Raw genomic sequence first — 60,570 nt, forward strand, 5'->3', positions numbered from 1 at the left:
GAGGTTGGGAAATGTTGTTCCACAAGAGACAAGTGCTAGCATTCAAGGCTTAGTTGCAGCCAAACCCATCTAGGAACCTAGATTTATCTAAGAGTTCATTTTGGGAAAAAGCTACAGGAATAAACGCCTCTAAAGCCACGCAAGGCTGTCCTGGGATGGCAGTAATGCCTAACATCCAGCTCTTGCTGCTCCATCTCCAGATGGCAAAGCACTTTCTGGAGGACAGACTGTTATCCCCATCTTACAGAGGAGGAGACAGAGTCACCAAAAGAGGAGCAACTTGCCCAAAGTCACCTCCAAAGCTAGTGGAGGGAGGATTAGGTGGCATATTAAAGCTCTTAGCCTGCTCACCAAATACTCATCTGAAATTTTAACTCCCAATCCAAACACAATTTGCATTGTTTTCCACGGGGGCCGCAGGTCTAATACATGTACAGCTGGTTGTTTACTAACTTACAAACTGGAATAATCTTAGGTATGCAGTGAGTTCAGTCCTCATCTTGTTTGTTTTGATTAATAGCAATCTACTGAGTGTTGGGACTTACTTTGTTTGCTTTTCTTTTACTCTTTTGTGCTGACATTTGCTTATTTTCCGTTTATACTTTCCATTCTATTTTGGGGGCAGCAGAATATCTTTTAATGCATTTCAGAGGATGACAAACCGACTTTCCAATCTCCATCTGTTTGTCCCGGCCAAAGACTGCCACCCCTCGAGCAGCAGCCTGCCAGCAGGATGGACTTGGGCATGGGTTGTGGTTCTCCAGGCAGGACATGCACGGCCGCAGCCGTGGGCTGTGCTGCCCTCACTTGGTGCTCTCCTGGAAAGCATTCCTGACCCCACAGTGCTGTGTGGGGCAACCTCGTGTCCGTGGACCACTTTTAAATAAGCTGGGCTTCAAAGTCCTGGGGCTCCACACCTGGTGGCTCAGCCGGGACATGTCTTCTATGCTATGTAAGCAGGAGGTTATGAAAGGGCTGATTAGCTCAGAGAGCCAGCAGCTTCCCAAGGTCCGGATGTGAATATTGCTCTTACATAAAGTGCAGGCACCGAAAATCGTTTTTGATTTTTTCCCCCCCATTTCTCACATCAGACACTGTTTGATCTCACCGCTGCCCGCGCCCTGGGTGGGGGCCAGCAGCAGCAGCTGGCACGGGCACAGCCCCAGCCCGGGGCCACCCTCCCTGTGCAGCCTCTCCCGGGGCTGGGGCTCTGCCCAGTCCTTGTGTGCCACAGTGCATCGTGCTGGGAAGCAGGACCCCTCGCCAGACACCCGAGCACCGCCGTGCTATGGCCAGCAACCCCACAGCAGCATCCTCTGGGTTGGGGACAAGAGGCAACATGCGTTATCCTGCAGGTAACCTCCCCGCTCCGGGCTTGAAGCCATGCTCTGCAAATGGTTTTTTAAGCTTTTGCTGCTTGGAAAGGTTAAATCCAAGCTGCAGGCAAGAGCTGCTGGGTGCAGGGCTGCAGACCACGGCTGCCCTCTGATGACCCCAGCAGGGACTGGGGAGAGGCTTTCAGCTGATGGGCAACACTGTGTGGTGGCCAGGGTGGCACTGGGTCTGGGTGTGCCAAAGGGTGTGGGTGTCCTGAGAGAGCAAAAAGGCTCAGGGTCCAGCTGGGGAGCTTGGCAGAAAGGAGCAGAGGGGGGTTGTGAGGGGAGAGGGGCTTGGGGCTGAGCAGACGAGGTGGGTCTGCAGGAACCCAGCGTGGAGGGAGGAGAACGCTCCTGGGAGAAAGGAATGGGCTGAACAGAGGACATTGCAGTGCCAGGAAGGTATCTGGCTGTGAGTAATTCGGGATGCTTGTTTTACACGAGTTTTTTTCTGCAGCCTTAGCCTCTGAGCTTGCTGTGAGAGCTGCGTATGCCTGGCGTGGCGCACACAGCGAGATGCTTGCTGCCCCTTTTGGCTGTTTTCTAAAATCAACAACTGCGCGTGGGAATCTGGGCTGCTCTGAATGCGGAGACTTTGTTCTCTCGCAGCCGGATCTGAAACCCATCGAAGCTGTCAGAAGGCTCCCCTCAGTGCCTCGGGCTTTGGATCCAACTGTCAGCATGTACCCCTGCCCACACAGCACCCTGCGTTGTACATGCAAATAAAGGAATTCTTTGCATGTCCCCTGCTGGTGACTCCAGAGGCTCCCTGCTGCGGGTGCTCAGCTTGTCCACCTCTTTTTTTACAGAAAATGTGTAGCTGCTGTGGGTTTCCTTGCTGTCCCCTGGAGCTCAGGCAGAGTTCAGCACCTTGGCTCCTGCTCCTGCAGCCTCCCTGCACCAGCTGCTTCCTCTCCCTCCTCCTCATCCTCCTGCTCCATCCCAAAGCCACCACCTCTGAGGTGTGTTCACACGCTGAGACAAAGCGGTGAGCATCGTGCTAAGCTGTTACGGCTGCCCGAGGGGCCTTGGTAAATAGGACAGCTGGAGCTGGTTGGGAAGATTTGATTAGACTTCTGATTCCAAAGGTTTCATGAGATTTCCTGGTGTTTAGTGCTAAGCGTCTCCTGCCAAAGTGCTCGGCTCCCGAGGTGGTCGGTGGAGCAGCTTCAGTGCTCTGCCCCGGAGTGCAGCTTTGGAAGCCAAAGCTGGGGCTCCAGAATTGATCTAGAGACTGGAAGATGATGTGAGGATGGCCCCAAATGGGAAACAAAGGCTCAGTCCCACATCTGTGGATGTGGCATCTTTGCTTTGTTTTTGCCAAATCCATTCTGTCTTCTGGACAGCCCCCTGCAAACAGCACCACGTCCTCCCCTTTCCTGGCTGAGCTCCCCCCTAAAAATAACATCTAAAACCATGCTGAGGAGGTTCAATGCCACTTGTGAAGTAGCATGATTTTTTTTCTTCTTTCCTATATGCATGAAAAAGATGATGCTCAATTAGATGGGAAGGGGAAAGCCACGTCTGTTCATAGACAGAGCCATGGGGAGGCAACCAGGCAACATAATTTAGTGCTTAGGGCAGTTCAGCTGCTTTCCTAGGGTTGTGCAAAACCATGAAGATGAGAGGCTTTTCCCAGAGATAAACAGGGGAAAAAACAAACAAACAAACAAACAAAAAAAAGTAGTTGCATAAATTTTCCTTCAGCTTAGTGCTCAGAGCCCTGAGTGCAGCCTGGCCGAAACTGGCAGGCAGCCCCGGGCTCTGCTCTGACTTGTCGGACCCTTGTATAAAGGAAGGCAATTCTGACCTCTGCCGTTGGCCCAAAGCATCATCTGGGCTGTAAAAAAAAAAAAAAAAAAGAAAGAAAAAAAAGGCAAAAAACCCAACCACAGACATCGCTTCTTGATTGTATAACCCCAGCGTGGAGTTGATTTTGGCACGCGCCCTGTGTGTTCCCTCTCTCTGGTAGCAGTCCTGGTGCTCGCAGGGGTGTTATAACAGGTTACAAAACAGCTGGAGGTATCTCTTCCCCCCTCGCTGAGTGGCAGGGCATCCTTGTCTGCTACTCATCCAGGAGTACAACGTGTTTATTACTAAAATCCGACATGGATTATAAGCATGTTTCTTTTTTTTCTTTTTTTTTTTTTTCTTTCCCCCACTACATTAGCAAAAAGCCCCAGTGCTTGGCAGGGCGGATGATGGAAGAGGCAGCTCCTGGCATCTGGCACCCTGCAGGCATGCGGGGTGAGCCCCAGAGGCTGGGGAGGTGGTGGAAACGTTACCAAAAGGCGCGGCGCTGTCGCACGACACGTAGCTGGGCTGAGGGGTCTGTTGATGAGTGGCATTTTGAGCAGATAGGAAAGAAACGGAAAAGAGAGAAGTCAGAGGCATGCATCTATCTCCATTTTGGAGTCTGATCCTTTAACGATCTGATTGAAAGCAGTTCCTAAAATCTGCTGTTGCATTTGCCTTCGTGCAGCATTTTAAAACAGCAGTGGGCTGTGAGGGTTACAGACGTGAGGGGATGCTCTGATGGATGAAGCACATGTCCCCTGTGGCTTCACACTGAGGCTCTGCCAGGAGGCTGTGGGGTGGCTGTGTGCCTTGTGCCATGTCCCACCAAAACCCATCCTGGGTTAGGGACACGGTGCCTGCAGCAGCAGCCCCACACGGTCAGAGCTTTGCTCCACAGCTGCTGGGCTAGCCCGGGCCAGTCCTCCAGAAGAAGCATGTCCTTGGTTGTGACTCTTCAGCACTTGGTTTTCAGCTTTTTTTTTTTAATCATGGGGAGTAAAATCCTGCCTGGGGCAGCCTGCTCCACCCCGGTGTACTCACTGCCTGCTAGCCTTGTGTCCCCAATCTGCCCTAGCTGCAGCTTTCATAACGAACATGTGCTCTTGCAGTTGAGGAGTGAGAGAGGTTTTCTGACCCACATCTTGCTCTGTATGGCTACACTTCACCAGAACCCATCGCTGCCTTGCTGCCACATGCTGCTGTTGGTTTTCTGGTGTCTCAGAGCCATGGACAGCATTGTTTTTGTCCCTACATCAGGCTGGTCTTGATCCTGGAGATGTTTCCCCAGCCTTTGAAATGCTGATCTGTTGTTGTGCTGTGCATCATTGTTTCTCTCTATCTGAATAATTAGCTTTTAGGGTGTGAAAAGATGCTGCTGGGTTCAAGCATCGTTAGCTGTCTGTGCCTTGAGAAACCAGGGCTCAGGGCGTGGTGTGCCCGCCACAAGCTGCTGTGGAAGGTTGAAGGCAAGGGGGTTAAGAGATTGCTTCCCTGCCAGGGTGTTTCCTGCATCACCTACATAAAATAATTTATTGTAGAGTATCTTGATTTCACGCCATCATGGATAGGGCACTAGAAACTTTTATTTGTATATTTTTCAGTTTGTCTGCCTTAGGACAGGTGTAGTTTTATTCTGGGCACGAGCACCGCAGGTTGTTCCACAGCAGGCACGGGCACCCCCTTGGCACGCGGCGGGGGCGCTCCCTCCTCCCTGCCAAGCTGGAGCTGCCCTGGCCTGGCAGGAGCTGGTGCTTCAGCAAGGGCGGTCTGAGAAGTGCCACGAGTTCTCCAAGAAAAACATAACCTGGAGGAGTCGGTTTCACGTGAAGCTGTTCCGTGTTCGACGTTTGCCTCAGTGCCTCAGAAATGAAAAACTCGTGTTTTTGAAATATTTTTTTTCCCTCTCAGAAAAGGATCGGCAGTGGGTACAAAAGGGAGAATGCAGAAGAGAGAAATGAATTAGAAGTATTTATGTTTTCTCAGTTTGAAAAAAATCCCATGATTGTTTTCATATTCCTTGAAAAACCCGTACTTTACATGAAAAAAAGCATTTTTTGGGGGATGTCTAACTTTCTGCTGATTTGAACAGTTATGAAATCATTGCCTTTTTTTTTTTTTTTCCCATTTCAGAAACGCCAGCTGGACTCATTGCTGAGAACCTCCTCAAAGCCCAAGAAATAGCCCTCAATGACTCTCGTGTTCCCGCACAGCTCAAGAATTACTTACAGAAAGCTCTTGATGTTGCTGTTGGGCTAGATGCTTACCCGGATGCAATGGCAGCTTCAAAGAGGTACGGATCCCATCTGTAACCTCATGCTTTGCTTCTGTGATCGCACAGACACATTCCTAGCCTGCCTGCTCAGGATGTGCCACATCGTGGGGGACAGAGGAAGGCAGAGGAGTGAGAGCTGCTGGCACCTAAATATATATATATATATATATACACGTGTAAATATATATATGTATTACTGGTGCACACATGGACGTGTGTGTCTGAGGGCACCCAAGGCCTGGAGGAGAGGAGGTGTGAACAAACAGTCTAGCTCTACATTTTGAGAGGTGTTTCACCAGACGAGTGCTAACTGTGGCAACGTCTGTGTTGCACCGAATTCTTGGGAAAATGAGCAAGCCAGCCTCCATACGGGGCTGGCTGGAAATCTCAGGGATTGAACCCCTGGGTCGAACCGGTACTGGGATAAATAAAGGATGAAGGAAACCTGCATCAGGAGCTCTGGATCCGCCCTATAATAACGGTCTTTAAATGCAGCTTTTATCTCCAAGTGCTCAACAAACATTAATTAATCTGCTAACTAAATTACTCTGGTAACTAAACTAATTAATTAAACTAATTTAAGGTATCATTAATTCAGAAGTCCAACTGATACCCTCATTATTCTTTTTTTTTTTTTTTTTTTTTTTTTGCTACAGTATATTACCCAGCCATGTGGGGTCTGCTAAACAATTCCCATTTATCAGTGTACATTTTGATATGTGGAAAAAGCCAGTTCTGCCTCAAATTGACAATGTGTAAACTGTTCCAGGCTGCGGAGTACGGGGAGGCTGAGCGTTCGTTCTGTTGCTGAAATAATAGCTGATAGTTGTTTGACTTACGCTTGCTGTATGATAATAGCTATACATTATCTTATTAAAGTTGTTAAAGCATTTGTGAGGGGCAGAAAAGAGGTTATATGAAATGTTCTACTCTTTAAGTCTTGGATTATCTGAGTGTGGCTGACACGGGTTATGAATTCTTTCTCATTTTACTGGTGAGTGGTGGGGGGAGAAGAGGGAGAGGAAAAAAAAAGCTCAAATGACTCTAAATTCTGGCCTGCAGAACTATCACCAGCCATTTCTGGTGGTTACTTTCCTCGGATACGGTGATCTAATCTGTCTGGAGGCTATGGACTTCTTCCAGTCATCTATTTATTTCCCCCTGTAATAAGCAGTATCTCACTTCAGCCAGACTTGTCTCAGGCTTGGGTGCTGTAAAATAGCATCTGGAGGTACCATGCTTTTCTTGGCAGTTTGGGAGGAAAAGAGGTTTTTTATTTTTGTCTTACAGAAAATTCAAGATTTTTCATCTCTAGCCCCATTCTGCAATGAACACTTTTTTTGTTGTTGTTGTTGGAAAAAAAAAAAAAAAACAAAAAAAAAAACACACAAAACCAAACAAAAAACAGCCAGGGAAGCTGGAGCTGTTTACTCTGAAACAGCAAATGGACTCCTGCTTTGGACCAACTGGAAATGGGAAAGATTTGTGTGTGAACAGTGGGGAACACTCATCCTTGGCCCCACAGCCTCTTCTTGACAAGCCCTTATGGCTGCTGCATTTGCCAGTATCGAAATGGGCTCAGGATCTGGGGGCCATGGCCAGGCTACTTTTGCTTATTATAAATCCAGGGGCTCCTGGGATTGTAATTCAGTGATATTTGTGATGCCTCTGGGCTGATTTTTCATGCTCATGCATGGGGATACTTTTTCCAGGAGTTTTCTCTTTGTTGCTCTTTTTTCTGTGAGATATTCAGATTTTGGTTGTTACTCTAATGTTGAAATTTCTTCCTTTTTCCAGAAAAATGGCACCTGGCCATGACTCAGGAGATGCTAGAGGAGCCAAAACTGGAGCTGGGCTGCAACAAGAGCACACTTCTAGCTGTTTGAATGGCAAGTTGCTCAAACAAAATGATAAAATTGCATCTGATTGTTCTAAATGAAGTCCATCATATGCTGGTCCATCTTAGTGGGGATAGGATGGATGCTATGGAAATACTCAGAAGATGTGGAAAATTATTTTTAAAAGTGGGATGAGATCTTCTTGCATGAATTCTCATTTTGCATGAATTTTTGTACTTCCCCTCCCATGCCTTTGTGCCCATGCCACACATGGCTGTGTGTGCTTTGTGCTCTTTGTCTCTCTAATTTATGGTACTGGCCCCATCCCTTACAGAGCAGTAACAAAATCCTTGTCTTCACTGCAGGAAGGAGGAAACTGTGTTGGTTTTGGTTTGGTGCTGCCTGGTAGGGGTTACTTGCTTTAGCAATGGAGGTGGTCTGTGGCCGAGCACTGTATCTTTTTGAGTAGCAATACTTAGCCCTGGATTCCAATATAAAGCTTATTATACTAAATCTATTCCTAGATTCATTCTTCCCAGATGTTCCCATCTTTTGAGTAATATATCATCGCAGTGAAGTACTCTTATAATGTATTACACTAATACATTGTTCGAAGGACACCACTGATGATAAATTTCTTAAATGATGGTGCTGTCTAGGGATAATGACTCTAAGAGCAAATGCAAGGTAATGTAGTGATTTTTTTAAACCAGGTTCCAGAAAGAATATGGAGACATCTTAAAGCCATTTTCATATGGGGGGAATGTTAAAATATGCAATATTTCAAGCACTATTTAACAAGCACTTGAACAATAGCAGCATTGATGATAAAGGTTCTACATTTCAAACCAGTCCCTCTATTCTGTTGTCTTTTAGCTGGATTTTAGATGAAATTTTGTCAGATTCTGTTGTTAAACCCTTATAAGAAAGTGTTTTAAGGTGTGATTTTTTTTTTTTTAATGATCACTTAAAAGGTACATCTAATTTTCATTGTGAACAAAGTACAGCCTTTCTTACAGTTTTATTTTTAAATTTTCATTCTTGTCTTTTAACAGGCCAAATTTTTAAGATGTTTATTCATATGATCAGAGCCAGGAAGATTTTATTAATTGGCAAGCTTAAAGGTTACAGTATCCTTGCTATCGCAGAAGAATTGCCAGATGATGGCAAAATCTTTGCATGTGCAGAAGTGCCGTATCTCGGAGTGAACAGCCAAGAAGCATTTGATTATTCTTCAGATGGCAAAAAGATAAGCATGCGAGTGGGACCAATAGCAGACACTTTGGAGGTAAAGTCACTTGGAAGGGGAGTCTGGGAGCTCTTGTGCAGAGCAGATTAAAGAGTTTTGGGCAGACAGAGTCTGTCATATTTCCTGCCCACAAAATGCTGGATGGTGACCCTAGTCTGCTCGCAAATATGTGAACACACTCTTGTACAGTAGTCATTTGTTGTTCATGATAATGTGTGATGGGACAGCTCTGTCACACAAAACAGCTATTTTCCTTCTTAACTAAAATACTGAAGCTTTTTTATCAGAGGAATCATGAGCTCTAAATTTAGGTTGGTATGCGTCAAAGGCAGAGTTTTACTTGGCTTGGGGAGTTTTTGGATTAGGGTCTCTAATTCCAAACATAACGAGCTGGCTGGGTGTATCTGTGCCATGCAGGGCCTGCCCTGGGAAGGACAGATTGCTCCCAAGGTTCATAAGAATTGGAAAAGCTCTGCAGAAGTCTGCAGTTCACCCACAGCCTGGCACTGTTTTGCCCCATTGGCAATATTGCAGGAAATTAGACCCTAGGCTTTTGACTTCCAGAGCAATGGGATCAGCTTCAGATGTGCAAACATGTCAGCTAAATTTGTTTCATTCTGACCGGAGATTTTGTCCCAAGAACAAGAGAAGCTTATGGTTGCCAGCAGCTAGAGGAGTTTCACGTTTAATTCTGGTTTCTGGATCTCCATGATACTGCTGCAGGTCCAGCATGCTAAGAGGAGGTGCCCACACCAGGTTCATTAAATGCATAATCTTTCTATTATTAATGCATACCAATTTGATCCAATTCCATCTTCAATCTGGAAGTGTCAGTGTGAGCTTGATAGTAATTTTGTTTGCATTAACAGGTACCATATTTGTTTCTAAAATGAAATGGCCAGGAGCTTTCTAAACTCTGGCTTCCATGACCTCCAAGTTTGGTAAGAAAGAAACAAAGAGCTGTGCCAAGTATATGAATAAACGAAACGTTACAGATCACCTGCAATGTGCAGCATTTAAAATCCCAGCTCCCTGCAGTGAGTGTGAAATTAATTGAATTGCTGTTGCTCTCTAGTGCCCATTCTGTGCAACTGACTTACTGTGACTGAATTAAAATATCTAGAGGCAGACAGAGTACATGCTGTGTAGAGATTAAAGAAGGGAGCAAAGACGTGAAAATTAAATCCTTAACACAGAATGTTGCAATTGATTTTATATCCTCGGATTGCAAAGTGAAGGCACATCCTGACCCCAGTTCTGCAGGTACTCAGGGCTTGGAATAGCTCTTGGAGCTGAAGGGAATGGAGGTGTTCATGTCTGGTGGGTGAGATGCCTGTGCTAGGGGCGAGTCTCTATGGCAGGATTTCTGCACTGGCCTCTGATCTGTGTTGCTCAACCTGACTGATATTTTGTAACTGGTATCAGGACACTCAGGACTGTCTTACTGGGCCTCTGGCTCTCTGGTCACAATGACTGTAAATGAGGAAGAGACACATTTGGTGCCCTGGCACGCTGGGGTCACTGGGGTTTGCCCAGCTGGAGCAGGGACAGCCATATGGGAGCACATGGAAGAAGTTCAGGCTGTGAACAAGTGCACTGCCTTTTCCCTCCTCGAGCAGACCAGCTCAGGTTGGAGACCCAGTAGGCTTCCTCCGTTTCCAAGTGGGCATGCTGAAATGCAGGGAGATGAGTCTGTCAGGTGGGAGATGGGCTGGGGCTAGCACAGCTGAGCTCTTGCAGCTCAACTACATGAAGGAGGTGGAAAATAACCACGTTTCTGTCCCTCATTGTCTGCAAGGAGCCTGGTCTAGAGCAGAGATGGGTAAGAGTTGCTGAAGAGCACGGTGAGATTATCTGCTTCTCCTCAAATCCTTGCAACAGCACAAGCTCGTGGGAGCAGAGTATTTGCCTTGTCACACTGGTGATTTTAAGGCACAAAATTGTGCTTCAGGCAATGGGGTCATTGTGGCACCCGTGTGGCTCTGGCTCCTCCACCCAGCACTGTGGATCTTCAGGGCGGTGAGTTAGGGAAGAACAGTGCAAGCAGGCCACAGGTGCACCCTGACCAGGGTTTCTGAAGCCTCTCACAGCTCCTCTGCATTAATGTGCAGGGCTGGCCAATTTCCCTGTCTCTTGTCCCGGATCAGAGCCAGCTGCAAAACATCTGGGATTTTGGGCTGCCAAAGGAAGCCAAATACCAGGGAGGAGCTGCAGAGCTCAGATACAGAGTGGGGTTTGTTTGGTACCTGAGGACATGATGGAAAAAACACCTTTCCTGAGTGGGAGGGGAGGCACTGCGGAAGCTAAGAGAGGCCCCTGCCAAAGGCTGTAGCTCATGTGCTCCATGGCATATGTCTCTGTGCCCAAAGACTTCAGTAATCTTGACATCATCTTTTGAAATACAGAGTTGAGGGGAGCCTTGGGTTCAGACTCTGATGCAGGTGGTTTCAGTGGGCATTAGCTACCTTTTGAATGTGTGCTGGGCCACAGCATTTAAAATCCTTTCCAAACCAACTCCTTAAATCTGAAGTCTGTTGTGCCGTGCCTGAGTAACACGCCTTGCCCTGCACCAGCTGTTAGCAACAGGCCTGATCCTGCACCAAGTGCTTGCTCTAATTCCCAGAGGACTTTGAACAATGCATGCAGGCCTGAGACCACAGGGAATGTAAACTACCAGGAAATTATTCCCATCCGTGATTTCGATCCTTCCATTTTAAAATCAAAAACACAACGCAAAAAATAACACTGTGTTTGCAGCGGATTCTGCTGATTGCAGGTCATTGTGTAAGCATGCTGGGGGTTTCTTTTTTCTTTTTTCCCTCCTTTTACCAGACAGAATAGGTGAAGAGGTTGAGCTGCAGATCTCATTTCTCCTGTTTTGCTGCTTGTGAAGTCTGCCAACAGAATCCACCTTGACAAAGTCAAGGACTCTGCGTTTAATGTTGAACTGAGTGAATAAATTATGCATGAAATTGTGTCGGAGTCTCTAGTGTGCAGAATTGCTCCTTTTGATATGAAAGGTTAATTCAGAAAGGAGTCCAAAATAGCTGGAAATTGTGGGGATAAGTGGATAGTATTCACTGTTGTGAGCTGTTATTACTAGAAATTGCATTCCCTCTCTAGCTTCCCTAGAGATTTAGCTTTGCCGGTGAATATAAACTGTACTCAATAGAATAGCGTTTAGGAGTAACAAGAGTGTATGTCCACATACAGTAAAATATTCTAATGGTGTTTTAAGAGGAAGCTGTACTTTTTCATGTATTCTGTGTACCCCAAGGATGGATTGCTATTACATTTAGGTCAAGAACAAGGCATAGGGAAGGTAATAAGTTCTGAGTACATCTTTATTACAAATACGCTGACTGTATGATCCATTTCAAAGAAACTGGACAGTCATTTTTTTTTCCTGATTGAGTTTGTATATGCCTTATGAGAGAGTGTTGCCTCCGATCAGGACTGCAGTCAGGTTTTCTTTGAGCGTTGGCAGAAGATTCATTCATGTTTTTATTCAGGATGTCCTCTCCCTGGTCTTTTGCCTTAACCATCAGCAGCATTGCTGTGTCCTCCTCGTGCTTGCTTTTGGGGCATCTCTGCTGTGCAATGCAGTGCTACAAGGTTGTTTTGTTGTTGATGTTGTTTTTTTTCCAACCAAAAAGGATATTAATGACTCACTGAAAGCAAAAGCATTAATTTTAGCCAAGTTTGCTCTGCGTTAAGAACTTCTCATTGCCATCTGTTACTGCCTATGATGCCTCTGTAGCAAGGAGCAGGGACTGCACTGTAAACATTCAGGAAATTAGTTTCAGCAGGATATTTTGCAGGCAGATTATTTCCTTCTGGATCTCAGCTTTCCTCGCAGTTGGAGACCTTTGGGCTCTGCCTGTCTCCTAGCAAAGGACAGGCGTCTCTAACGTGCTGTGGGGTCCCAGGTAGGGCCAGGCCCAGCCTGCTCAGTCACACGGGGAAGAAGAGGGTGGCAAGTCCCTCATAAATCCCCTCATCCATTTTTGAGAGGGATGGCAGTGAGCTCTCCTGCTCTCTGATCATCTCTGCTGATATTTCCAGCACTGAACTCTTCAGCCAGAGCTATCAGTGGGGTGGCTTTTTCCCTTTTTTCACTCTTTTCCTTGGTGCAGCAGAGGGTGCAGGCAATGAGGCATGCCTCCTGTGGAAACACGAAGCTCGAATGATGGCAGTATGGACTCCAAGGGAGTGATTCAGGCACTCCGTGTAGGTGCCTGGTACTGCTTCAGCTCCCCCTAAGACATGCAGCTGGGGGATATGAAACAGGATCTGTGGGGAGCTAAAACTGATGTATTTGCCTACATCTAGGCACCTAAAGCCCACCCCTAGACTATCACAGCTCCTAGCAATGTCTTGTGAAGCTCTGCAAAGCACAAGGGAAGTAAGCAGGGTAGGAGCCTTCAAAGGGCTTGACCCAGAGGAATGAGAGGTGCCCAAGTGACCCTCGTGGCTGGCCATTCCTATCTTGAGGGACTGGCCAAAGAGAAGGTGTCCTTGCACACTCAGGCAGTGCAAGGACAGCACAGGTTTGTGCTGGGTGCACACCGAGCACAGGCACCCTCCTGGGCTGAAAGCTGGGAAGCTAAAAGCTGGTTTATCTGTATCAGAAGTTAGATAAGAAGGAGATAAGCTGTCAGCAGGTAGATGGTACGGAAAGAGGGCTGAAACGAGAAGTCCAACTAATAATATCCAAAGAGCTGCACAACTCCATATGGACCTAATGAAGTTGATGCATAAAAGCGAGATTCTTTTTCATTAGGGAGCCATACCACAGAGCAGTAGGAACATATGTTCAGAGATGGCCACATCTGCTTCTGAATATCTGCCCCCTATCTCCTCCGCCCAGGAAGGTTACAAGTCAGAAAGTAGCGATAAGTCATGGTAATTACTTGGATTTGGCTTTGGCTCTGCTCTCTGGAGAATAAGACCTTTAATCTCTCTTCCTGATGGACTCCTCCTCCTTGCATCCATCTTCTGACCCTTCCTGAAGTAGCTACATGGGGCAGACTGGATGAATTGCAGTAACTTGGTATAAGATGCTCTTCCGCAGCAGCAACAATGTTCCTGCTGCTTTCTGCCGGCACAGCTCAAGAAGGAACCAGGGCAAAATGTTCTTACCAGTCATGAGATGAAAAGATGAATCCTAGGAAATCAGGTGTCCCAGCTTTTGCTACATTTATTATAAACCAGTGTATATATGGCCTTAAAGCATTCTTTCAACATACTGTTGCAGCAAAAAATTGTCCTAAATATGGACTCATGAATGCTCTTGGCAGAGCTTCTGTGCTATCAAGCATCTGCAGTTAAGCGTGTCTATCCAGGATCTCAGGCAGGCTTAATTTCTTAACCACCAGCAAGCCCACAATGACACCAGTTTGCACAATAGAATAACTCACAGCTTGACTGATCCAATTCCTGCTATTTCCTCGTCTGAATGATGTGCTCTCTGCTTCAGAAAGGCTCCTGAAATCTCTGTTTGGGAGCCATCAACCTCACTCCTGAAAGCAAATTAGTTTTTCATATATTCCATTGCCATTTGTTATTGATGCTTTCTCTCATACATCTCAGGGGATCGCTCATCACTCATTGTGCACAATGTCTCCAAACACAAAAGGGAAATCTGGACGCAAGAAGTGCTGTTAAAAGTTGTGGTAGAAACAGTGAGTTCTGGAAAACATAATTGTTTCTCTTTTCACTTGAAATGCCAAGACTTGAAAGCATTTATGCTTGCCTGAGATAGGTGGATGAGCCGTTGTTTCATTGCAACGCACACAGATGCAGTTAAATAGTCCCAGATGGAATCTGAAATATTCCATAGCAGCCTCTTGGGCAGCGAGTGCATTAACTGCCACAGGAGAAGGCTGTAAAGGCTCCCATCTGGTCATCCATCAACACTTTTATACATTATCATCAGCAGCCTGCTTGGAGGGAAGGTGTGCCACATTTCTGAAAATCCAATTAGATGATAGCAGCCAGTTCTCTTTTATCCGCTGTTGCTGAGCCATCCAAAGCATTTTTTTAGATTAAAGAAACATAATTTTCCTTCACAGGAGCTGTGCTGCTTTATCTCTATCGTGACCCGTTCTTTTATGTGCTTTATAATTCTATTATTAATTGGGATTTCAACCATTCGCCTGCTACTGAAGTGGGCTTTGCCAGTCTGCAATTCCCAGGATCAGCCTTCTGCCTCTTTTCCCCAAAGGCTGTTACAATTGCCACTCTTTGGTTTGTTGATAGTTACTCCTTTGAGAAGAGAGAGCTCATTGCAGCAGTTCTGCTGCCGCAGGGTTTGATGTGAGTCCTCTCCCTTGCCTTGATGGCTCGATCCCCTTTGACTCTGGATGTGCAGGTGTTTCTGCTGTGCCTCCCAGCACCGCAAGCTGTGATGAGCAGTCCTCTTTTGTATCCTGATTGTCTCTGAGAGGTTCAGAGGTTTGGGCACCAGGGTTGCTGAAGAATTGTTTGCGAAGCATGGAAAACTCTCAACATCTCCAGAAGTAATTCTAGCTATGCTATTTTAAAAGAGCAGGGTTCGTCTGATTCGAGTTCTTATATAAAGGACATTTTAATGGCAGGGCTTTCAAACTGCAGGTAAATAATTAGTGTTTTCTCCAATATCATTTTTTCCCAGGCATTACATGCTGAGGATGAGCACTTTGATATGGTCTTTATTGATGCTGATCAAAGGAGTGCTGTTAACTACTACAGCTTTGTCATGGATAACCACTTGCTGAGAATGGATGGAGTGATCTGTGTAGAGAATACACTCATGAAAGGACAAGTCTACCTGGAGAACATATCTGAGGAAAATGTACTAGCTGTCAGAAAATTAAACACAATGATTAATTCAGATCCTCGTGTTGAGCAGGTTAGTGCAACGCCATTGGTTAAGGTGCCTGTGCTACCGTATCTATGGGTTTTGCAACATGCTCTTCGAAATGTTTCTTTTGTTGGTGCTATTATCCAAGGGACCTAAAAAGAACTCAAGCTGTATTATAATTCACCTTACTTGATCTCTCTATGTGAGCTTCTGTGTTCAGCAAAGGTCCCTACACTCTGTCTACATCATCAACGGTGTTAAAGGCGAGATAAAAGTGGAGCACTTAGGTGTGAATAATCAGCTCCACGGCACAACCGAGGAACCGCCACTGCTATAAGCCTTTGGGGGCTGTAGGGCACCACCAGCACAACAAGAGTCAACGAAGTCCTACTCCAGCAGGAGACAGAGATCTTGCAGTAGGATGCATATAAAATATGCTGTGGTTTTCAAGATGAAATCAGACAATTAGACAAGGCTTTGCCTGAAAAACTTGCTCTTGTGTGTCAGCTGCATTGGGCTGGCAGAGGGTCTGCTGTGGCTGGGAGGGAGCCAGCAAGGATGGCCGGATCCCTGCCTGCCTGTGCCACTGGGCCAGTCCCACACTGGGACGGCTGAGTTCTGCCCCCACCCTCTTAGGATATGGCACAGGGGCTTGGGGATTGTGCCCAGGGGATTTTTGCTATGTGCCTCATAGGCTCAAGGTCCTTGTCCAGCTGCAGGTCAGACAGCCTCTAGAGGCATCCCCTGTGCTCCATTTACCCTATCCTCAACACAGCTGTCAGTACCAAGAGCAACAACTTTTTTTTTTTTTTTTTCAGAAGAGGGAAAGACTGACAATGACTTTCCATGCCCTGAATGTTACTGTCAGCTATTTAATGCATGTAAATAGCCCATTGTTTCCGTATCTAATATTTTAATGGTTTGACATTGGCATTGAACCTCCAGCACTGAGTGCATCTTTCACTGAAGTGTGATAATGGTATCAAGAGGCAGGTGACAAAACCCACTGAAATTCACCTATAGGTGCGGGAAAGGCATTCCAGAGACTGCTAAGGAACACCAAAGTGTAGCTGTTATGGTTTGCTGGGCTCCAAGAATGAGACTAGAATATCTGCCTGACAGCAGATAGTGGCAGTGGAAACCCAGAAACCTCAGCAGCTGGCACTGATTTAGAAAATGGAGAGACAAAATTGCATTTTTTTCCTGGCATTTGTGGAAGCCAGGAATTTGGAAGAAGAATGTGAGCAAATATGGATGCCTGACATATTTGGGTTGGAAGGAATTTCAACTAAAGAATAGGAGCAGGAGAAAAACTACCATGGCCTGAGGAAGGAAGGTCTCTCCTTAATGTCAGTGGAATTTGGGCAAAGTACAAAATGGTTGAGAACTGTGTGTGTGCATTATATTTGCAGATAATTTTACCTGTGCAAAATGGACTGAGCGTCATTCGAAGGAGCCCTGCACCTCCAGATGCAGTGATTGAAACAAAGGTGTGTATTTGGTCTTTGTAAATATTTCTGGGAAAAAATTTGGCTCTGCAGATGACAATGAAGTAGAAAACCATGTTCAGGGTTTGGTGGTGAGGGCCCAGACTCATGCTCTGCCATGCCTTTGGTGCTATGCAAGCATGGAGTTACCAGTTTAGGGCATGACAGGGGTGAGCTGTGCTAGTGCAAGGCTACACTGAGGCTGTGAAACACCTATCCCTAGCAAAGTCTGTTGGGGCAGCCACTCTAATGCTGTGCTAACCATGTGTACTGCTTGCCTGCTGCTCTCTGGTCCTTCCCATTGCAGGGGAGTGCGGGCAGATGCATCTGGGGCCAATACAAGGCAACGTGGTGTTTCTGAAGTAGCATTTTTGTCCAAAGGCAGCTCATGATGCCCTCCTATGTTCTATTTTCATGGCCTTAGATTTAGCCTCTCCTGGGGAAAAGATGGTGATTTTATCTTTTCTGTAGAAACTCCATTGTATGTAGTGGGCATCATCCTGCTGTAACGAAATTCCCACCTGGAATTGCAATGGCCCAGTTCTGTAAAGCCAGACTCAAATGTCTTGATTGTTTTGCAGTTTGAGAGCTCCCAAATCTACATCCACTGGTAATTCCTGGCATTTCAAATCCAATATTTTAAACATCTTGTATTTTCCATTTTAATTCCAGTCAGGGGGAAATGATGTATGGCAGCTGATCAGATGACAGCTTGGTTTAAGTTATTGGCTGATATCTTTATTTGCGCACCAGCCTTGTGAAGATATTTTGACTGCACTCCACTTGAGCCAAATCCTGCCTTTGGAAACTTCTCTTAGCCTCCTTCATCCTGGAGCCAGCTGAATCTGAGGGCAGGATTTGGCCCTGGGGGTGAAATAGCTGGAAGACTTAACCGGTTATCTTCTGAGAGGCTGTACCTCACCCATGTCCCATGGGAAGCCAGGTCAGAAAGTACTGCGCCCTTCTCTGATGTACCTGGAGTGGTCAGTGCATCTCCTAGACCATAGCCCTCCTGCTCCATTGCTTAGTGCTCCTGTTCAGACTAATATCAGTGGAGATAAGGACGCGTTTTGGCTTGAATTAATTGTGTTTTTGATAGGTCAAGAAGACATGGATCCCTGTGCATGCTCCCACCTCACCCTTGCAGGCAGAGCCTGTCAGAGCTGTTCTGCTACAGCTTTTCTCCTTGCTGTGAAATGTGTGTCTTTGTTTTAGAAAGAAGTGGTGAGGGACGACATATTCTGGGGTTATAACAAGCGCCGCATCCTTGACCGGTTGCGGCTGGATGACAAGGTGGCCTACGTCACCGGCGGAGGGCAGGGAATTGGGAGAGCCTTTGCTCACGCGCTGGGGGAAGCTGGTGCCAAAGTAGCTGTTGTGGACCTGGTCCTTGAGAAGGCAGAAGCAGTGGCACATGAGCTCAGCCTCAAAGGTAAGCACAAGCCTAACCACAGTGGAAGGACAGGATAAAGTTACTGTCAGCATTAGCCTCTTCATGTGCCCTCAAGTTGAGGCAGTCCTTTTTGAAAACCTCCCTCCGCAGTTCTTTCAAACATGCATATGAGGTCAAATATAGGAACAAACCACTAGAAGACATAATAGCTAAAATCCCAAATAAGAGGTAAAATCCTCTGCAAGCCACTTCTATTTTAGCAGTAAAAACACGAAAAGTAACATAAAATTGAATTTCCCCCTAGAGTCACACTAAACTGCAATTGTAAAGAGGAGAAAGAAAACTGGAAATATAATTTTAATGAGAAAAGAAAGGAAGTGTTACTCATTTTATAATTCCTTTTGTGATATTACAACCAACCCTTCTTCAAAGTTCAGTACTTCATTGCCTCTAAGGATGGAGCTGTACCGAGGAAATGTTCATAGTCCCATATGGATCCAGACACCAGAACTTATGTCCACTCTGGTTTCAGGAAGGGATTGATCACCACCGGATGATCTGCCCACTGAAACTTGGAGTCTCCATTCTGCTTTAGCCAATGTAAAACTTCTCTCATAAACTGAAACATATTTGTGCAAAGTGCATTTGGACCATCGGAAACCATATTCTCCAGCAGAACCAGCCCCTGCAAGTGTATTTCATCTGTATTTCCATCGTTCTGCCTCTAACAGCTTTCTGGGGATGGGGCAAGGAATGGTTCATTCCTGGTTTTGTACCACCCTGAGCCTCTGCAGAGAATATATGAAACAAAAAGTCCCAGTCTGTACGCTGCCAGCTCTGGTAAGCATAAGACACATTACACTGAGTATCAGTGCAGTGGTTAAAGCTCTGATTGCTGGTCTGATCCCTAATAATGACCCAGAAAAGAGAGTCTCCAGCTCCTATTACAAATTCTTGAGTCATCCAGTACCTCCTTCCCTGAAGCTTTTCATTTTTCTTATGCACTGAAGCCATATGGTCTTGGCACACAATAGCTGTGCCCTACAACTTAACTTGCCTTTTGGATATTTTTTTACAGTTAGATCCTGCATATCAAGTAGAGCTATTCAGAAAGAAATGGGATACTTGATAGAGCCATGAGAATTTGGAAGCCAGTGGTCTGTTTGAAAATGAACTTAACTTTTCTCTAGGGCGTTTTCAGTAGGAGTTTGATCATCCATCCTGCAATGGCTGTCCTACCTCTCTGCTCCTTCACTGGTGGGTTGCAAGCCCACAGAAGGCAGCAGTGGTGGTGGGGTTACAAAATGCAGTCAGAGGGGTCACGAGGCATTGCAAATATTATTGCAGTCTAAAGTAAAGAAAATCTCACTTCTCAGTCTTTACACATCTTTATCCTTCGAGGTCAAATATTTTGTCGACTTGACCAGTGCAGCTGCTCAGGGCACATCTATTCCATCTCATGACAGTTTTTGAGGTTTCAAATTTATTGTCATTCCTTGTTGGAACAAAACCCAAACTTTGTAATGCTTTTGTGAAAGGGAATTATATCCAAATGCCCATTTTTGGAAAGGATCTGAAAAGGTCAGATTTTCAATCTCTTTCTCTCCAGAGGTAACTAGAGAGTCTATCCTGGACCTCAAAGCTTTCCCTTGAAAACTTCTGTTGAAATCAATATGTTTCTATGAAACATTTTGGCTTCAAAGAAGTAACATACTCTGTTGGAAATAAATTTTGACAAAAAGGTTCAGCTAGCTTTACTCTCACAAAATTCACATGAGTAAATTAAAGCAATCATTGTAGTATTAATACATATTTTTCCTGCTATAATAAGCACAAAGGAGCTGTGATTTTTTCCCCCCCTCTCTGGTTGTGGATCTCTTACTCCAAGCTGGAAACACAGTGCCCCAAGTCATTCCCATACTGATATTTCTTCAAAACACTTTACTTAGTTTTCTTAAACCCACTTTGCTTCTTATACCAAGGAGCCCTTTGCTGTCTTCTGGGAAGGCGCCATCACTTCATGATGGGTTTTAAACATCAGAAACCCTGTGATCTCAGTTTTAGCTTTGTTAGACAGCTCGGGATTATCTCCCTTGGCTACAGGGGTCTTTGTTTTTACATCCTGAGTGAATACCTTTTTCAACAGTTGCTAATGGATCCTGACAGAAGAACCAAAAATGATGAAACATAACCAAAAAATCCTAAGGGTTACCTTCCACTACATACCCATCTGTCTTCAGGGGGAATGACTGCCTCTACCTTAAGGGAAGAATTAGTCTGATGGGATTTTTAAAATGTGCATTTTCACTGTAAACTATGCAAATGCCTTCCCCACAATGTCACTTCTGATCTTCTTGTATATATGCAATGTTTTACTTCCATTTATACCGAGAGACCACAGATGGAGCCCCATGGCAATGGGGCTGCATGCACATATCACCTCCAGAGGGGCAGCTCAGAGAGATTTGGCACATTGATGCCTCTCCATCACTGACCCATGGGGTGCCTCTCCTGCCCCTTTCGTTCCAGCACTACCTCCACCTGCATCACAAAAACAAACTGAAGCCTGAAGAGGTACATGGGTACTGTCATGCATATAGCAGCAGGGTCCTGCCTTGCGTTTCTTACTTCTGGTTAGTTCTACAAATTTAAAGCTATTTTCCCGTAGTTTATATAATTAATTAATTAATTTTAACAGATGGCCCGGGGGGACAGCAGAGAGAAAGGGACTTATTTTCCCTCTCTCAGAGTGCAGAGATACCATCTGAATTGATTAAGGTCAAGTGTGGGACTCTGTTTTGAAGTGAGCGTGCCTTCACTGCTTCTTCTCTAGACACTCACATGTGGCACCTTTTGTCCTGTTTTTATGAACTATCATATACGATGACGCCACAGATGGGGTGAGAGTTGGAGGGCAGGTGAAGAGCCTCATTCTGTTACCATTAGTTACACGCTTGTACCCATTTTGTCTCTAAAGAGAGTAAGAAAGATTGCAGCAGCTCCGAGTATGTTGCATGTCTCAATAACAATTAGAAGGAGCAATGGGGGCTGTCTGCCTATTCTTATTCTTTCTGCATATTTAGCATAAATCCTGCGATAAAACAAGAGGGCTTGTTTTGTGGCAGTACGTGCATTCATTTTCGTAGGTGGCTGCCTTGCGGGTCTGCCCTTTTCTGCTCCATGGAAAACGAGGGGAGATCATCACTGAGCTTTTATTGTTTTGCCTTGCTTTTCCCAAAGTCTCCATCTCAAGACTCCATTTGGGAGCCTTCTATTCTCCTAGGAAAGGTTTAAGGGTGTTTTTTGAGAAGGTGCATCCACTTCCACCCTAGCTGTGCAAGGGGATGGTGCAGCAGTGTCCATAGTCCTTTGGAAACAGCTTTCTGAGAGTTATGACAAGGTCAGTACCAGGTGAAGTGTCAGCTGGGAGTTTAGATACAGCTCAGAGGCTGGACTATGGGTATGGTATCGATCAAATAGTCACAATCAGCACTGCATATGGTGAGGCAGCCCTTCCCCTCTGTAATAAAAATCACTCTTTCCCTCTCCCTTTCTAGGGAGACCTGCTTATAACACACAATCTTTGTCCAGTCCATTGGAGAACATGCCATACCATGCTGTGTTTCTTGCAGACTGCTCATCCAAGGTCCAGTTCCAGCGGCTGCCCCCTCCTTATAAAGTTCACCACAGGGCTTACAGGTGTAGCCTTGTTTGACTTTCAGGTTGGGTTTAATCCCATTGGCTTCAGGTGCCTTGGTACACTGCTTTTTGCTTGTTAATAAGGGCATTTAAAGCTGATTTTGATATTAAATGAAATGAAGTTAATTACAATTCAGCACTGGAGCAATAGTCAACATCCGTATTCTTCTAGGAAAAAAAAAAAAACCAACAAGCACAACTTTTGCAAATTTCTGATCCAGTATATCTTTTCACTTTTGAATCTTTGTGTTACTTTGGCAGTGTGATTTTCAGCAAATAAGGCCAGAAACTGTGACCACCACACCCATGCACCTGCAGGTATTCCTAGTTAGCTTCTGCCTAAAACTGGCTTGGTTTTGTACTTCATCTAGAGAACACTTTTGGGAAAAATTAGTTTGCCCCCTGTAGTACCTGATGTCTGGCATAAAAAAAAGCATCTGCATTTTAGCAAATGAAGGAATACTTTGCTTTTCTTGTTTCGGAGCTGTTGCCAGCCATCAGTAAGCGATGCTCTACAGTCCCCAGCACCCGCGAACCGCTGGAATTGCTCACGCTCTGGAAAGCTGCAGTTGAGTGTTTGGACAGAAGATGGTGCAGTGTTCAAAGCTTCGTCCTGCTGGAGTGTCAAACTCGGCTTTCACACCTCGGTTTTATGTGAGCTACCAACAAGCAAACCTTGCACCATTTAGCAACTTAAAAAAAAATATATATATATATATATATATATATATATATATATATTGCAATAACACACAATTTGCTACGGTTTGTGGAGCAGGGAATTAAGGTGGCACGATACATATATGTATACTACTCATGCATATCTACGTGAATTAATAAATGATAAAAAATATATTATTTTTTTTGCTGAATTCCCATACTGACTTCATCACCCTTATTTTAATTTAGGGATTAAAAGCATTGCCCTTGCAGCAGATGTAAGCAAACCCAAGGATGTGCAGAGGATTGTTGATACGATTGTGGCTCGATGGGGCACAGTTGACATTGCATGCAACAATGCAGGAATCAATATGAACTCTGCAAGTGAAGACACGTCACTAGAAGAATGGGACAAAACTTTTAATGTTAATTTACGAGGATTATTTTTGTGCTGCCAAGTGAGTATGAAATGCTGTACAGGTTTGTTTTGCAAGGGGCAATGATTTTCATATTTACTTTAACAAGTAACACTTTTTAAAAAATATATTTTTATTTTTACTAATTTTCACAACAAAAATGATGTTAGTTTCAATGAGGTTACTGAAAGATTGGTTTTATGTCAATTAAAGACCTCGATCAATATTTTCAAAAGCAGCTGGTAACTTACTAGCTGTTCAAGCTCAGGCATTTTTGGAGGGTGATTATTTGACATTTTCTGAAAAGCAGAAGGCTTTGGGGGACCATTCCTAACATCAGTGATTTTTTAAAAATATTGCCAAAAGCAAGGAGGGTCTGAAATGGCAATGGAATTTTTCCTGCATCAGCCATTTTTATACCAATTTTTTATATCAAGTGCTTAAAAAAAAGTGTTAGCACATAAACTCTTCTGAAAAGTGAAGACTAATTTATTATCATGTCATTATTAGCACAATCACAAAAAGGGTCACTGGTCTTTCCTTTAATTTCTGTCACAGGCTGCAGGCCGCATTATGCTGAATCAAGGATATGGGAAGATAATTAACACAGCATCTATGGCAAGTTTAATAGGTGAGTGATGAGAGCTAACAGTTGTGCTTCAGAATCCATATTTTAATTACTACCGATGCTATTTGAATCAATTAAACCTGTATTGGGAAGGAGTAAATCACTGACATTTTGTATTAGAGGAAATGTACTACAAAATTTTTATTGATATCATTTTTCAACATTTATCTGTCCTCTATGTTTTAGAGCACTTATTACTTTTTATAGAAGAGGCGGAGTCACCTCTGAGCCTGATGCACTGATGGCATGGGAGAGATGCTCTTGCCCTCCCCAGTAATTTTGGGAAAATGCATTTGAGTGTGGGAATCAGTGCCATAGTGTTGTTTAGAAGCCACCCAAAAACTTTTGTGCTGCTCTTCAACCCAGTACCTGCGGTTATATTTCAATATTGTTGCCAACAGGTGTCTCCACCGACGCTGCTGAATCAGCAGTGTCGTCAAAAGCGCCAATAAACCATTGTAACATATGGAATGAAATCCCTACTGCTGAGCTAATCTGGAAGGCAGTTACATGCTGGTGAACTGAGGCCCATGTAACAAAAATTGATCAATTACACAAATTAAGCATAGCCCTTTAGGAATTTATTTTATTGGTCTGGACATCTGTTGCAGTATTGTCCAAATCCAAAAATCAAATGGTGCCTTGGGCTGCCAAGTTAGGCAAGAAAATCTAGTAGCTATAAAAGTACAACTGAAAACCCCTGTATTAATATCATGTCCATCTGCTGAATGTTACATAAATATGCAGTCTTTTTATTTTCCTTGGGAATAACATTTATTTTTACTGTGCCCAGTTTGACATTCTGTGACATTCTGTTCAGTTTATTGCATAGTAACTTTAAATGTTTCTTCAAAAATGCATTTATAATGTTGTTGTTAATTTTTTTTTCAAGTGTCTTTAGCAGCTGTTTTACTTATGCTTAAGCACAGGCACCATCCCTTCGCCCCAGCTTTGTAGAGTAACAAAACCTCCCAAACAAAAGTAGTTTTGAAAAAATTGCAGAGTTAAACTTTATACCCCTATGAAGTACAATCCTGAGAGCAGCTTGGAAGGGACTTTGCAAATTCCTTTTACTTATCACTGAAAGTTAGTGCGGGTGGACATGGGTAGGCCAGAAGTTAAGAGACGAAGGGATGTGTTTACCTTCTGAACCTGTTTGAGTCTTGGCATGGAAAAAATCTAGTAGTTATAAAACTACAACTGAAAACCACGATGTTCATATCATGTCCATCTGCTGAATGTTAAATAAATATGTTGGTTGGTTGGTTATTTAAGTATGTTGGCCAACTGGCATAGTATGAAATGTTTCTAGAAATAGTTAGGGGATATTTTTTTTTTATTTTTGTAGGTTGAGTCCTTCCTGAGAGATAGAGGAAAATAAGTAGAGTCTTAGCAGGATAGGGAGGTTTTTGTTTGTGATTTTTTCCAGATAACACTGCTTAGAATCAATTTTAATTAATTGAAGGTAGGCTGCATACATTTTGCATATGTGCATTTTGATTCTGGTATTTGACTGGAATTATTCCAGACGTATGCTTCAGCAGCAGTGATGAGGCTGCTGCGGCTCTGCCATTTGTACAGGTGTAACCACGCTCTCTAATTTTTACAGCAAATATCTGTAGTAAGTGGTCTGTTCTCTCTGTGTGCACCTCTCATTAACATTATGCTGCTGCTTCAAGGTCAGGCTAGAAGCCTTATGCACCGAACAAGGTCACAAAAACATTGTGTCAGGTGTTTAAAATGTAATGCAGCTGATGTTTGCAGCATTTTTATCTGCTTTCCTCCTGTCTCCTCCATGTGAAACACAAGTGAGTGAGTGTCCTCCCTTCACACAGGCCTTACAAACTTTTTTTTTTTTTTTTTTTTTTTTGTGACACTGCTATAGGAATGGCTTTCTCACAAGCTGTTTTGCTGTTTTGCATGGGTTTCAAGAGTTGAAGATTTGCTGGTCTTTAAGAGAACACCCAAAAGGGCAGCTTGGGGAAGGGAGGAGGAGGTGCTCAGCAAGGCAGTGGTACTTGAGCCAAGAATCTCCAGAGGGGGATATTTCATCTTCTGGGTTACCTTCCTTAGCCATTTCTACAAAGACAAAAGAACTGACATGGATAAACTCTTAAAACCCCTGACTTGAGCAGCCACCCCAAATCAGAAAGTGGATTCTGATACCTCCCAACAACGTGCTGCTCTCACCCACATGGGCAGGAGGTGCAAGGAAGGTGCCAAAACTCCTATCCTCTTAGCAAACACCAAATGATTTATCACAGACAGACGTGTTTGGAAAGTTTAGCAAAGAACTGCTATTGGGAGGTTGTGAGGTTAACTACCAAAGTCATACCTAACTTGGAGCTGATGCACAGCAATTAATCAAGAAATTAGGTTCCACTCCTGTTTGAGAGCCCCCACAGAGTGCTGTGTCGGCGGGACAGCAGGCACACACAGAGGACAACACGGTTCTGCTGGTTGCAATGGGAATTGTTTGGTATGGAACAAAAAATCAGTACCGGGTAAATGCTGGCAGAGGGGGCCAGTGTGTGAACTGCTCTTTGCAGCCTAATTCTAAAAAGGCCTAATTCAGAGCAAACTTTCAGCACATGCAGAAATATTTATTTATTTATTTATTTATTTATTTATTTATTTATTTATTTATTTATTGTTGCCCCAATCTTGTATGTTCTTCACATCTATTCACAGATGTCTCTGTTCAAGTCCAGGTTCTTATTCACATGCTCAGTAATTTACAGCAAGGCTCTTCACTCTTTCAGAGCTAACTCAGTTTGGTACAGTCTTTGTTACACCCTTCAGATTGTCACACTTGAAAACAATCGTTTCAGACGGTGAGAGCAATTGTGGTTGTATGGGGGTAACATGGACAGTGGTGGTCTGGAAGTGATACACCAGTTTAACCTCACAGGTTGGGACCAACCCAATGCCAACTGCTATACCTTAGGGGAGCTCCCAAGGTGCAGTGCCACCCACCCTCCCACGCTACATTTGCTCATTTTGTGGTTTCTGGTGTTCAGCACTGTTTTTTCCCCACTGTCCCTCCAAGAAGTGCCTTTTTGATGTCTGGTTCCAGCACGGTGCTAATTACAGATCAGTTTTTTGCACCAAATTTGCTTAAAGAGTTCATGCCTGCACCCAGGTCAGAGAAAAGTCCAGAGAGAGAGGTGGTGTGGGTGTAAATCCCAACAGCCAGGCTGGTTCGGGTTGACTCTGGTGGGTTTAAGGCACTTTACACCCACCAGGGATTTGCCCTTAAGTAGCTTTCCTGGGAGCACTGCAAGCCTGAGAGCTCGCAGAGGGGCAGAGCCACCCGAGCATGCAGCGCTAGCAAGCCTGCACATTGTAATTAGCAAGCCGATCATTTTCCCTCTGTGACTGACATGTGACATCTCTGAAACATTTTCAAAAGCTTCAGATTTTGAAAGTGGTGGGTGTTTGGAATTTTTGGGATGCACCTGGGCTCACATCCACACAAACACTGATTAGATAATGTGATGTGTTTGCTTCAGACTATGGATAATTTAAAAATTAAGGAGAATAATTTGTTCCAGGAAGCTATATATAATATAGTATGTTATATAAAATCTATTATGCATACCTATTATATTATATTGCATTATTTTATATTAGTATTACAATGTATGAATATTTTACATAAAATATACCTATGTGTATAATATAAAAATATTATATATGCTACATTATATTATCACAATGCAATGTTATGTATTATTATATATGATTATTTATCTTTCTTGGAAATAGTCAAATACTTGCATATGTATGTTTAACATCTTGCTTTTAGCTTTGCCCAGATAGAGAACATTTAAAATTTTTTATTTTTTTTTATTATTTTTTTTTCCCTCCATTTCTTTCAGTACCCCAGCTGCTGAGGCAAAAATGCGAGGTGGCTAAATAGAAATTTAGAGTTTTTTGGTGTGGCTAAATTGTTGTTGCTCCCTACCTTGTATCAGGGAAAACAGCAAATAGTTCATCTCAATGCAGGGAAGTAGTGTAGTGCTTAAACTTCCCCGCACATATTAAATTGTGGAGAATAAATATTTTCCTATTTCTGACTCCCTTCCAGTTCCGCACCCACAGAAGCAGTTGGCGTACAACGCCTCGAAAGCTGGGGTCGTAAAATTAACACAGACGTTAGGAACTGAATGGATTGACAGAGGAGTAAAAGTCAACTGCATTTCCCCGTAAGTAAAATGTAGTCTCATTTTGAAAGTACAAAGAGAATGAAATGTTCTAAAAAGCTCAAATGAGCAGTATCTTGGAAAATAAAGTTTCTAATTAGCAGGTGGATTGCATCCCTTTTTATGTTGTCTTTTCCTTAACAAAGGTTTAAATACTTAGAACCAAGCCTGCTCTGTTGCTGTGTATACTCAGGGATTTAAGAAGAGGTTTTAGCATTTGATAATAGGTTTTCCAATAATGTGAAGGGTAGTTTTTAGCGTTTCTCTTCCAGATGAAATATTTCCTTAGTCTGTCCAAGCCTTCTGCGGTTAAAGAAAAGGCTTTTGACACTTAATAGACAATACTTCTTTCCCCTTTTTACTTGAGACAAATATATAGGCACTTTAAAAGCCACATTGTAGTGCTGTAATTGAGATAGCGTTCAGCTCTGACAGTCACAGGAGGCCAGGTGTAATTTTGTAAATATATATATATATATTTATTACAAATTACATTTTCCTCACTTTTGGAGGCTTAAAGCTGCATGTTTTATTTTATGGTATTTATTCCCAAAGCAAAGTTTTCTTGCCACTTTTTCTCTCCCTGTTCCTCACACACATGCCCAACACAGTCATTTTATTAAACAATTAACAGTGCATGATAGCGCTAAGCAGAAACCCAAGTGGATGGCGCTAATTGGAAGCGGTCAAATTCTGTAGACCATTGAAGTCAATCAGAGTAAGTAAGAAGGGCAGGATTTTAACCCAGGAGTTAAATTGTAATAATGAAGATATAATGTACGTCAAATTAGGAAAAACAAATTACATATTTTAATCCACAAAGTGGAATAAAAAAAAAAATCAGAGCTCAATGGTAAGTGCCTGTGTTTTTACCGTCGTTTTGCTCTCCACTTCCTTGTGCTAGCTGTCTTCCTTATGATTATTTATTACTAATTATAGCAGTGATTCCAGCCTTCACTGTATGTGATCCATGGATTCTTTAAACAGCGTCTTACTTCCTAATAGGATTTTCCCCATGCCAATGCTAACAGCTCTGCAATAGTGTTCTCACAACTGGGTCTGGTGAATTTACACTGGCTTTTAGGAGCCAGGGGAGATGAACGGAATTAGGGAAGCCCAGCAGGACCTGGCAGAAACTGTGCCTGCAAATGCACAGGTAATCTTTACCAACAGAGATGGGATAGTATTTCATATTCACTGTGATCATGAGTGAGAAGGCTCTTAGAGGAGGAATTACCCATTTTTAAGGGGTTTACATAAATTTAAAAAGTATCCGCCAAATGATCAAAACTCATTGCTTTGTATAAATTAGAAACCTACACTTGTATTTGAAGAAGTTATGTTTTTGGAGGCAGTCATCAGTGCATGGGGAAAAAACAGTCTCACTTTTCTTTCTCTACTTTTTTAAGCCAAAATGAGGTTGCATTTTACCACCTGTACCTGTCTTAAACTCTCACTCTCAGGTCAAAATCCTGTGATAGGAAGTGGGATTTTTCTTTGCATTGCAATAGCCAGGAGTGGCACACAAAGGACAAAGGTTTCTGCTGTGGTTAAGGTCCCCTGCTCAGCACACAGCAGTTCTCTCCTACACAGCTGGGACCTGGACTGAAATGCTCTCAAACCCCAGCAGCATTTTCCTCCCGTCACTTCAAAGCTTTGGTTGTGCCCCTCCTGTCCAGCTGCCCAGGTAGCTTTGGGTCATGATCCAGCATGGTTTGTATCGGTCAGATCCTCCCCACCAAACACAAAATCTGCAGGTGCTTCTGCCTATATGAAGTGAGAACCTGTGTTTCAGAGCAGGTTTGCACCCATCCTCAGGCCCATGAACCCCACCAGACTTGTTGTCGTACCTCTGTCTCTGGCACAGTGGCATCTTCAGGTCACTTCAGTGTAATGGTACCTCAGATAATTCCTAGAGAAGTAAAATCAGTAGTTGTGCCACTAAGTCCCTTGTTCTTCCTACACTTGGTTTCTTTAATGCTTTAAGGCATTCCCAGCTTACCTCTGTCTGAAACTCCAGACACTCCAGGCTGGCCTTAAACATAATTTCACCATGCAAACCTTTTGGCCTTTTTCCCTTCTTCCTATCTGGTCACTTTTTATCAACTTAATTTCTTAACGAGTGCATAAAACTTATGCAGACCAATGCATAAAAGTTATCAATGCATAAAATGTTACGGCAGAGTCCCTAGCATAATTTATAGCATTTATAAAATCAAAGATCCAGCCTTCTCTTGCTGGCCAGGCAAGTCTCAAGTCCAGGAGGAGAAAGAGGTTGAGACTCCTCGGATGCTTTGGTTGGCATTGCCTGTTGCTCCAGGCAGAGCAAGCATCTCTGTGCTCAGCCTTTCTGCCACCATCTACTGCAATTGCCTTGTAGCCTGTTGCAGAGCTGGTGCCACGCAAAATAAAAGAGCTGGACTCTTATCAAAAGGGAAATGGAGACTGGGCCACAGAGGGGAATTAAGGGTGAACAGGGAGCTTTACAGCACCGACAGGCAATGTGCCCAGCTGCCCGCAGTATGTGCTTTAGCCCCCTTCCCGGTCCCTGCAGACATTTTACATGAGTTGGATATGATGGAGCAGGGGACTTTTGAAGACCTCTGTTTTTTGGCATGGAGCACTGGAACACCTCATTTTGCAGCCACCGTGCTGAATCAGTGACAATTGTCTGAACTGAATGCTTTTAGCCAGGGGTCATAAAGCAGGTGGGGCAGGATCACCCCGGGTTTGGGGTCCTCCCCATCACAGGAAGGAAAGGCAGGAGAACTAGCACCCCAGCATCACCTAAAGGCGTCCCAATTAAGCAGCATTACCATCCCCATTAAGCAGCAGTCCTTGCTGGTAAGTATCTTTGGACTTAAATCTAATTCCTTGGGAGATGTCCCAATTAAGTGGATCTCTTGATTAAACACTTCCTGATTAAGTGGAGTGTACTTAACTCATTCAAATTAATAACTCATCTGAAAGAAATCAAGTTACACACAGATGGAATCTTTTTTTGCTCTCATTTGGGGATTGAACGCACGTAACAATTCCAGTTAAGTATCTGGTAAGTGATATTTTTCCTAATGCGTCTCTCGAAGTGGAAATGTTTTAGGCAATTGTTTCTTTTCCTTTTTTTTTTCCTTAACGTCTCAAATTGTCCTGTGTATCAATAATGAAATATTGATGCTCATGTCTAATGTTAAGGAACCAGCAGTTTGATATTACATTGACATGCAACAGAAAGTACTGATAGGCTCAGCACTGCATATGAGATGAGGTAGGGAATTAATGCATTGGCAGTTGTCTTTGCTGGAACTGGTTAGAAGCCAACTAAAATCTGCCTAAAAGGGTTCGACAACATTAAATTGCCCAACTTGGCACCAAAGCTTTCCCAGAAGATGTGTAGTATCAATGACATGCCTAATATTTATAGTGCCATCAGTATGTGTGTTTGCAACTTTAAGTTTTGTGCTATATTTTTTCTCATTTATGTAACAAAAATTTTTAATGAAGTTTTGTTACACATCAAAATTTTTGCTGCTTGAAGTCAACGTAAGGAAAGGTCAAACAAGAGGTGCAATCCTGTGATTTTCAGGTCGTAACAGTGAGACCAAGGACGGTTTTCCCAAACATTGAAAAATACCCTCTTTTTAGTGAAATCTGTTGTGCTGGAGGAATGTGCATCATATTTCCCAATCTGGATCCCCTTTTAAAAAATATTAATAAATTAAAAAAATATTTATAAATAATAAAAAACATAAGGATTTTATTCTGATCTCTGATAGTGTAAAGCCAGAATGATTACGCTGATGATTTTGTAAGCATAGAGAGAGGCACGTAAGGGAAAGGAGTGCAACATATTCCACATCTGCTGCTGAAAGCATGTTTCTCTCTGAAGAAAAGCAGTACTCGAGGAGTTTGGGTGAGTGAGGGGGGAGACCTGGAAGTGTGCTTAGGGGAAATAAATGAACTATCCGCAGTCCTATACTGGAATGTGTTTGATTTTATTACAGTGCCAGAGCTTAACCAAGCGGTGTTGCTCAGTGTTTCTGAACTGTTCTGGTGTTTATTGACAATTATAATAAAAAATAAAGCTCATATTTAAATCCTGCCCGATTAGTGAAAACAGAAACGTTTGGGGGAAAGTCTGAATTAGTTCCACTTTGTAACAGAGTAAATAGAAGATTTCAGACTTCATTTAAAACAAAAGGTAAATCTCATACCCAGAATCCAGTGTGTCTCAAAAAATTATTTCCTTGGAAGTATAAATTGGGATGCCAATGAAGTTTCAGAACAAAACGGGTATTTTTATACTTTGTTCATTTCATATTTATCACTAGCTTGTTTGCTAATTTTCATTTGCAAGAGGCAATTCTTCCAGCTAACTGGCTGCCTCAATGGGCCACTGATTTCTTTGAAGTGACAGTCTGTAAATATGCATAAAAAAGAGATGCAATTAGCGTGTGTGTGGTTCAGTGCAGCCTGATTTCATTGGCAAGTTTACCCACAGTGTTGATAAGCTACATTATCTAGAAAATTGGCCGCTGAAAAACAGCACCTCTGATTGCCAGCAAAGGTTCCAGATAACAGGGTGCTGAAGAGAAATATAATTGAGGTTGAATATGTTAACCAAGGTGTCACATGCTCCTTAGAAGCGCTAATTTATCAGCATGTTGGAATTTTTATTAACATTTGGAATGCATTTCTACCACACTAATGAAGTGGAATTGGCAGTTCAGGTTTTAGTTATTGTCATTTCTGAGAAGTTAAATGTAATTTCTCGTTAGACACAGTTATGTAAATATATTTGTTCAGGGGCTGAAAAAATTATACATTTCACAAAATACAAATATGTTGTTAAGGAGGAGTGTGACAAATCAGTCGCAGTTAAAGTCATAAAAGCCAGCCAAACGTTCGCCCTGCATTGTGTTTTCCGGAGCATCACTCATTTTTAGGGCACCTGGAGAAAATGAACTTAGCAGAGTTTTAATAAATGGTGTAGTCACTTATTAATGTAAGGCAGGCAAGACAGGTAAATGCGTTGTGCTTTGTCGGAGTATTTGTTTAAGGGGAATTGCTCTGTGCTGTGTCTCTCCTTTTTTGTGTGGAAAGAGTTTGGGACTGGGCAAGGTGCTGGCTTTTGTATGTATGGAAAGTCAGGCTGTTTTCAGTTTCTGGGCTGTATACAAACATGCCAAGCAACATTATGCTCTGAAAAGAGAAATCAGAAAAAGGACAGCAGTTCCCAAAAGTAGCAACAGAGCTGACTCGAGGCACTTCTGTTTCCAATGCCATGCTTGTTTTCTATAGGAAATAGGATATCTGGAGATTATGATGAGTAACCTGAAAGTTAGAGGGTAACATTATTAGGCAAGAGAACAGTGTGTGTGTTCTCTGTTTAAAATAAATCCTCTAGGCTTGCCCAGCAGTTGTGAAGGACAGTAGGTAAGAAGTGATACCGAAGTTTTCATGATGACTTTTAGTAGAAGCACAGGCGGCGCAGCTTGCGGCTCTCCTTAAACTACTTCATAATTTTCCATCTGATTTAACGCCTCGAACACATGAGCTCTGCCTTTCATCTTGGTCAGACCCATCCATAAATCTGTGCCACGTGTGCTTTTTGCAGGGGCATCGTGGACACGGCGCTCATCCGCTCCGAGGCCCTGCAGCCGCTGGTGCAGCGCTGGCTGGTGGACATCCCCGCAGGAAGGCTGGCTCGGGGGACGGACCTGCAGGCTGCCGTCGTCTTTTTGGCCTCTGAAGCCTCCGACTACATGACGGGCCACAACCTGGTCATTGAGGGGGGCCAGAGCCTGTGGTGAGGGTACCTCCAGCCTCCCTTCTCGGGAGCGCGGTTCACTTCGCAGAGTAAGTAACGGAGATTGGGGTAGTCCCAGCTTGGGCTTCTGCAGAGAAGTAGGCAGCTACTCTGAAATGCTTGTTTTCTTCTTTGGGGTGTTGTTCTGGAGACTCATATAATGGGGAAAACAAACAAAAAAAACACACATACACACAAAAACTAAAAACTTAATTTTCACCATTTTCATGTTTTCCACTATGCTATCATATTTCTGTTATATTAGCATTTAATCATATAAAGGTATATTTACTGCAGTTATATTTGGCTATTAGTTTAGCAGTGGGTATTTTTTAAGCAATCAATATTAGCTGATCTGCGCAGTTTATTGTTCTTAGGCTATTTTTTGTATTCAAGTTGTTCCAGTGACATCTGTGAATGGTGAAAAACAGTTGGATGTAGTGTTAAAAAAAAATAAATTAGTTCATTGCATTTGAACCTGAATGTTGCCATTTTATATTTACTGGTGTTCTTAGTTTTTGACAGTGTTTTTATACAAACACCCACATAAATGCCCCTAGAAGAAAAGCAGTGCATTTAATGGAGAATCATGGTTGGCAACTATAATGGCTCTAATCCAAAGACCATTGAGGTACCTGGGGGGCTGCTCATATACTTTAAATGCATGTGTAAGTGTTGATACAACTGGCTCTACGTTTTCCTTGATAGGCAGATGTAAGCAAAGGTCTTCCAAATTATTTTCTCCCTGTAAAATTCTGAACAAAATTTCTGGGTGTAAATCAGGGCCAGCCCCAGCAGTACTGAAACAGTCATGCTGGCTGAAGAGCTCATCTCAGCAAGACCACTGGGTTCATGGCTTATAGGCAATAAAATGTGGCACAATAACAACACTGGTGATAACGCTCTGAATTTATACAGACTTCCATCCTGAGGGCCTTTAAGCATAACCTTAGGAGAATTTACGGGAAGGAATTCACTTGCAAATCCTCATGTCATTTGTTTTGCATTTGGCAGCTCTTTGTTACCATAACATAAATAATTGTGGATGAATGTCATTACTTTGATTAAGTGCTACAAGTCCATACATTGGCTAGCCATTATTGTGGTGAATTGCTATAATGGCTTCAGACTTGACATTCACCGCCACATTGTAAGGTATGCATCTCGCTGACGTACTATCATCGTTATCGTGGATAAAGTGCAAGAAGATACTTGTCTTCATTAAATTTTCTATTAGACCATTGATAATTAATACATATCTCATGTTTCATCTCAAGTCGTTTTTCTGGGGAGTGTTGCTGTTAAGCGACTCACGGCTAGAGCTTTTTGGCTTGAAATCCCTGCCTTGTGTGAATGATCTAATTTATTGACAATGCTCTGCAAACTCACAAGCTTAAGGAGAGCTCAATTTTGGATAAATCTTCAAGAAAAACAATTAAGGATTTAAATGTTTTATTATTTTTCTGGGCTCACACAACCTTTCCTCTCTTAGCTCCCACACTTGCATCATTTTGTGTCATGCTCTGGAGGGCTTGGTGCAGTTCTCACATCCCTCTGGCTGGCTTTTCACCCAGAGGTTAATGTGCAAACATTGGTGAACTCATCAGGAGCTCTTCCAAGGGATCCTAGAGGGGCTTGTATACTATCGCTTGGACTGCTGGTGAGCAGTTTGTTGCAGCTCCTACCTAAAGTGTAAAATAACAAACTTTAGCTAATTTGAAACATGAACTACAGTTGGCACTGTAACTAAGCAATGTTCTGGCTTTCTCGGTAGAAAGACAAAGGGCTGCGCAGGCTGCTGGGGTTGAATTCCCTTTCCCTGTCTGGGATGGTTGCAGGTTAGCAGTGAAAGGCACTGGCAGGGCGCTGCGGGAAGCTGGAGTCTGTTGCCCTGGTGCCGGGTGTTTTTGGGAAGATTTGCAGTCGGCAAGGGTCATGCTGTGACTTTTGCAAGCTCCAAATTAACTTTAAAAACAAGACCCAGACAGAAAAAAAAAAACTAACCCAGACTTAAAAAAAAAATTATATCAAAGTGATCTCTTAACTAAGCAACCCTCACTGTTTGGACTAGAACTTGTCTCACATCAATCTGTTTACCCTCAGGCTGTGCCTTTGAAGGGCAAGCGAGGTGAGTTTATCTCCATGCAGGCTGATGTGGGGCTTGGACCCTGTCTGGGGATGCTGCCCCACATCCACGCCAGCCCTGGCTCTGCCCCTCGTTGCCCCATTGGGGCTGGGGGGAGAGGCCAAGTCTCAGCAGTTGCTCGCTGTGCTCATCGGCTGTCGCCCTGCGGTACAGGATGGGCCTAGGATGAAACAGACCTCGGTGCCAAGTCCTCAGGGCGATGGGCAAACACCAGACAGTGCTTTGGGTTAGCACAGCATCCTCTGGTCGGCCAAAGGAATGAATCCTGGAGGGAGAGCAAGGGTCAGGAGGGACGTACCTATCCTCTCACACGTGCTGGGCTGGCCTGCCTGCTGTGGAGGACAGGCTCCCACATCTTCTGCACCCCCCTACCCATGCCATGCGGGGTCTCCAACAATGGTATCATGGCTTCTTTTGATCTCACATGTATTTTTTGCGGGGAAAAAGCTGTTTTCCATTCAAAGGTAGAGGTGCTCATGCTGTGGTGCTTCTGTCTGGTGGGACCAAGCTTCCCATCTGAGCTGTGATCCACCTGTGCCAGGCTGTGTGCCAGGTGCAGGATTGCAGCACCTGCAGAGGGGGAGGCTCACTGCCCTGTTTGTGGGGTGTCTTCTGCCAACACAGCTCCACAGCGAGCAGGACCCACAATTTCCCAACATAAAGAAAATCTGTGCTCAGGGGGGACGGCAAGAAAACCCCTTTTTCCCTCTTCGCCCTGAAACCTTGGGGGAAGGAGGGGAAAACCACCAAACCCCTTGTGAAAGAAGGCATCTCCGCGGGGGATGCCGGCAGGTAAGGATGCGAAATGGCACCGCCAGCGCTGAGCGAGGGCAGGAGCGGGCACAGCCTCGGCGCTGGCGGAGCCGCGTTGGGCAGCGCCGTTCCCGGCGGCACCTCTAGGAGGAAACCTCAACCTGCGTTGTGCCGGCAGGAGCCGGGCTTCCCGCAGCTGCTGCTCAACTTTCCTGCTGGAGCTAAGTTCGTACTTTTGATATTTCGAAGTTTTTTTTTTTTTTTTTTTTTTAAACATTTATGTAGAACACCACATAATTGCAGAAAAGATAATAGTCACATACCCTAGGGCTTGGTGTACACTTATGTTAAAAGAACAGCTTTTATTGGCAACTAAAGTAATAACCTTTCCATGTCAAATTGCTTTAAATTAAACTTAAAAAAAAAACGCTGGCTGATACCCACACTTAGTAATTGTCAAACATTAGCATAATGTGGAATACTAAAGCTGCCTAAATCTTGGGTTTAAAAATAATTATTTACTTAGGTAAATTCTCTATTCTAAAGCATAATATTAGATTTTTTTTTTTTTTTAATAGTCTCCTCAATGTATAGTTAAAATGCAGACTTAAGCTTGACATGGAAGTGGGACTGAACGTTACCGTGGCCTCTGAGATGAAAAAGGGGGGATTTTATGTTTAGCTCATCCATCCATCACTGGTTGCCCTGAAAGAAATGTGTTAAGGTGGCACCTCTGAAGGCATATAGGTGCTGCAGGTGACTTTTGGTGACCCAGGACCAGTGACCTGGCACACCTGCTGATTGCAGCCCGCACTGCAGCCCTGAAGCACACATGAATATGTTTCACGTGCTGGAGGACATCTGGGAGACGGGTGTCTCAAGCATGTGTGCACACAAAGCCAAGGGCAGCAGGTCAGTAACGTGTTTCATACAGGTGCGTTTTACTTATCTGTTTCAGCACATAGCTGGAGTGAATGCAGGGGGACCATTCAAATTTCCGGTGTGGAGAGGGAGAGGAACCTGCGAGATCTTAGATGCAGCTCTCAGGGCTCTCTGCTGCATGTGGAGGAATCTGGACCTTCCAGATGCCACGAGGATCCATGTCCTCGTGGCTTGGGTGGCCCAAAGTCCGAAGTGCCCAGCTGAGGACATCCATCCATCTGCCAGGGCTTCCTTGTGCTGGCACCTGGCCCCCTCCCCAGCACACTGCCCATTTGGCACTGGGAGTCCACCATTTCTTCCTAGGAACTGTGCCAACATTTTGCTGGAAGTCCAGCAAAGCCCCTTCTGGAACACTGTCTTAAAGAAATCAGCAATTCCCTTAGAGGAAAATTTTGTGTCAAATTCCTGCTCCCCTTCAGCTAGCAAGGTAGAAGGGTATTGCCTTTCCCACTCCTTAAGAGAGAAAGAAATTCTAGGAGGCTCCCGCTGCCTTTGCTGCCAGCAGAAGAGGAGCAGAAGGGAGAGGTAGCACCTGGGAACAATAGGTTTGTGACCTTCAAGAAAGAGAGTTAGACTGTGGTTGGGAGGGGAAACACAAGGAGCTGAGGAAAGAAAAAAAAAAGAAAAGCTAGATACCTCTCCCAGCCTTGCCTAATACCATATGTGTTTTGTACTGTGCTTATAAATCTGACTATGTATTAATTTCCACTCTGTTTTAACTCTTTGAAGCAGGGAAAGAGAATGCATGCCCATCTTCGGAGAAGCAGCCTTGCAGAATTTTCTTTTTCACCAGAACAGGTTGAAATTCTACAAAACTCTCAAATCACAGCGAGTGTTTGCTGCTGGACTTTTGCCTGCCTAGCCTCCTTTCTCCATTCAGTGCCTCTTTCCTGGCACTCCTCAGCCCTCCTTTCCCCACCTGCCTGACCCCTTCCTCTTGCTCTCCTGCCAGTGCTGCTCTTGTCACCCCATCACGCACAGGCAGAAGAGTGGAGAGGGACCAAGCAGAGCGTATTGGCAGTACACATGGGCTGCCCAGAAATACCTTGCATTACCAGGGCCTAGATTTAGCCTTTGTTTAATTGTCCCCTGATGACAGGGACATGAGGACAACTTGAGGGTACCTGTCACGTGCTGTATTACAGCCCATGAAGCTTGTGGTGCCAGGACTTCATCAACAGAAAAATGTGGGAAGAGTGAGCTCCTCAGTGAGTACCAGTAACTCCCACCTCAATGCTTTTCTCATCTGAGTATCTCAATATGTTCTGGGATCCACACGTGGCCTGACAATGTATCCAGGCATAAGTGGAGGCTATAGATCCCCATTCCCACGTTTGCTACTGTCCTTTCACAAACCTGGGCTCCGTGAGGACTAATTCAGCCCATGCTGGCTGGGTGGTGGGGATAATATACCCTCCCCTGGAGGAGGTCCTTCAGGACACAGCCCCATGCTGGCAGCTGCAGGCTCTTTCTGCCATGCTCTGTTTGCTTCCCCTGCACCATCACTGCATGCTGCGTACAGACACAGTTGGTATCTTTAGGAAGCCTCATTAATTCACAAGATACATATTTTTTGTTTGACAGTTTGTAACAGCTTCTTAAATGTGTAAACTAGCATTTTCAGATTTGTATTAAAATACTGACAAATAGATGTGTTTCAATAGGCTGCTTCCTATGTCCAGACAGACTACTGACACTACCTTGCATGTACATTTGTTGCATAAATGATATGTTAACGCATGAGAGAAGCCATTCATTTGAAACTGTTCAGAATGATTAAGAGCTTTAATTACAGCCCTGATTAAAACAAGGCTTTTGGTAAATAGCAAAATGGCAAATACTACGCTATTTCATTACAAACCTCTCTCGATGACAGCGTGGTTTGTCTCTGTTGCTTTTCATATTGTCATATCACTCATCCAGTTCTGAAGTTCAAAACCCAGCTAAGAAATGGTAGTAGGCTTTCCTTCAGTGCTTACCTGCTGAGCTAGGTGTTGAACACGTCGAGTTACTTCTAATATGTAGCACAATGCACATGCTGTTAGAGATGCATCAGTTGTGGGACTGAGCTCAATACCATACATTACTTTTTCCAGATCTCAGGTAGATGTACTCACCATCTTGCATGAAACCACACTAATGCTCTTCGGCAGGATTTCTCAGGGCAGAGCGATAATCTGGGAGATCAGTTTTCTCCCCTTTTGCAGGGACTATTGCCTCTGGTGGCAGAAATGTTGGTTATATTTAGAGCCTCCAAGCAGCACCTTGCAGAACACAAGCTCCAGAGAACTTCAGCATCTTTCTGTCCAAGCATTTCGCATGCTTCTTAATCTTCTGCATAAACTTTATCTTTATTTTTGACTTTAAACAGACCTTTCGCTGTAGAAATGTTGGGAAGTTTCTTCTGAGTGATAGAAAGGCTTGAGTAGGTCACAAATGCTGGGAAGTCATCCTCTCTCCTTCTCTCCCCTGGTACTTTCTGGAGTTAGTCTAGTGGTCCTGAGTGAAGAAGCAAATCTTCTCTCTCCTGAAGCTCCTCATAAATGTGCTTGCAGTTAATATGAGTCCTTTTATATTCTCTCCCTTCAAATTCTTTGGATTAAAACAAATACCGTCTGGTTCTTTTAGCTCTTTTGATTATATATTCAGAACTATTGTGTATCCTGGAAAATGAGTTCTTTTCAGTTTTCACTTTTCTTGACAACAAGCTGAAAATTTTCCCCAAATGAAAATTTTCTGCAAAAGTCTTGGTTTGTTCCAAGACCCATTTTTCAAATAAGTAACGTTTTGATGAAAAAATGCCAACCTGTTCTACTTAACAACTGTTCGTAGAACTGACGAGAGAAAAACAAGGAATTGGAGAAAAAAATTACAGAGTATTTTATGTAGAGTTAATCTTTGAATATTCCTGTTGTTTCAGTAACAGACAAGATGTTGGTACGAGTAGATGAATATTTAAACATTAGAGTTGACACTGACTTATCTTCTCGATAGCATATTGATCGCATTCTTTCTATAGAGATTATTATGGACTTCCCATAGAGTCTGTGAGCATCCTAATGAAGTCACGGGCTGGATGTTTATGTGAGTGTTTCTTTAGAGGTTAGTTATACAGACAATATATGCACGGAACAAGCCCCCCACAAATACATCTCCAATGTAAATCTGGTCCACATTTCTGTCTTTTTATTGTTACTGCCACGTATGATAAGGCAGAAAGGCTGGCGTTGTAGTGCAGTCTCAGCTGGGTATCTGTTACTCATTGCATTTAAAATGACCGCTAGCTTTTCTTGTTACCAAAGCATCTGGAAGCAGATTTAGGCTGTCCTTCATACGGCAAGGGGAGTTTTTCAGACATTAAAATTATTCCTGGGAAGTGGGAAACTCCACAGCCCTTCCCGTGGACTCCTGCAAATCTGTGTCCATGCCCTCAGCCACTCGGAAGGGTGCAGTGCCTGCAACGTGTCCCAGCGCAGCCAGGGGACCATGGCCGAGGAGCCGGGCACTGCTGCTGACACCAGGTGAGAGGATGACTTCCAGGTGGCTGTCACCGCTCCGAAACGTAATGGTGTTAGAAGTATGCCGCTTGGATTAATACAGGATCTGTGTTATGTTAGTGGCACCAAATGAATTTTGCAGTAGATGGAGATGTATGGAAGGAGAGGTTTTAAAATGAAAAACATATTTAGCACAGTAGAATATATGTTAGTGTCTTTCCATAAAACTTAGAAAAAAAAAATGAACTGTACTAGGAGGGAAAAACACAAGTACATAATAAATTATGACTCAGAGCAAAACTCTCTTCAACTTTAAAGGGAAGGCAGGATTTAATTTTCACTGTAGGTATTAAGAAATGCCTCTCACTGACATGAGGATGGGAGGTGAAGAATGCTGATCTGTGGGACGGTGAACACTTGCTAATTCTGTTCAGGTTTAAAATGGACAGTAGATTTGGAATTATTCTTATAAATAGCTGCTTTTTGCAAATCTTGCAAACTCATGCATGTGCTCCAAGCTCCTAAAAATTTCCAAAGAATAATTTGTCGGCCTCTCTGTTCTCAGCCTACAACTCTCTGTGCACATCTGGAGGAGGAGTGTCACGCAGACAAGATGCCTTCTTCTGCAGGTTGTTCAGGACAACAGCAACTTTGTGTAGTTGTATTTTTGCAGGGAATGTGCACCCCACTAGGTTGGAGGTGTCAGTTCACAGTGGGGTGGGCATCCCTTCTTCCCATCAGTGTTCTGGGGTACAAATGGGTGTTTTTTGTATTTTTTTGCAAGCTAGGTAGTGTGGACTTCTTTGGCATGCAGAAACCTCTTTGCTGATATCTCACGCTGAACACCACCACAAAGTGATATTGGAAATGACCTGTTCCCCTGGGCATGTGTATGCTTCTCTGGGAGTGAGCTTCAGGCAACAGCAGAGACTTTGTGTCATGCTCTTGCTCTAAATATAGTTAGCCAAATTGTCTTGCTTGGCCACGTTCCATACGGACCTTTTTTAGGTTTCAATCCACGTAGGTTTACCCCTAATTTGGGCTCCAGTCGTGAATGAACCCTAAATTTGGAGTCTAACTGGAGATGTATGAAAAATCTTTTGACAATGCAAGGACCTGAAATTTGGATGATGCCAGAATAAATGCATATATTGATCCAGGGTTGTTTTAAATTAAACTGGGCTCATTTAAAATATTCATGAACTGGAAAGGGTCAGTTAAAAGCTTCAAACTGTGAGATTTATAGCAGGCTTATCAAAGCAGATGCGCTTTGCATCATTTCTAACTTATGACTGGTGAGAAGTTTAGATTTTTTTTTTTTATAAATACATATACATTTTCTCTAGCAAATGTGTGTGTATATTTATATATATATAATTTTTTTTCAAATGCATCCCCATATGCACCCTCATTCTCAGAACATTTTGCTTTTACTCTCCCTGCGTTTCAGTAACTTGCCTCAGCTGTGCACTGTGTTGCCTTCCAAATGCAATGCATCATAAATTCATGATGGTTTGCCAAGCAAAAGAGGGCACTGAGCTTCTTTATGAAGAGGGTATTTTTGCAAACTGGACCTCATCTATATCCCAGTGGAATTTTCTGATTCTTCCATATAACTCCTTGTACAAAACTTTTAGGGAGTTATAGATCAGACATCAAAAACAGTAATTAAAGTCCAACTTACTCTTCTTCAATATCTGTCCATCCTTTTCATTAGGGAGCAGAAGCATACCTTTCCTCTCCTATAACAGTCAGATCCAAGCAGTCAGTTTAATGATCAGCCATCAGTGCTTCTGCTTCTCAGATTTCCAAACCTTCTTAGCTGGATGCTATTGCTTATACTGCTGTGTGTGTACCATTAAGGTGTCCATCATGTAAGTCCTGTAGATGTAGCTGGGTACTCACAAATAATTGCACCTATACAAGTGCAAAAGCAGTCACCAGGTGAACAGCTTAGTTTTCTGCTTGGAGCAAAGATGCTGGCAGTGGTGATGGGCATTGAAACCATGTTGGCACCTGATTACTGCAAGCAGTTGCAAGGGACTGGGAAATTCTGAAATGTCTACAGTAAACCTCTTTTCTTTAGAAACATAATTTTTATTCATATTTTGAAAGCTAAAAGAGGTGAAATATACCTCTAGGGGCTTTTATGTAGTACTGAAAATCAAGTCCAGTTTGATTTTGTTTTTTATACCAGCTCTGGTTTACCACAGTATCCACTCCACACGTGTCCTGCTCCTGTGTAGTCTGCTCTGATCAGACTACTGACCACCACCTGCAACCAAGTAGAGCAATAAATGCAAGAAAGAAGAGCTATTGTCCTGGCAAAAGTATCTCTTTCTTTCTCTCTCTCTCTCTTTTTTTTTTTTTTTCTTCTCGAGTGCTGATAGGACTTCTCTGCAATGAAAGTAACCACACTTCAGATGCTTTGTCTGGTTTTGAGTCTGCAGAGTTTCCTGAGATGCCTGGATAGAGGAGAAACCTACCCGTGGCCAAGTGGTGAACCCTGTTCCTGGTTCCACTGCAGTACTGTACAGAGGCAATCCACCCTGGGAACGCAATGCAGGCTTGTTAGACCTGACCTGTCTCATAGAAAGGGTTTGGCTGTAAGTGATGGCTTAAAAATCTCTAAAAACTGCTTTTAACTTCAGGAATGGGGCTGGGAACCCTCTGTGCAATGCATCATTACAATCTGATCTACACTGGTCTCAGAAGGAGGCATGTGATGCTTTCTGAAGAGCCTGGTCTCCCTGCTTCAGGAGAGCCAAGCGAGCCTTTATCACCAGCGGATGAGAGCTCATGCAGAGTATAGCTGCGTTTCATTAGTCTGCGGCCTCTGCTTTAATGTCCACTGGAGCACAAAAGCTCCTGGAGCTCTTGCTGGGACGAGGAGCCTTTGCAGAGGTCTGTCTCTTCGCTGCAGTTTAAGCCTTAGAGGGGTAATTATGCTACAACTGACTCACAAGCAAGAGAAATCTTGTAGGCTTTCAGCTGTCTTTAATTTTGCATTAGACAAAAAGTGATAAAGAACTTGTTTTCTGTAATCTATGGATTTAACTTTGAATAGCAGGTGGTAAATGTTCCAACAAATATGTATATATATCTCAAATCTGTGAGTGCCCAAATATTTACATCTTCAGCCAAACAAAGGCTGGAGACTCACGTTGCCTGAGGGGAAGATTGTTTTAGAGAAACAGGTTGAAAGGAAATCAAGAACGAGAATTACAAATTTTCTTCCAGAGATGAGTGGTTGTGTTAGGGAGGATCTATCACGTTCCTGATAGATCGCTGGCTTAGAGAGAGAAGCCGGCTTGCAAAAAAGGCGTGTCCCGTTGTCTTTCGAGCATTGGTCTTGTTTCTTCGAGTACTGTGCACATTTGAAGTCTGCACAAGGAGCACGCCAAAAGTAGTCAAAGTTTGTACTGGCTTTCCCAGCATAGGCTGTCAATCTGGATATATGACAAGGACACATGATCTGTAGCTGATGTATGGATCCGTATTAGATGGCAACAAGGGTGAGTTTGTCAGTTCTCCATCGCTAGTATGGGAATCAGTAGGAACATCAGTGGATTGATGGTGGTCCAAGAGCCCCAGAAGTCTGGGAACACCAGTTGTAATGTAAAACCCAACAATAGGGAGATATGAGATTTTTGCTTTCCACACTGGTCTGCCTCTTCAAAATCTAAGACTGGCTAAAATCACGATTGCTCAGTTTTTATCAGGTGGCTGTTAAGCAGATCTGTAACTTCTCTGGGTAGTGATGTTTGTATATATGACCAGTCTGTTCTTGAATCTTGCAAGGGTGTAGGCTTCAGGGACTTGCTGTTACACCTAAACAAACTGGAAAAGTATAAATAACTACCAGTTACTAATTTCCAATCTTTTTATGTTCCCCTAGTGTTCTGAGTCAGGAAGACCAGAAGGCCCTAGTTGACCTCTATTACCTGCTTCTCTGCTGTGCCCTTTTCTTTAAGGTAAGTGATCCCAGTCATTTCCAACTCTTCACATAAGCTCTTCACAGAGCTTTAATTATTCTGTCAACATCTTATGAACTACTTCAGAGTCTTACTGGTTTGCTAGTCTATAACATAACAGTTCTGGTCCATACTTTTGGTCTATAGTTCACCAGGTTTTGTGGTTTCTTCTCCTAAAGACTGTGCAACAAATGTAGATGGCGAACTCCAGTTGGCTTTATGGGATCCCAGCAGTGTAACGCAGCTGGGTATTTTCTCTCTGAAAAACTCCCTGATTTTCAGATAGTGTCTCATGTTTTTGTTGCTTGATTATTCTTAGTGCGGGACAAAAAAATGTTAGTGCAAAAGTGGGAAGTGTTAGACTGAGAGTAAAATATTTGTGATTTTTTTTTTTTTTTTTGAGTGTCAAGAAAAATACCTTTGCTACAAAAGATGCAAGGGATAAAGGCTGTCTTTGACCTTAGTTTGTGAGCTATTTGCAATGGAGCCAGATGTGCACTGCACCATCTAACATGCGACAAAGCCTGGGTGAGCACTGGGTAAGTAGCAAGAAAAACAGGTACACTTTGCTAAACTTTTGATATGTTGATATGTGCTGAAGCCAGAGGTTTTGCATGGGTATGTGGCAATGGTCATGAGCTGCAGTGGACTGTGATGTGTTTTTTTTTTTTTTTTTTTTTTTTTGACAAACTATTATAGTACAGAGACTTCCTCATATTTAGAGCAAACTTTCCATGACAATATGCAAGCTTCATTTTCATCCTCCAGATCCTTCCCTTGCTTTCATGTTTGCAAGAATAGTTATGGCTAGGGTTCCATGGTACCTACCCTCATTCCAAGCAGGAATAAATGAGACAACTGCATTGATAACTGGTGCTTCCTTACTGGTATGGCTAAGGTGATGAGGAACATATTAGAGGTCCACGTATAAAAGCAGCAGTTGGAACCAGATACAGATAAACCCAGGACATCATATTGGGGCTGTGTCACATGGGCAGGATTCTGAGTAGGTGGTAGAAAGAAAGAGTAGATAAAAGAAATTAAATTATTAACTGTTGTACATACCTGAAATACAGCAAGTGGAATGTAATGGTGAAGTTAAAGGGACATTTAATTTTTTTTTTTTTTTTGAATTAGATTCTGATGTATTTGTAACTTCATGAAAAGAAAGATAAAAACATTCTGGAATTCAGCTTTTCAGTTTGCTATATTTTACCATATGATTGAGTTTAAATGTATTGGTGTATTGGATATGTTTTTCCATTTAAAAAGCTCTTGTAAATGAACTATTTATTTACATGAAAGAAAAGGATTCCCAGAGCAGCCCACGGCACTTCTCCCTCCAAGCCTGCCTTGAAAGAAGGTTGCCATTTCATATTTGGCTCCAGCTTTCAATGTTCTCAAAATTAAAAAATGTATTCTTAAAACTAAATAAAACATATATATCAGTATTTCTGGCTGAATGAATGAGCACTTCCCCTGAATAGACCTATTTGAATGGCTACTCAATGTTTTGTTAGGAAAGTATATTAAAAAGTTGAAACAGCCTGCTGAATGAAGGTGAGGGACAGAAACAAAATATAAAATGTGTCATCTGAAAAAAAAAAAAAAAAAAAAAAAAAAAAAAAAGAGCCCCTTATCCAAGAAGATCTTGGTAAAACTTTAAATGGGAAAGTGACACTCATCAAATGATTTCTATATCATCTGCACTGAATAATTTACTTTTGGGTGAGATTCACTAACATCATTGCAGAGGAAGTGTAATTGAAAATTATGAAAGCTATATCTTTATTGTGTATTACAGCACATGCCTTAGATATGGCGTTATGTCTGCCACAGCGGGAAGTGTTTTTCAGAAAAAAGTAAAATCTCTGGGGCAGAGTCTGTGTGGTGTAAATCAGCGTTACTCCACTGAGAGCGTCCCACATTGAGCAAGCCTCTGCCTGTACGCCCAGAGACCCGTATCTCTGTGATCACCTAGACAAATTACTGATTCACCTCGGGGAAGGTTTATCTGGGTAGAGCAAAGCAAGGGCTCTGCTATTTTGTTTATAATGGACAGCTCCAATGGGATTTTAAATTTCCAGAGTCTTCTGCTCAAAGTTTATATAAATATATATTTTCTCCAAGTGCAGTTTAAGTAAGTCTTGTCAGTGATGGCTACACAATGTCACAGGTCCCTGTGGCACTGCGTTCATCCTCGATCCAAGCAGCCTGTTATTTGAGGTCTTGACCAGGCTCTGGCTTTGATAGCACAGACCCTTCAGCTTCAAAAGGTGCTTCAGAAGTAGGAGTCTGAGTAAGAGCTGGCCTGAATACAGAACTGGTATCTAAATCGATGGAGCTGTGCTAGCTAAGGACTTACTAAATGTCTTTTACAGTATACATGACAAGTCCTAAGTACTTCTTTAATTCCTCCAAGAGTCTCTGAATGGCTCAGGCTCCAGCCCCAGGTGATTTACCCATCCCTTGCCAAGGGCTGCCACACAGGGACAAAGCTGCCATGGGGCACTTACATGAACTATGAGCAAAGGGTTTTAGGGTGGCCACGTGCCAGGCTCACGGGGGTGATCTCTGGCTGGACAGAGCCCCAATGCCCCACAACGGCCGCCCGCCCCTCCAAGCTCAGCCGCTTCCCAGCTGACTTGTGCTGGTGGAGAAAGCCTGCCCAAAGTAGAACACCGTGAGTGACATTAGCATTCAGAGAGCATCTGTTCAGCCATCCCCAGTTAGCGTGTGACTGTCAAACCGAGACACACGTCTTTTCCCAATCCAACTCCTTAACCCCTGCTTTGCCTGCCTCGCTGCCACGTCTCCCAGGGCCATTGCTCGCAGGGGAGGCAGGTCAATGCTGTGCTCAGTGGTAGGCACGTGAATTAATTATGAAGGCCTGACTACCTTATTAGTGAGCATCTTGCTTGCCATTGCAAAGACAGTGTGCATGAACCCCCTATGGACAGTGCTTTGACCTACCATATACATGCCCTCCTGGCCATATGCCCTGTCCTGTTCACGGGCATGGTTTTGCTCTACTGGAAGGAGACATGAAAATGTTGGCAGCCTCGATGGTGAGGAGGTATTAACATCATAAATGAAAACGTGTGAGTGTGGTGTAAGGAGCTGGACCCTGTGAGCTTCAGATTTCTTCCTGATCTCTTCAGGTGAACCTAGGATAAAGAAAGGCAGTCAACTACTCTTATAGTCCTTGTGAAGACCAGGTTGCAGAACGGCACACCAGAATTTCCAGGATTTACCAGCATTTTTTCAAAAAGGGAAATGGCGCAAAGCATTTTTTTTATGTGGGCTTCCACATCTCCTTATTGCAACTTCCATTTCCATTGCTGACAGAAAGTTTAATCTGCCCTCCCTTCCCAGTGTGTGTATATGTAGATTTTGAATATGTAGAATTTGAATATTAATTGACATTTGCATAGTACTTTGGAGCTCTTTGCACAGTGATTGACTCTTTGGAAGAAAGGACAGTATTTTTGTTACTTTGAGAGGTTGATGGAGAAGACTCCCTTTGTTGGCTCTGTGTCAGACATATCGCTGGAGCTTTTATCATTAAATTGTCAACATTTGCCAAGAGATACCACACAGTAACCACAAGTTTGTTGTGCTACTTGCTAGGGAGTGCTGGTTCCCCTGTGGAGCTCAGCGCAGGACCAGGATCTGTGATATCAACCCACAGAAACCCTTGGCCTTTAATCTCCTTTTGATGGCAGTCATTGCCAGTCCTTTGAGATGTGTTATCACCCCAGTTCCCATCATCACATCATGAGCTTCATCTCCAGGGCCAGCAAGGATGTTCAATTAGCAACCAGCCTTGAGGTAGCAGTATTGAATCGAAACTCCCAGGGCTGCAGATTTGACTATCCTTGTGTGACCTTGGGCAAACAGCTTAATCTCTCTGCTCACGCAGGCATCTGCATCCCATCCAGATGTGTGGGGAGGTCCTGGCACAATTGTGCCCTGATCTTGTTTTAAGCTCTTGCAATGCAACAGGAACACAAATGTCAGTACTTACAAGGATGCGTTGCATGCTTTGCTTCTCTTCGAAAAGCAAAGGATTTTGAACTTTCTATGAATTCATTTATTTATTTGCTCAGGATGATTTAAAATCATTTGCTACTTAAAACTTTGAAAGCAATTGAGTTTGCTCAACAATGACAAGTTATTATTTTCTAAGATTTGTGAAAATGTGTGTGCTTATATTCCAGTTCCTGGGCTGTTAAAAAACACTTTCTCATAGGTGTTTTAACTGTAATGCATTTTCAGATACCATTTATAAATGTCCAGTGGATAGAATTTTATTATTATTATTTTTTTAATTTCCTTCATCTGATCTAGGTCTTTGATAAATACTACAGACAAACTGAGTGCTGTAGGATCAATCTTGACAGTTCTTCAATAAAAGGCTGTGTGGTTCTTCGTCAGTGTCTTCCTTTCAGTGACAGCTGCTTTGTTCTTTTTCAGTCAGATTTTCTAGTTAACACATCAAAAGTGTATCTGTGTACACACAGTACTGAGAAAACAGTTCAAAGAGGCAGGAGATTCACTTTTAACTCTTCACTGCATCTCCCTGCACTTGTCACAGAAGATAGCTTATATAGAAAGCTTCAGAACAAGGTGAGGAGTTCACCAAGGAGCACTGTGAAGTACAGCACATGTGGATTAGTCTTAAAACACAAATTGGTCAGTCAATCCACTTACCATCCCAAATTAGCTTTCTTTCTAGCCAAGCCATTAAGCGATAAGAAGTTTTCAGGTTTAGGCAGCAAAAGCCTCACATCGGACACAGATAAAGCCATATGTTTGATCAAGCACTGAGGTTTCATCTGATGATTCTTGCTGTGGTGTCAATACCTTAAAACTAATTAAATTGAGTTCAGTGTTCAGTTTAAACTCATTTCTTTGGAGGGTTGCCATCAGCTTCTCAACCAAGGTAAATAGTAAGGACAAGCAATTGCTGTGCATATCTCTTCTCTCATCTATTGTGGCTGGAAACTTATTGCTGACTACATTTTTAATTGCCCGTGTTTTACCCACCAGCTCAGCAACACAGCGCACATCTTGGAACACTTTCTGTTACTTTACGGCTATTAAGCATTGCTCAGGTAAGGAGCCAAATCAGCAGAGTAAAGTGCTAACTCAGGAGAGCATATTCCAAGCATCATATCCTAGTCTGAGCAAGGTTTTAAACCCGTGCTAAGATCCAGTAATGTTACATCTTACAGGAAGGTCTATTTTTGAAGAGCTGTCTCCTGAATAAGACCGAGGAGAAAGGCTGTGATTAGCAGTGATGAAAGCATTCTCCAGGATTTCTATCAGCCTATTTAAACTGCAACAGCCACAGTTTCAATCTGTTGCTTGCATCCTCAGGTGGCCTTGGCCAACTGGAGAGCCTGTTTGGATTTGGGGCAGTGGCCCTCAGGTGTCAGTGGAGGGATCACCTAGTAGGCACAGTCCCCTGTTGAGGGGGCAGTCATTCCCTCACCACGAAGCCCCCTTCAAGCCCATCTGATGGGCTCGCTGTACCATCAGGTCTCTGACCCTCCAGTCTGGAGGCAGATGGTGACAAAGGTGACAAGCGAGGGACTCACTTCATGGCTTCATCATTGTGGATGGGATGCAGGCACAGCTCCTGCCTGCCCCAGCTCAAAATCTCAGGAGCTTTTCCTTTCTCTTTTTATTGTTCCCTTCATTGCTGTTATTTCCCTCTGTTTCACTTGTGTTTTAATTACACAGTAGCTCGGCGCACCCACACGCCTCCAGAACCAGAAGCTGTGCTTTGTGTCTTAAGCAAGAGGATGTGCTCACACATCAGTGGGAAGCAAGCAGAGATCCCAGCAGTGCCAGGACGCAGGGAGGTGAGCCGTGACCCCATCCGCCCTCACCCTGTTCTGCTCCCCTTACATGTGCGATCTGGGCCTGCAGGTAGGGGCTACAGCATCTGGCAATGAAATTTCCTGTGCTATCCAGACCCTGCCTGTGAAGTTTTAAGTCATTAAAGGCCCACAGGAGGTGTGTGTGCTCAGCTACGGCTGTGTTCTCCTTAGCTCAGCACTACCCATCAGCTCTCACTGACACGTCCTCTGTGTGACTCCTGCAGATAATGGAGACCAGAAACAAGCATCTTCCTGGAAGGATCCCTACCAGACAAGCTCTCCTCAGGCTGCCCTCGCTGTACCCTCCCACGGTATGTACAGGCCCAGACATGAGGCGACAAAGCATGTGGGAAGTCAACATCAAAGCCAGTGCTTGTTGTGGAGCCTTCCTCGGGCTCTGTCATCTCAGGAGTGGGCTGGATACCCTGGTGCCAAAATTACTGCGTTTCCACAGAGCAGGATTTAAACAGTCTGGAGATTTTGTGTAGCAGTCCTGGTAGAAACCATCAAAGGGAGAAACAGCTGGTTACAGGAACAGATAAGGAGGTATGTGCCACAGAATGAGGATTCTTCCAGGCAAATGAAGATGGGCTAGTGATTTATATGTAGTGGAAATTAGTTATCATTAAAACAGATGGGTTGGAGGAATGAGAAGGGGAGCTCAGTCCTAGGAGTCCTGGGAGGTAGTGAACGAGTCCTGAAAGCTCATACCCCAGGAGAAATACAAAGCTGTGCTGGGCTCCTCTTGATAGAAAGGGAGCAGGAGCCACGTGCAGGATGAGGCCTCTGGGCCTGAAAATGTGCAATTGCCCTGAAAACATCAGTGAATGAAGCACCACCACAGAGCGAGTGCTTCTGTCCCAGTTTCTGGTGGGACATAGAGCTGTAAATGAGGAGGCACCACCGGAGGGATGGGAAAACAGAGATGGCCATGTCTGAAAGCTTGTGTGGAGATACTTTGGTAACTGAGGAAGAGTAATGCAGTGAAAATGAGTATAATTTAAGATGAGATAAAGAAAGTACAAACAAATGGAAGCCTCTGGTACACAGGACTGCATTAAAGTGATAATTTCTAACTTAATGTTTCTGGAATACATTCCAGTAGGTGGCCAATAATTATTAAAAAAAAAAATAAATAAATATTTTTTTTACAAAAATTCTCCCTCTCATTCATCACCAAATGTTACATGAAATTTGCCTATAGCCAACAAAATAAAAGGTACTGTGAATATGATTTAGGGTGGAAAATTAGTCAGCAAACAGGTGTTATAAATGATTTTAATATTTAAAAACACCCATCAGAATACTTGGGGGAGCTGGATATGTTTCTGTATATTTGTTTCTCAGGAAGATATCTTTGCAGCTAGCTGGTGAAGCTTGCTGCACCACAGCTTTCACCTTGTTTCTCCTCCCTTATTCTGCTCTGGCTGAGATGTAAAATCTTCTGTGTTGGCCACATTATAGCCAAATCCTTTTTCCACACCAGAAAACATCAGCAAGAGTAGTCCTGCTAAGTTCAGTGGTCCTTTGCCATCAGCTGGCATTAGCAATAGTGAGCAAGGGATCTGGAAAAATATTTTTTATATACTGTCAGCCAGGTAGAAAGGTGGCAAAAGGAGTGCATTAAAAATTCTGCATTTATTTGTCAATATCAAAGTGTGCACTGTCAGTAACCTCTGGCTTACGTTGTTTTATCATGTCAATATTTCATAGCATCATAATGCTATTATACGGCTGACTAATGGGAATGGCTATTAGCAGTGTTGATGTAGTTTGAAAATAGCAATCCATATTTTATGGACCAGAAAGAGACCAAGCCTTTACCTTAGACCTTAGCAAGCGTAAAAAGGGAGATAATGTAAATGAAATTTACCTTCTCATTTCCATCTTCCCCCAATTAGTTCATAATTCACATATTGTCTATCTGCTTTCATGCCTTGAATGCACTTATACAAATTAAAATATCCTGAGGAGGTCTGTTGAAAAGTCATCTTTTTCTAGCTTGCGGTAACACAGACAGCTCTGCTCTGCCCAGCCTGGGAACCTTACTAAATCACACCTGTTCTTTGTACTGTTGGTGAGGCAGTATTTTGAATGATTTACCACGGTTAGCTAAGTATACAGACCACTGCTGCTGGGTCTCAGCAGGGAAGAACAGGGGACTGTGACTTCCCAAGATCTCAGATGCTGACCATAATATCTACGACTACAGCCACATTTGGTACGGATGGAAGAGTTTAACTGTGAGTGCAAGTGACCCAGATCTTACCAAGTGTCCTGATCCACTACGTATTTTGTTTGGGCCCTAGCCCCAGCACTCACCTACTCTGAAAGCCAGGGCTGCATGCACTGATGAGCACTGCCGGGCCCTGTAAAATCCCCCTGCAGTGGTTGGTACTCCATTATTTCCATGGACATTAGCTTAATGGTACTGCCCATGTTTCCCTGCTTGAGTATCCAAATATGTTAAACATTTTGGTGCCTAGGAGAGCACGCAGCTCTGCTTGAAGTTCCAGTTCCTCTTACCTAAAAAAGCTGCTCCCCCTTACCTTGGAGGCCAGCAGGAGACAGACACAATGCTGAGCTTTGCTGTTCCGAATCCGTGCAGGCTTCTAACACGCTCTGTGGAGGGGCCAAGAAAAAAACTATTAGGCTGTAATCGTCAATCTTCTACACTAACCCGCTCTAGACCTTTGTGGAGTTAAGTCTATGACATTAAAGAGAGAAGTGAAATGAAAATTGCAAATGGCCTGTGAATAGCCTGACTCTGAAAAGCTGCCATAATGCACAGTTTTACACATGCCGACTAAATATACTTTAACAGTAACCTAATGGTGGAGCTAGAAATTAAATAGATTGGGTGTTAATTAGGTATTGGTTAATGCTATTATTTCACTTCATTATTCCATATTGCACTTGAAAAGTGGAATCTACCCTTGTGCTGAGAGGCTGAAGTTCCCCCAGGCAGAGCAGACCTGGAGAAGACCCCATACATGTATCACTTACACCCTCCTGAAGCTCTCAGTGTTGGGGCATAAGCTCATCTACTTGGTGAGAACAGCTGGAATAACACGTCTGAACTTTGCTACTTCAATGATTAGCAGCTTAATATTAGTGGTGTATTGTGAACTTGTTTCTACAAAAATAAAAAAAAAAAATCAAAGAAAAAAAATAGAAAACCTCCCCAAGCTAGAAGATGATTATTAAAGTTTTAGAAAAGGCAAAGTGTTTTATCAGGTCATTCCATTAATATATTTTACAGTTTTTATCTTGGTCTTTATTGTCCATATTTCACAGTATGTGTTATTTATAAAAAAACACTGTCCACACAGTGGTGGGCAGCAACTTGCCCTTAGACTAAGTATTAATGAACAAGTATAAAAACTTTCTGAAAAGAGATGGTTTTGGAAACCCACTGGTCAGCCTGCTGAGTCCTAGAGAGCGAGCTGTGTTGTCAAAGCTGGTTTAGTGTTACTGACATGATGTCAATGCTCCTCGTGAACATAGTGGGCTGTCAGTGCTGCAGCAAGCTTGCTGGGAAGAGGCAGTGAGAGGTAAAATAGCTCAGATTAGTGAAAACTGAACTTATCAAAAAGTCTCTTGAAACTTCTATGTCACTTACGTTTCCCTTTGGATCGAGGCACTAACTGTACCTGGCATATCCTTTCAGTACAATCATGGATGGTCTGGTAATGGATGAGAGTTTTGCTACATTTTTCCAACAGTTGATTGTAGAATGAAAAGGAGAGGAATATAAAGGTTAACCAAGCTTCCCCTGGGACCAAAAAAAGATAAACATCTAACTTATTTAACTCAGCATTATAGGTGCTCAAAAGTGACTTAATTCTCACAAGATTTTGCAAAAAAATTAACATATATATATATATATTTTTTTTTTCTTTTTTCCTGGAATCTGGTATTTTTCTTTTGCTGGTTATGATCAAAACTTTGTTTTTGTTGTAGTCATGTCATGTTTAAAAGCCTACACTTTCAAACACAGTCGGCACGCCTTCATCTGTCCCTTGGGACATTTTATTAGCTCCTGATTCACAGTGAGCCCAAGCCTTTGCTCTCTGGCAATCAATTCTCTTGGGCAGCCACCCAAAGGGAGCAACTAAAACCAGCAATCATTTTGAGAAATTCAGAGCAATGTGCAATTTGTACCATCAGCTGTGCTAGTGTGGATTTAGCATTCCTCTTCATTTTTGAGGTGCCTGCATGGAAGTGTTGACTGTCCCCATGAAAAACACAGGAGTTGAGCACGAGTGAACAGTACTCTACAAGTTCAGTGGTGTCATTTTTCACCCCTCTGGGTTCTTACCCAATCTGAACAATTGCAGGTGTAGGCTCACAGGATAGGAAAACCAGATTATTTTATTGACTTTTTTTTTTTTTTTTTTTTTTATTAGCCCCACTAATTTGTTCTATAAAATTTATCTATTGTCTTCCTCAACTTAATCAAACCATCCTTGCATACTTTAAAGAAAAACAGGACAAATGAAATGCTTCTTCCTTGCTCATGTTCTTTACATGTCTTAAAATAGATACTTCCAGCTCTTTCTGCTCTAATTATGTGCAATGATCTCTCCCTCTACTCCCTATACTTCTTTCGATGATGTCATGTGGCGATGGGTTTGGTCTGCTTTCTCTTTTATCCGTTCCAAACTAGCGATGCTCTATTAGTGTGACTCTACCGCTTCTCTTTCCTCCTGACTAACTGGGTTGGAGTGCTTCAGGAAAACTGTCTTAGTCATTGAGTGAATTTTAAAAGCATATGATTTAATCCACAGAATTCGAGTGGAAATATTTTAGTGCAATGTTTTCACTTTTCTGGTGGTTAAAAGGAAATGGAAAATGTTAGCTTGGAGAATAGAGTGCAAATCGAGCATTTGTACAACATAGACAAATTATTGCCACCTCAGCTCAGTGAAACAAGAAATCATAAGGTGTTTTTTTGTTTGGTTGTGTTTAGGAAATTGTAAATATGAATTTGTAATCCAATATATATTGGCCTTGGTTTCTTCAAAATACATAGTTTCCAAATCTGAATTTAAATATTTATGCAGTAGCATATATTCCTGTTATAGCTAATATGCACAATATATTTATCTTTCAAGGCAGCAATATTATTTGACTCAACTTTGACTTTTAAGTTTAAATATGCGGATAGGAAGTGGTGCTATCCAGAAGCTGTTGTCACTTATTTCTATGGACAAATCAAGATATAATTTACGCTTCTCTTTTAAGAGGGAGCATTTTTTTATTTCTGTTCTCCAGCTGATCAAGCAGATTGTGATGGTTTATTGTCAGTTTTCATTTTTCTTCCTTGGATTAGACACATTTCTGTAGACACCTTCCAAAACAAGGAGGTGAATTTCCACAGCTAGTGGAACTGCTGGTCAAAAGTCTAATGATACATTACACTTTTTCTTGTAAAAATCCAGGGTAAGATTTTCATACATGTGAAATCTGTCTTGCATCATTCTCACACTTTAAAGGGCATGTGATGGGTATATATTTGGAAGAGCATGAGAAGGATTTAGGGTAACTGAAACTCTTGTCCATATCTCTGAGTAGGTGGAAACATCTGTTTTTGTAGGACATTTTTGATAGATCCCTGACATATTCTTGTATGTACTCTGTACCCAGGCAGTTATAGCCATTGACTCCTGCCAAAAAAGTGATGCTGAGACCCTTTCAGTTGTTGCTGTCTGGGTTTCCAATGTTTTTGGTATTGAATTTTCTTTTTATCAGACAGAATCCCTGGATACAGTAAGTTTTACTTTATCACCCTAGTGCTTGAGGAATGACTTTGCCCCTAGGGAGGCCTTTCCCCTGACAGTTTTTCTTCCTTTACCTTTCACCCTGTTGTATAGCAAAAGTAGGTAGCAATGGAGTAATTTCCTTCTGCCCATAGAGGCATCTTTTGCCTGCATTTGTTTCTTAGTCAATGAGCCCAAGGTGCCGGGGCCATCAGCTTGCTGCCTGGGAAAGGGATGGATCCATGCTACAGCAGGTGAGGAGCTTTGCTTGCTCCCTGCCAGGAGGAACGTGAGACAACTTGCTGGGCGTATAGGGAAGGAATCATGCCAGATAACACCCTGTCTTGGGAATCAATATTGTCTTATTTCAGGGAATAGTAGTGCTGTTTTTCTCCTGCCCTGTTGAGGAGGCTTGAGCCAACTCTGCGAAACACCACAAACAAGTTGTAAAAACAGAGATGTGCCTCCAAAGTTGATCCTTGGCTTGATCCTCCCAGTAGCAGAATCCATATAAAGTCTAATTTTCAGAGGTGCTGGTGCTAGTTTTCACAGAACTTTTGGGTGTGCAGCCCATCAATTATTTCAAAGAGAATTTCATGTGCTGGAGACTCTGCAGCCAGGCAGGTTGTCTGAATCGACCTCTTACAATGCTGCACCTCCTTTGCTCTATCCTGAGCTCTTCATCCAGGAGGACAGCAGTGGAAGAGTCCTCCCTTCCCCCTCCCCTAAAAGGAAAGTCTCTCATGCACCAGCATTGCAACAGAAGTATTATTCTGTCAATACAACGGCCCTGGGGATGTCAGTGGGAAAAGTTAAAAAATCTGAAGTCAAGAGAAAAGCCTGATACAGTTGCTCTGACTTTGCATACACTTTGAATGAGCCATCACTGTGTCAATCAAGTGTCTAAAACTGAGCAATCTCACAATGTCAGTGCAAGATCTGTGCTAAAATCAATGGCAGAGTTCCTATTAATATTTGGAATTTCTATTTTCTTAGACTCTTAAAGCTATTTTCATATCTTTTGAATATTCAGCAATGCATGTGAGAAATATTGCTGCTCTTCAGCAGTCTTGTTTTCTGCATTAGAAGTTGTGTGACAGTAAAGTGTTTTTCATGAGCCTGCGTTCTGGCTCCTTTTTGTACAAGGATGCCTGGAAAAGATCTCTGATAAGCTCTGTGTACCTACACTAAAAGTACAAAATGTTTCCTATGCGGCGATGCTGTTTGCGGTTTCTAAAACTGCCACCACTGCTTCTTGCTTATTTAGGTCTAGCAGGAGAAGGGTCCAAGCAGCCTTAGAGATAAGATAATTTGCAAAAGCTCGAGTGTTGGTGCAGCCAGATGCCTCTCTGCTCCTGTACAGACGACAGCCCAGACCTAAATGCCCGTGAGAACCCCCCGCACAAACCCTACCACGAAGTCAGAGTTATCTCCTGTAATTTTGTAAACTACGGGGGGACTTATCAATGGTTTTAAAATCATTATGCAATGCTCCATTAAATCCCACTGTAGCTGAATTATCAGGTGGAAAATAAGAGACAGCAAGCACAGAATAGCGTTCCTTGGCGTGGGATAGCTGTCTACTGTACCAAGAGAGCAGGAGGCAAAGCAACACCGGGCTGCTGGAGATAATGCCGGCACATCAGCGCTAGGCAATAATGGAGAATGTATTCCTCATCCTTCTTCTCTCCCAGACAGCTAGAGGTGATATATCTTTTGGCACTGTCAGCCTAATCTAGGTCAGTCCTATTGTCAGGCTCCTCAAATAGTACCTGTCCACAGTTAAAATTTATGTTGGAAAAGCATTAATGCAAGCTTTTAATAAGATGAAGAATTTAACAGTATGCTGTTATCTGGAGATGATATATTTTATATACAGGAGACATATTTAATTAGCTTTGCAATAGTCAAACTGGCTCGTGCCGAGGCAGGCACGGCTGTACCTCCACTCCTTCCCTCCTGTAATTAGAGGCAGCAAATGCAAAGCACATATTAACTTTTCTGGTGGCTGAGCTGCCTTGCGTATGCCTCCGTACAGAATGCTGCTCAAATATAAATTAGCCTTTGCAAAGCACACTTGGTGGATAAATAAAGGGGAGGAAAAGGACTCCTTGAAGTTTTGCTGTTAGGTACCAAAAGCGAGGGAGGAGGCCATGTGTGCTGTGTTGGCAAAGAAGGCCAATACAAGGCAAAGCACTCACCCACGCAAGGCGAGAGGTGTTTGTGGTGTAGATGTGACCACCTCTGTGCCCAGGAGGCAGAAGCTGTTGCTGGGCAGAAGGGGTTGCAAATACCGATGGAGCCCCAGCTGAACGAGAGGTCTGAGCATTTGGGTAATTCTGGCCAGGAGCAGTGTGACTGCGAGCAGTTCAGGTCCTGCTTGTGTCAGAGTCTGGTAGGAAAACACACATTTCTGCTATCTGCTTCCAGAGGCCCTATGCAATGCAGTGGCTAAGAACATCCTCAGAACCCCGTGAGCATTTCTGCTCTTCAAATGCAGCATGTGCAAAGGCTTTGCTCTTGGCTGCGGCCCACCTGTGCACCAAAATGCAAGCCCCCAGGAGTAAGAAGGCTGCAGGGGTGAGCATGATGAGAAATCACACTGCACCTGGCTTCTCCTCCCTTATCTCCTGCCCAGGAGGCAGGGGAAACTCCTTGTTAATCAGATGCTTCCCTGAGCCATATGAACCCCACTTGCATAACTCACGCACTGGGGGTTCTGCACCACTGTGGATGGTATCGTGTCTGGCAGCTGATGGCCAAGAGGACATTGTGTTGGGACCCCATGGCAGTGGGTCCGGGAAGGTAGGCATGGCCCTGCCATCACCTCTGCCTTTGGGACAGCTTCCTGGGAAGACTTTAAATGCTCTGTGTGGGAGAACTTTGTTGTTTTAATGCCAAAATGATTTCTAAGGATTGGTACTAAACAGCAAGTGTGTTTTAGAAGAGTCATGTTTGTTAGTGCTTAAAAATGAAATATCTGTGAGAAGAAAAGTCAAGAAAATGCTTTAGTTTTCCCATAATAATGATACATCAGAGGTTCCATAGACAAACATGTTTTATAAATACAGTCTTTTAGGCTATTAACGCTCTTCTGGCTGAAAAGACGCAAGAAATCACCATAAACTAAATTTATACAGTTTCTGTTTAAAACAAAACATAACAAAAAAAACACAACAGTTCACTATTAATAAGATGTTGAATAACAGACATTTAAAGAAAGACATAACTATGATATTAACTAGATAAATGTAAAATACTCTGTGCATTTAAATGTGAATATCACATTAGGAGTAGAAAATTACAAAAATTTAAATACTGTAGGAGGTTGTTATGTAGGTAGTCTATAAAAAACAGGCAATTTGGAATTCCTCTAAAGAACATAAACCCTAGATAGAGCTGCTAGTTCCTTTGATAAAGACAGGTCTCAAGCTGAAGGTTTGATGTTTAAACCCCCAAAAGGTGTCTGAGCTATCTTTTTCTAAGGGATTATATAAGATAAAAGCTTGCACTGTAAGTCCCTATTTTAAGAAACAGAGTTGCTAGGAAGTTGCTAATACGAAAGGCTAATTGTGCATGCAATAAAAGCATAGCTCCATTCACAAAATGAAGTGCTAACATTTTGATATGGGCTGAAAATTCTCTGCTCAGGAGCTGCTGCAGGGTATGTGTCACTCAGGGCTGCTGCCTCATCCCCCCTGGGGCCGCGGCTGCTCCTGGTCTGGTTTTGGCACTGGGATGTCCCACGGGCATTGTGAAAGCTCTGCTGCTGCTTATACCAATGCTGACAGACTAGCAGGGTGATGTATCTTGGTTTTGTACAGTTCAGTCTTCACGAACTGTTTACATCTCTGTCGCCTATTTATTTTATTCTGCTCATCGCATTTTCTTCACCTTCCAACCTCCAGTCTCTCCCTAAGAAGTTTCCATCTGACCGC

The 60,570-nt window shown here is 43.2% G+C and overlaps 1 protein-coding gene across 1 annotated transcript; it reads left to right on the forward strand.

Annotated features, from left to right (window-relative positions):
* The first annotated feature begins 1,339 nt into the window (after nucleotides 1-1,339).
* LOC116493133 lies at nucleotides 1,340-33,674 on the forward strand. Its single transcript, XM_032194276.1, has 11 exons — nucleotides 1,340-1,355; nucleotides 5,304-5,463; nucleotides 7,243-7,334; nucleotides 8,339-8,571; nucleotides 15,188-15,424; nucleotides 16,789-16,866; nucleotides 18,079-18,295; nucleotides 22,865-23,073; nucleotides 23,590-23,662; nucleotides 27,750-27,867; nucleotides 33,479-33,674. Exons 1-11 carry the CDS (start codon nucleotides 1,340-1,342, stop codon nucleotides 33,672-33,674), a joined length of 1,629 nt encoding a protein of 542 aa, XP_032050167.1.
* The last annotated feature ends 26,896 nt before the right edge of the window (nucleotides 33,675-60,570 follow it).

The sequence above is a fragment of the Aythya fuligula genome, chromosome 10 (assembly GCF_009819795.1).
Source record: "Aythya fuligula isolate bAytFul2 chromosome 10, bAytFul2.pri, whole genome shotgun sequence".
NCBI classification, from domain to species: Eukaryota; Metazoa; Chordata; class Aves; order Anseriformes; family Anatidae; genus Aythya; species Aythya fuligula.

What these genes read in the sequence shown, in the direction of transcription:
- LOC116493133 (XM_032194276.1), top strand. An exon ending in CAGATCCTCGTGTTGAGCAG is followed by an intron (nt 15,425 to 16,788) that starts GTTAGTGCAACG and finishes TTATATTTGCAG; the next exon opens with ATAATTTTACCTGTGCAAAA. An exon ending in ACATGAGCTCAGCCTCAAAG is followed by an intron (nt 18,296 to 22,864) that starts GTAAGCACAAGC and finishes ATTTTAATTTAG; the next exon opens with GGATTAAAAGCATTGCCCTT.